General features: G+C 37.6%; 2 protein-coding genes across 2 annotated transcripts; both read right to left on the reverse strand.

Annotated features, from left to right (window-relative positions):
• Positions 1-10295: 10295 nt before the first annotated feature.
• Positions 10296-20002, reverse strand: LOC110702648 (T-complex protein 1 subunit alpha). Its single transcript, XM_021880398.1, has 17 exons — positions 19750-20002; positions 19578-19642; positions 18490-18579; positions 18321-18407; positions 18099-18158; positions 17928-17978; positions 17527-17622; positions 16338-16403; positions 15998-16215; positions 14848-14944; positions 14484-14570; positions 13916-14050; positions 13693-13797; positions 12425-12553; positions 12239-12342; positions 11385-11475; positions 10296-10769 (listed from the first exon to the last, which is right to left on the reverse strand). The coding sequence occupies exons 1-17, from the start codon at positions 19808-19810 to the stop codon at positions 10686-10688; spliced, it is 1626 nt and encodes a 541-aa protein (XP_021736090.1). The 5' UTR covers positions 19811-20002; the 3' UTR covers positions 10296-10685.
• A 41037-nt stretch (positions 20003-61039) lies between these two features.
• LOC110702343 lies at positions 61040-63485 on the reverse strand. Its single transcript, XM_021880048.1, has 4 exons — positions 63067-63485; positions 61952-62400; positions 61449-61910; positions 61040-61380 (listed from the first exon to the last, which is right to left on the reverse strand). The coding sequence occupies exons 1-4, from the start codon at positions 63483-63485 to the stop codon at positions 61040-61042; spliced, it is 1671 nt and encodes a 556-aa protein (XP_021735740.1).
• Between the last annotated feature and the right edge of the window lie 8604 nt (positions 63486-72089).

Consider the following 72089-nt stretch of genomic DNA (forward strand, 5'->3'; position numbering starts at 1 on the left):
GGTTTGCCGGCGTCAAGGGAACATTTGGGCACCAGCAAAGGGAGGGGAGAGGGTGGCTGACGAGGAGGGGGAGGTGGTAGAGATCGGGTTTATTTTTTTAAAAGTTTTTTTTCAAAAAAAATAAATAAAATAATTATTTAATGAAATTTTGGCCCCACTTAACGGATTCTGTTAAGTGGTAGAAATATAGAGTATATATTTTTGGTATTTGCGTGGTAGTAAAATTTAAAAAATAAAAAAAAAATTAAACAGGTAGCAAATGTCAAACATGATGTTTTTAGTGGTAGAAAATGTCAAATTTTCCTAAAGGTAATCATTCTTATCATTCTATTATTTCTTTTGATACTTTGATAATAATTTTAAAACATTATTTTTAAAAAAATTGGGACTATTATTGGCTTTATTGCAACTAACATCGTAGTCGTTACCATTAGTTTTAAAATTTATTGCAACTAACACCGTAGTCGTTACCATTAGTTTTTAAATTTATTAATCTATATACGTAGTATATACTAAAATAGCAACCGTTTACGTGTCACTTTTTTATTTAATTTTTTCCCGCCAAAATGCAAGGATGATGTCATTTGTTTTCCTTTTTAAGCTACCCTAATTAACATAGCTTTGAAAATATATTCCATTTGAATTTTTAAATTTTGGGTTTTCAACGGATATTAGGCTATTTAGTTATTTACGAGTTGTTAACAATAGTTAATAATATAATTTAATTGAAATTTCTTAATAAAATATGAAAACTATGCACTTTCAGGAATTGTATTTTGATATTTAATTAAAAATTAGTTAGGAAAAATGAGGAAGTTATTTTCTTTTAGTACGCGTTAAAAGTCTATAATTCAATTCTTATTTTAAAATTGTGCATCGCACGGGATTAATCTTGTATGATTAGTTAATACTACATCCGTTTCTTTTTAGTTAACACGTATTCATTTTTAGGAGGTTTTTTTCTTAGTTGACACGTTTCCTTTTGAGGTAATTTTTTTACCTTGCATTTACAAGTTACCCCACTTGTTTTTCATTCTCTCTCACTCTCTCTCCTCTCCTTAATATATGTGTCTAAATCAAACGCGTCAACTAAATGAAAACGGAGGAAGTAGTTATTAGTTTATTACCGCAAAAAAAAAATAGAGAAATGCTAGAGGAATAGTGTACAAAAGAAAATTATACACCACTAATAAAAGTTAAGTTTGCCAAGTAAGCAAGCCCATTAAATAACAGTCATAGAGGGAATCTGAAATTTTAGAGGGGAAAGGTGAGAGGGAAATAATTTGGTTTTTACCACACAATTACACTTTATTTGAATAGGAGGAAATGAAAGGAAAAGAAGAGAAGAGAAATGAAAGGATCAAATTCTCTTATTTAGGTAAAAGATTGGAGGAAAATTGGAGGGAAAATGGAACTCACCTCCCCCTCCCTTTCTTTTCCCTTCCCTTCCTCCATTTTCCCTCCCTTCTTTTTGTTAGGATTAGTGTGGAGATAGATAAATACATGGAGACATAAGGAGATTGCATAGAAGCTGCCTTATTGTTAAGGTTCGACCAAACTTGTGAAAAGTTCGGTCGAACCCGGTTTTAAGTCAGTAGGTGCACCAGTTTACATTTCTAGAGGAGGAGTGACCAAACCCAAGGAGGTTCGACCGAACCACCCCAGGTTCGACCGAACTCTGGGTAGGTTCGGCCGAACCTCCCTGCTCCCTATTTCGTCGCTTCGTTTTCGGCTTGTGCGATTTGCTTTAATCTTAGCCGTTGGATTGTATTTTCTACCTAGACTATATATACCTTTTCTAAGCCTCTTTGTTGATTATTCACAAACATTTAAACACATAGAGAGGTTTTGAGAGGGTTTGTGAGGAGCATTTGAATTCTATACAATTCATGCTTGTAATTCTTGAGTTCATTCATCATCAATATTACTCCATAGTGCAAGGGTGGGTTTTTTCTCCCGGTTCTCGGGTTTTCCCACGGTAACATTGTCTTCCTTTTACTTGCTTTAATTCCTTCAAAGTTGTTCTTGATTGTTATGCTTGTTTGTTCATTGCTATTGTGGGTTGATTGCAAGTTAGTTGAACACTTTAATCCTTACAATTGGTACCAGAGCCAAGGTTGAATCTTTGGTGTTTTGATGATTTAGGGTTTGTGTTAAACTTGAAATTGTGATTGAGTTTCAAAGTTTGGAACTTTAGGTGTTCAAAGTTTGAGTCTTGGGTGTCAAGTTGCATTCTTTGTTGTTGAAAACCTATTGTGAACTTTGTGTGTTTGATTTGCAATGGAAGAAGGCAAGTTGAGAATTGAGAAGTTTGATGGGAAGGATTTTGGGTTTTGGAAGATGCAAATAGAGGACTATTTGTATCAAAAGAACCTATATTTGCCCCTTACTAGTAAACCATCGGGTATGAAGGAAGAGGAGTGGAAAGTATTGGATAGACAAGCCCTTGGAGTGATTAGATTGACATTGGCTAAGAGTGTTGCTTACAATGTCAAAGATGTGACAACGACGGTTGGTGTGATCAAAGCATTGTCCAATATGTATGAGAAGCCATCGGCTATGAACAAGGTGTTCTTGATGTGTCGTTTGTTTGAAATTGAGATGAATGATAGTGGTTCCGCCCCCGAACATATAAATGAATTCAATTCAATAATCTCTCAACTAGCTTCGGTTGATATTAAGTTTGATGATGAAGTGAGGGCCTTGATCTTGTTGTCATCGTTGCCTAGAAGTTGGGATACCGTTGTAGCCGCCATTAGCAACTCTTCCGGAAAGTCGAAGTTGAAGTGTGATGATGTGAGGGACTTAATCTTGAGTGAGAGCTTGAGAAGGAAGAACTCGGGTGAGTCATCGGGTGGTGCTTATTCTAGTGAAGGTAGGGGACGTGGAAGACAACAAAGAGGTGCTCAAAGAGGAAGATCGAAGTCTAGAGGGAGGAGTAAGTCGAAAGGGAAGGTGAACATTGTGTGTTGGGGTTGTGGTGTGAAAGGGCATACTAAGAGGGAATGTCCTAATCCCAAGAAGAAGGGTGGTTCAAACCACAAGAACCACGATGATGCTAGTTCATCGGTTAGCTTGGCATCAAGCGATGAAATCGGTGATGCATTGATCTTGAGTGTTGATAGTCCCATTGAGTCTTGGATCCTTGATTCGGGAGCTTCATTTCATTCTTCTCCATGTAAGGAGATTTTCCAAAACTTCAAGAGTGGCAAGTTTGGAAAGGTGTACCTTGCGGATGATGAACCGTTGGAAATTTTGGGGAAGGGAGATGTCATGATCAAGACCTCAAGTGGGAGCTCATGGAAAATTGAAGATGTTAGGTACATACCTAAGCTAAGGAAAAATTTGATTTCGGTGGGTCAACTAGACTCAAGCGGTTATAGAACCATGTTTGGTGAGGGTACTTGGAAGGTGTCAAAAGGAGCTATGGTGGTGGCTAGGGGCACGAAGACCGGTACTTTGTACACTACCTTAGGGTGTACAAGCATGATTGCTACAACCGCAAATGATGAGACTAAGCTATGGCATACTCGGCTTGGTCACATGAGTGAGAAAGGGATGAAATTGCTAGCTTCAAAGGGTAAGTTGTCGGGGTTGAAATCAATCGACATGAAATTTTGTGAGACATGTGTTTTTGGGAAACAAAAGAAGGTGTCTTTCACATAAACCAAACGGTCCTTGAAGAAGGAGAAGCTAGAACTTGTGTACACGGATGTTTGGGGCCCATACCCCATCAAGTCCCTTGGTGGTTCTCACTATTTTGTCACTTTCATTGATGATTCAACCCGGAAAGTATGGGTATATTTCATGAAGCACAAGTCGGAAGTGAATGAGAAGTTCAAGACTTGGAAGGCGGAGGTTGAAAATGTTTCGGGCAAGAAGATTAAGGAAATCAAGTCCGACAATGGAGGAGAGTATGAGTTGGAAGCTTACAAAAACATTTGTAAGGAGCATGGCATTGTTTTGGAGAGGACCATTCCCGGTAAACCTCGCCAAAACGGGGTAGCGGAACGGATGAATAGGACCTTACTTGAAAGGGCGAGGTGTATGAGGTTGTTTGCGGGCCTTCCAAAATGTTTTTGGGCGGATGCCGTTAGTACCGCGGCTTACTTGATAAACCGTGGACCTTCGGTACCTTTGGAATTCAAGATACCGGAGGAGGAGTGGAGTGGTAAGGAGGTGTCCTACACTCACTTGAAAACCTTTGGTTGTGTGGCCTATTTGCAATCCGAAAAGAGAGACAAGCTAGACCCAAAAGCCATCAAATGTTACTTCATCGGGTATGGATGTGAGAAATATGGTTATAGATTGTGGGATCCTAAGAATCGAAAGATTGTTAGGCATTGTGACATCACTTTTGATGAGAGCTCTTTGTACAAAGACAACTTTGGTGGGAAATCCGTTGAGAAAGAATCAATTGAAGATGAGCGGGAATTTGTTGAGCTAGATGGTAAGGTTAGAAGTGATAAGGAAGTTGAACAGGTAGAAGTTGAGGTGCAAATTCAACAAGCATCTCCTCAACATGGTGCTCATGTTCCGGTGGATTCGGATTCAAGTGATTCGGATGATGATGATCACTTGGAAACGGATGAGCGAGTAGTTATGGGTGAGCCCGTTGTGGTTCATGGAGAGCCATCTACACCACCAACGGTGAGGAGATCATCAAGAACAATCAAGCCACCACACCGATATTCTCCATCCTTGCATTATTTGTTGTTGACGGATTCCGGTGAGCCGGAATGTTATAAAGAGGCAATGGGCATGGGTGACTCGTTGAAGTGGGAGCAAGCAATGGAAGATGAGATGTCTTCATTGGAGAAAAACAACACTTGGGTGCTGGTTGAGTTGCCTAAGGGCAAGAGAGCACTTTTGTGCAAGTGGATCTTTCGAAAGAAAGAAGAACCGGATGGTACAATTCGGTACAAGGCAAGACTTGTGGTGAAAGGTTTTTCACAAAAGGAGGGCATTGATTATCATGAGATCTTTGCTCCGGTTGTGAAGCTAACCACTATAAGGATCTTGTTGGCTATAGTGGTTTCGGAGGACTTATTTCTTGAGCAAATGGATGTAAAAACCGCGTTTTTACACGGTGATTTGGAGGAGGAAATCTACATGAAGCAACCGGAAGGGTTTCAAGTTCCGGGTCAAGAGAACTTGGTGTGCAAGCTTAAACGGAGTCTATATGGGTTGAAACAAGCTCCTAGACAATGGTACAAGAAGTTTGACAATTTCATGCTAGGCAATGGTTTCGTGAGAGCGGAAGGTGACCATTGTTGCTACTTTCAAAGGTATGACAATGGCTATATCTACTTGCTTTTGTATGTTGATGATATGTTGATTGCGGGAACTAGTATGGAAATTGTCAATGACTTGAAAAAGAAGTTGTCAAGAAGATTTGAGATGAAAGACTTGGGTGAGGCCAAGCAAATACTTGGCATGAGAATTTCTAGGGATAGCTCAACGGGTGTGTTGAAGTTATCTCAAGAGGAGTATGTCAAGAAGGTGCTTAAAAGATTTAACATGATTGATGCAAAGCCTCGAAGCTCACCTCTTTCAAGTGAGCTCAAGTTGACTAAGGAGGATTGCCCAAAGACAAGGGAAGAGAAGGACAAAATGGCCATTGTTCCTTATGCTTCGGCCGTTGGTAGCATGATGTATGCTATGATTTGCACGAGGCCCGACATTGCTCACGCAGTGGGAGTTGTGAGTAGGTTCATGTCAAATCCGGGTGAGAGACATTGGGAAGCCGTGAAGTGGCTATTGAGGTATTTGTTGGGTACTTCAAGTATGGCTCTTTGCTTTAGGAGAAATGGAGTTGTTTTGGAAGGTTTTGTTGATGCCGATTTTGGAGGATGTTATGATTCAAGCAAAAGCACTTCGGGGTATGTGTATACTATTGGTGGTACGGCCATTAGTTGGATGAGAAAGCTCCAAAAGTGTGTCTCTATGTCTACGACGGAAGCCGAGTATGTGGCTATGTCGGAAGCGGGAAAGGAGATGGAATGGTTGAAGGGTTTCCTTGAAGAAATGGGCATGAAACAAGATGTTTGTGCGTTGTATAGTGAAAGCCAAAGTGCGGTTCAATTGGCTAAGAATCCTATGTTTCATTATCGCACTAAACACATCAAGAGGCGTTATCACTATACTAGGAGTTTGGTGAAGGATGGCACGATGTGTTTGAGGAAGATTGCCGGTTCAAAGAATCCGGCGGATATGCTCACTAAAGCTGTTTCTAGTGACAAATTGAGGTTGTGTAGGACCTCAATTGGACTCCATCATTAATTTGAAGGAGTGTTGTGCTATGGTGAAATTGTTTTGATGAATGTATTAAGTGTTCTTGAGGAAGGAGTGTGTATGTGGTAGTCTATGGTGCATGTTTGATCCTATCTCCAAGTGGGAGATTGTTAGGATTAGTGTGGAGATAGATAAATACATGGAGACATAAGGAGATTGCATAGAAGCTGCCTTATTGTTAAGGTTCGACCAAACTTGTGAAAAGTTCGGTCGAACCCGGTTTTAAGTCAGTAGGTGCACCAGTTTACATTTCTAGAGGAGGAGTGACCAAACCCAAGGAGGTTCGACCGAACCACCCCAGGTTCGACCGAACTCTGGGTAGGTTCGGCCGAACCTCCCTGCTCCCTATTTCGTCGCTTCGTTTTCGGCTTGTGCGATTTGCTTTAATCTTAGCCGTTGGATTGTATTTTCTACCTAGAATATATATACCTTTTCTAAGCCTCTTTGTTGATTATTCACAAACATTTAAACACATAGAGAGGTTTTGAGAGGGTTTGTGAGGAGCATTTGAATTCTATACAATTCATGCTTGTAATTCTTGAGTTCATTCATCATCAATATTACTCCATAGTGCAAGGGTGGGTTTTTTCTCCCGGTTCTCGGGTTTTCCCACGGTAACATTGTCTTCCTTTTACTTGCTTTAATTCCTTCAAAGTTGTTCTTGATTGTTATGCTTGTTTGTTCATTGCTATTGTGGGTTGATTGCAAGTTAGTTGAACACTTTAATCCTTACACTTTTCTTTCCTCTTTGCTATCCAAACAAAGCGTTAGGCTTAACAGCAGGAATGCTTTTGGATGGGCGTCAGATGTTTTGAGAAACGTGTAAGAATTAAGTGAGAAGGAAGTTTTCAAGACCTCCATTATCAGATACGGAGTAGCTATTAGAATTGGTTGGAGCTTTAAATACAGAAAAATGGTGAAGTTCGTAACTCAATCTAGCATTCTATGGTTCAACTAATACTGCAAAACTACGGAGTAAGATATGGATGAAACCATAGCATTTGAAGAAGTAATTAGGGGTTTGATATTGTACTGCATTTATTCTTAATGGCCTTTTGGTTTCTACTAGTAATTGTTGGTCATTCAATTTGCTCACAATCTTTTGACGAGCAGTCAATTCAATTAATAGGATTATTGTATTTGCATAAATTAGATTGGAGCAGAAGCATTAGTTCAAGTATTGTACAATGCTGGTTTTGTTGGATCCTATCATGCTCAAGGTGTTTCTTTTATTGATTTAGTTCTTGAAGTCACAAGGAAGCATGTGTTGCGATTGCTTACAAGGTGTTCGACAAAATGCCTCTATAAATTTTATTTTATCGATAATGTTTCTCATATTTTACCATAAATTTTTAGTTGATACCAAAATTATTAACTTGATACCAAATTTTATCAATAATGTTTCTCATACGATACCAAAATTTTTGAGAGCTATGATGGTGGACAGGCAAAATGCTTTTGTTGATGTTCGTTGGAACTTGCTGGAGGTGGATGTAGTTGGGTGTTGTGGTGCGGAAATATTTAGTTAGATTAGGAACTAAATTGTTTTTTTTTTTTTTTAAATTAGGAACTAAATAAATACATTCACAACAGAATAATTAGTCGATGGAATCTTTAGATTTTTTTTTTTTTTGTTGTTGTTGTTGTTGTTTAGGGAGCCACAAGGGCGGGGGTGAGAATCAATCCCAAAATCTCTTGGAATCGAGAGGGAATCTTTAGATTATTAGTTGATTGTTTAAAATCCCTATCAATCCCTTATGAATGAGCCTAATTTGTGATTTCATCCTTTAAGTTCATGTTCTCTTTACCTAATTTTTGCTGATGTGAAATAATTTTTACTAATTTAAAATTTATTTTATTAAACACAGAAATTTTTACTTAAATAATTTTACTGATTTCTAATTATATTTGTTCTTTAAAGTCACTGATTTTAACTGATTAAAAAAATATATATTAAATTGAATTTATTTTTACAAAACTAAAATTATTTTTAGTGGATATTTTTCTAAGGTGAAGAGAACAGTTCCATAACTAATATCATAGACTTCATATGTTATATATAATCATGTTAGATTGTTCTTATATTCTATAATTGCCATTGATTTTAATGGATAGTCAAACACTTTAATTATAGGATCATTTTTATTTGCAATAAAGACGTCGTTGGTGTTAGCCTTAATCTCCTTTTTTAATTAGTATCATTTCGAATCTATTTGAACCCTCCATTGATTTATTGTAACCATTGATGAATTGTTAGTATCGATAACACTTTAAATTTGTATTGATGAATCAATTGTTCAAATGTCATATCATGATCTTACGCTTCAAATTTTGTTTTTTTTTTTTTTTAAAAAAAGGTACTATTATCAATCTCTTGCAGTAACAAAAGTAAATATTTCAATTTCAACCATTATTAACTCTAACCTACAAAGAATGTGAAGTGGATCAACATATTTCAATAACATATAAAGAGTAACTAGTGTATGGCTCAAACGATGCCTCTAATTATTGCGCGCTAATTTGTACTTGTTTCATTCAATATCAACTACGTGCAATATTAAAGAAAATGAGAGTGAGTGATAGTTTAAGTGGTTAGAGCTTTCATCCAGATTCCAGGAAATCTTAGGATCGATTCTCTTTAACACCTTATAAATTCCCTTCTTACTCCAAAGCCACACAGTGGAAAACTAACTTTCGAAAACTCAAATATATAAAAGGTTTAATAAAACAAATCAAACTTTAAAACCAACTTACATTAAATCAATAACTTGAAACTATTAAAGGCCCTTTAAAAACCAAACTAAAATATCAAAACAATAATTATATGTTAGTGTCTACAATTACATAGATAATTCAATACACTAAATAATAAATAGTGAAATATATAACCCTCTTCGCTCAATCCTATCATGCTTGATGTGCTCCTTCTACTTGTACTTCATTAGTTCAACCTCACTACTCGCCATATAAAATGGGTCATAGTAGGGTCAATTCAAAGAAAAGCCAAACACAACAAAGTACGAATCAGCAAAAGCTGAGTACATATGCACCAATAGGAAAAATCACACTAACATGAATATCCTAGCAATAGGAATTAATAATTAAATAAACAAAAATATTATTGCCATACAACACAAGTCAACTTACCTTTGACTCATGACTCTACTTAATTTATTAATATATAGTTTTGGTCTTTTGGATAACGCATCGAACGGGTTTCCATCCTAAAAAAATAGCACATTAATATATTGAGCTTCCAATTAGGGAGCTACCCCAATTGACACCTACTATGTCACACTTGGTGACGAAATTTCAGCATATTAATAATAAAAGAAAGTACAGCGTCCTGTACCCGTGTAAAAGTTATGGTTAAATATAAAACCCCATAAGTCCTCCCTTACACTTTACGTGATTTACCAATTCAACTTGTGATGACTCAAACCAATCAATCAAGAATAAACATAATAACAATCAATACTTACTTCCAATTCATTATTGAATTAATTAGTGAGCAGATACTATTAATTAAAATTCCTTCTCTATTATTGTGCACAAAATTGTACGATTACTACCTTGGTGCATAAAATGCACTAATAACTTCCTTGACTCAATCTCAACTATGTGAGTGAGTAATAAAATAGTTTCTTGGCTCGGCCTCAACTTATGTTGGTGAGTAAATAAATAAACTTTCTTTGACTCAACTCCAGTAATAAATAGGTGAGAATAAAATCATAAATCATACTCAGTATAATATAACTTTAATTCTTTTCAATAAACATAAGCCTTCATAATTAAATACATGTCTTCTTGATAATGAATGATGTGTTCCCGTCAAAAAAAAAATAAAATAGTGAATGATGTATTCGATTTTGTATAACAATTATGCCATTGGAATACATCATCATAACAGTACGGCTCAAGAGTTTAGCTCAATTAGCAAGTTAAGTGTTGACGAACTCAATAGTGGTAATGTACCTTGCGCAATAATAACACAGGTTGAGTTGAAGATAACAAAGTTGACATCAATTAGTGATTTAAAAAAACATCAAACAACAAATTAATGCAAAAATATTACTGTTACAAGCCTTTGCATCTTTCTGATATAAGATACAATATGTTCTGAATTCTAATAATTTAGATCCAGGCATTACCACAGCTACATTCTGCCAAATCATGAACTAAATTTTCATAGAGCCAACAAAGCAACACAAATCCAAGATCAACTTTCTATCTCAACACGCACAAAATTCGAGGCAGGTAAACGTAAACACGCCTGCCAACCATCATTATCACAGTCCATGATGCCAAATCTAGATATTCAGTACAAGCAACGCCCAAAACTGTAGTCGCCCACGGTGTTGATTCTACTCTTCCCATCTAACATTTCCTACTTATTCATCGTTCTGGTTCTCATCCTTGGCAAGCCTGATCATGTCATCTATTCTAAGAATAGTAATAGCTGCTTCCGTTGCAAACTGGAAAACAAAACATACCAATCGAATTCAATGTGCCATCAGACAGTGACTCGCAAACACACAAATAACACAGACCTTAAATATATAAATAAATAAAATTAATTATAATAGCTGGATATTGATATGAGTTATTAATTCAATTTTGTAGTTTTAACTACTACCTTTATAGTTTTCAAAAAAATAAAAAATAAAACTACTACCTTTATACATGTTCCATACTATCCTTCCCTTGTACTAATATCAATGCATATTACTAACAATAATTTGGTACTTTAAACTATCGTATAAAATAACAGATCAGTGTGAAACTGTGAATTGTTAATACCCTTACGGCCACAGAAAAAGTTTGTACTTAGTTTTTAATTGGTGCTTTTAAACATTTCCTTAACTTATTTCTCTCCCATTATCACACCAAAAATGTCCTAGCTTTTTTTTGGGAGTTATCTCAGAAGAGAGAAACAGGGTATTTGATATTTAGCACATCCTAAGATCATGTGCAAATGCTGGAAATGACAGATATTGAGGAACAGAGGGAGTATGATTTTACAATAATCCTAAACAATTACATTTAATAAGATTAGGATACACAAATAAATGTTGGGTTATAATTCTTACCTGGATAATCTTGACTTTGCTCATTGCTGGCTCAATGACTCCAGCTTCAAGGTTGTTACGTACGGTGCCCTGGTATAGGTCCAATCCCATGCTGCAAACAACAGATTAAATGGAGTGAGACAACAGAATTAAGGACAGTAAATTAGAATTTATTAGTCAACATATTGCAATATTGCAAGATAAAATATAGTTTAAATACAACAGGCATCAATCCTAAAGCAACACCACCAAATACACCAAAGAACAAACCCATGGATGATTAAAATAAATAAATGAAGTTTTTTTTATAGAAAAAACAAAAAAAAAAGCTTAGCATCTTCTAAAGTCATAAATGAAAACTGAAGAAATTTCATCATACTACTGACTTCTGATTCATAGTTAAGATATCTTCATTAAAAATTACAGCCAAATAATCATATGTTAGCTTTCACTAAAATATTGGCTAACTTTGACCATCGGACAGTCAAACCACATTGCTAAGATTCTAGTTAGGTAATAAACGAAATGCCACTAGAATGCACCGCCTTTAGCCAATCATTTCAAATGGCCAAACTAAGGATTGCAACTTTCTAAACCAAGACCCGCACAACAAACCTACAGGAATATTTATTAAAAAAAATATAAATAAATAATAAATAAAAATGAAGGATTCAGTTGATGCCCCTACAACCCTACTAAAAGGAAACTGAATTGATTTACAGTAAAGTGCATAGATAGCAACCAAGCAGGTCAACATAAATGTTATGAGCACCACAGAATCTTAGCCAAAATAGTGAAAATACTCAACTACCTTTGGTTAAAATATGGAGAAATACAAAAGTAAAGAAACACCATCAGCGACAAGTAATCATTACCTGGACAAATGTTGTTTGTCAGCTTTGGTCTGTGCAGCATGATGGTAAGCCCGCAGCTTAGCAACCAGCTCAGTTGAATCCTTAGCAGCGTTCACAGCAAGAACCTGCCAAGATCAACCATGCAATTGAAGCTTACAGATCATAAAAGGCTCAAGGTTTTCAAAATTAAAGAAAATAATACAACACCTTAGGAATAATTAGCAAGGCTTCAGCAAATTCAGCAATTGCCAACTGCTCCCTTGATCCTAATGTGGTAGCTAGGTACTCCAAGTACACAGATAACGCAGCCTCAACAGCCCCTCCACCAGCTACTACCTGAATCATAGAATACGAAAGGAGTATCAATATTTGGTCTTTTCCCTTAGGGAAGAGAAATGGGATATTTAAAGTACAGTTTGTCTACATTCAACACTTGAGCAAAATTCCATCTACAACCCACACAACTCGTTGACAATAAAATAAACACATGGTAAATCATGTTTAAAAACGACCATGCCTCAATAACTACTAACTCAAAAAAATAGGATACAATTAACCTGCTAACAACTATTTTGAAGTAATTACTTCAACTACTGCAGTGTGAAAACATTGAACTTTTCTCACAGAAAACATAGCAATTTTGTGAAACTTCCGTAAAAGTAAATGTAGTAGCTGTAGCCTCCGAAATCAGAGGATTTTGTGAGAAAATAATAAATCTACATACGAACTTTTGTAGAAATCCAAGCCTCAAGGTCAGCTAGGATCTTCGTATTTGAGTTTTTAACTTCAATTATTAAGAACTCTCAAAGAGTTACCCCCCCCCCCCTTTATGTTGAGGCAATTTTTACTAAATTAATCTCGCTCCTGAAATATATGACATTCTTGATCCTTCCCTTAACTAGTCTTCTAGGCTGGAATCATAAATGGGTTGTCTCCTCTAGTCCTCTTTTATCTGTTTTAATGGAACGGAGTATTCAAAATTAGGATGATAGTGAGTCAAGAAAACAACAGCTACCTGCCAATGATACTATTCTAGATATCAGCAAAGAGGCAGGTCACTAATGACTCATATGGAAGAATATCCAAATCCAAGAGGCTAATATTCATCTGCTATACTTACAGTAATGCACATTTGACGCACAGGCTGAAATAAATATCAAAGATGACATGAATTCTTTTGACAACAAAAAAAAAAAACATTAGAATAACAAGATGCAGCAGGCAAAGAGCAGGTCCAAAATAATGAACTAATTGTGTTCTAAGTGAAGTCATATATGTTCCATCCTTAACCAAATAATTTTATGCTAGAATTGCAAGAACTCCATATTACAAAACAGACAGCATACTAAGAAACAAAACCCGTAAAGATCAAATCTACTCCAGAGATATGGTCACCAAAAAAGTTCATTAAACTATGGACTCTTATAGCCATTAAATCTGGGTTCTGAAGTCAGAAGTGGCAGATCAAGACTTACCGCATTTGACTCAAGGGTTCTCTTAACAATACATAAAGCATCATGCAAGGCTCTTTCCATCTCATCAAGCATATAATCATTTGCGCCCCTGAGAACCAAAGAAACCTGATACAGAAAAGGAATAAACTAATCTTAAATGACAGGTATCATATGCTGCAATTTCTCATAATTAGAAGTCAAATTATAAGAACACAAAAAAATAAATGTAATTCAGTTTACTCACCGCACTAGTTGTTTTGGGTCCCTTAATCATGATGACATCATCATCTGCAACATGTTCCTCCACTACTTCTTCTGCTTGTCCAAGAAATGATGGTTCAAAAGTTTCCTCACCTTCCATATCAGCAAAAGTGGAAACCTGAAGCCATAGGCAGAAAATTGATAAGATGAATATTCCTAATGACAAACCAAAACCCAAAATTTCAATATTATAGTGCATCAGTGCATCATACGGACAAAAGAATACAACAAACCCCAAAAGAGAAGCAATCCCAAGGTTATGGAACCCATTTCAATTAAAATGCATGTTTTATGTCACATTCAATATCAGCTGACAACTAATCATATTTCATTCATTTAATAAACCAGAAGCCCATAAATAAGTTTATTTAATCAATACCTTTTACAAACAGAATGACGATATTATAGAAGCAAAATAGGAACAAACAGAAAGAGTAAGAAAAAGCCTCAATATATAACACGGAAAGCTATGTTGACACCTAGATAGCTTGCCTTGTAACAGAAACCAATGAAGAGAGCTAAGAGTATGGTCATTCTATACAGTGACGTACCAGTGTTGCTCCGGTGGCCTTGGCTACATGGCGCATATCATCCTTCCGTACACGTCTAACAGCAATTGCACCAGCCTCTACAAAATACTGGGAAAAAAAAGATAAAAAAAAATCAATAACTGACAGCCATTAAAATAAGCAAATGGTTATAATAATAGTTTAACTTCACAGATTACATTAAAAAAAATATGGCTTAAAGAATCAGGAGTTTCAAAACAATCCCATACTAACAACCCACCCATTCAAGATATCAACACACATTTATCAATGCAGGACATGTAGAGTACAAACCAGTGACAATGATAGTCAGGGTAGAGAGAAGCGACAACAGAAAAACTTCAGTAATTGAGGAAAATAATAATACCTTAAGTGCCATATCATCAATGCCTTTGGTGGTTAGAATAACATTAGCACCAGCTTTTAATAGTTTTTCAATTCGCTCTTTGGTCACATCTGCTTCCCTATAGAGAAAAAAAAAAGGGTCATACCACAAGTCCACAATCAAGCTTGAAGACCATCATTAATCACATCATGTAACAATCAACTGTGTAATGACGAAAAAAATATAAATAGTAGAATATTTAACAACAAAAATGAAGTCAATTTCAGAATTGTTAATGATGTCAGTATAAATGTCTTCAATGTTTTGTCTCCACAAAAGGTTAACCTTTTTCAAGAAGCATACTTAGATCATGCAAATTTTTGGATAATAGCACAGTAGCAATATCAAACATTGACATTCCAGAAGTCCTGGCAGCAAAGGATGTAGTTGGTGACACTAAATAGCTACATGAGGCCATTGGTTTGGTTCTTCCATAGAAAATTGCTGCATTACTGGATTGTGGAACAAAGTATGTATATGTGTAGGAAGGTGACAAGCATACAAAAATTCACTTATTAAAAAGAAATTAAAAAAAAAATAAAAAGCTTTTTTTTTTGTGCGAGAGTATTAAGGAGCTTCAGAATGGTAAAATCTGCTGGGTCATCATAATAGTTTGGAAAAATACATTGGCAATTTTTCCAAGTGAACTGAAAAGGTTTGTTAAGACAAGCCTAAATAAAAGCTCTACTCAGTTTTTGCCGTGGTCTTCTACAAGTATAGCTAAAAATCCTCAAGATTTATGTATTTTAGCTTAAACATTCAGTTCTTATTCCTTATACTTACTAATACAAATAAAGTTTGCAATAAAAGCATTCCTGGAAAAATAATTAGATACATTGATTTCAGATTCAATTTAAAAAAATGTGGTTGTTAAATTCAAATGCTAAGTACTTTAGGCATAACAAGAAAGACCTATACTTTAACTTGGCTGCTTGTTTGATTTTCCTATATAGCAAACAAATGGTGATGTTCACAAAGGCCTTTTTAGTTCATAACTTTTGAAACTTCATAACACTTGATCAAAAGAAAACTGATGACTACAATATCCAATAATGCAAGTATTATACAGATAAATTGAATATACACTGTGCTGGCAGCTAAAGTATGTCAAGCACCTATATTAACAAAATACCTTTGTCGGATTTTCTCAAGTTCTCTTGGGTCATTGACTAACACCTGAACACCTAATTGCATTTTTGTTTTCTGGAGATTAAAATCAAGACAGGCAATTTTTGCTGGAGACACACGGGTGGGCATTCCTTGAGCAGCACGACCTGTGTTAAGAGCATATCCTCTCAACAAATAACTTTCCTTTGCACTTTTTCCATGAGCTTTCAAAAGGTTGATGCTCTAGATCATGAGAAGCAAGTAGCATATCAGAACTGAAGAATATTGACACAGCTATATGCAGTAGAAAAAAAAAAAGGCTTTTAGAACAAGAAAGACGTTGAGTTAGCAAAAGATAAACAAACCTTGATAGGATACTTTACTTCACCACGTGCATTCGTCATTTTTACTGACTGTACTGCATCTACTACCTACTCCATGCATTATCAAAAATCAATACATACATCATGCCAGAGACTTCAAAAAACAATACACCTGCAACTAAATTACTTATATAAAGAAATCAATCATTGCTAGAGAAAAGTTGTCAACCATTAAGGAAAAACATATAGCGACTCATCAGGTGACATTTCATCCTCTCCTCTCCCTCACAAGATAATAAAACCATTTATACTAGGAAGGGGACAAACAGCCTCCCATAAAATAAATAATACTAATACTGTATTTTTTTTCTTAATGTTGTTTAATTTCAAAAATTGTGCCATATTGTCTCACCAACTATGAGGGAGTTTTTTTTTTCATTGCAGATTTGAAAATCTATACTGGTTGATAATATCTGCAGGAAAAGATACTTTGCCATTAAATACAAAGCATGGCATAGAAGTAGGAAAAAAGCAGAACTAGTAGTAGTAATTAATTTGATGTTAAAATCTGTATTGATATTATATTTTGGATGCTGTTTTGGTATTTAGTTGATGATAAATTGATAACCTTTTTTTCCCAATCAAAAGATGAATAAATTGGTTTTCAAACTAAATGCATGCAGATGGCCATGAGCTTAGCCAAGAAACTGTCTACAGAGTAGAGATGCCTACGGTAAATCTATACATAGCCATCAGCAAAGCTGAGGTCATAGAACGAAAGATCCAGGGGTATAATCATAGAAACTGAAGATGTAAATCTCACACAAAGAAGGGGAATAAAGATGGACAAGCACCCAAAGCATTATACATTTTAGAGCTATTATCAAGATCAATTTACAATTTAGAGCTATTATCAAAATATCGCCAAATGCAGTTGAAACATCAAGGTACTTCAAGATTTCCATAGCCTAACATATCATTCAGCCAAAATATAACTTCATCTTATAATATAACGGCTGCATAAGATGACATAAACAAGACGAGCAGACAGCACATCTGTAAAGCTCATATCAAACTTCTTATTAGACAAATGGCTAGGTCAAGTTTGAGGGTTTGACTGTTTTGAGTCCAACAACATCAAGGACATGTAAGTTTGGCATGTTAACTCTTTCATAAATATTAAACCAATCCCATGACGGATCATTATCCATAGAAATAACAGGTAGCATACCAGGCCTGCAAAGAAGTCACTATCTGCTGCTATTAGCTTTGATGACATGCTTGTCTTTGCACAATTTACCAGTGAATCTTTGCCGAGCTTTTCAACCTTCATAAAAGATAAATTAAATTAGAATAATCATGAGCAATATTAAACAAGTAGTAACAGGATCCACACATCACAACAACAACAAAATTGCACTGAGGCAAGGTTTAAAGATGTTCAATTTTACTAAACCACGCCCTAATTGTACACACAACTAACCACCTAATTTTAACAATACAGAAATGAGTTATTACAGAGAAAGAGAGCTAGAGACCTCCAAAAACAAAGAAATTAAAAAGGTGATTTCAATCTCAAAATGGCAATGTAAGAAAGCCACATCATCTGAATAGTTATCAGGAGGCAAATACCTTCACTGCAAGTTTCTCATCAACATATTTGCATGCTTCCCTCATTGCAAGCTGAGAAAGAATGAGACAATAAGGGACACATTAAAAATTCATACTTTACGGATAGAGCATTTATGACCAGAAAAATTGCAATCTGAACATCAAACAACAGGAGATTGATAAGATACTGACCCTAAATCCACTTATTATAGATGTTGGATGAATCTTATTCCTCACCAAATCATTCGCCCTCTGCAGTAATAAACAAGCATATAAAACTCGATGAATCTTTCATCATGGAAAAATCAAGAGTGTATCACACTTATGTATTAAAAATAAAAAAATAAAAAAAAAATATATTGAAGTTAGGCATTGCAACAGGTAGAATAAAAGCTGTTACTAGCTCCAACTCACCTTAAGCAACTCTGCAGCGAAAATAACCACGGAAGTTGTTCCATCTCCAACTTCTTTGTCTTGGAGTTCAGCTAACTCCACAAGTACCTAAAAGCAAATGGAGAAAGCTATGACTAATGTCGTACTAACAAAGGAAAAAAAAACTATAGAATTAAGAGCTTTCATGTACCTTAGCAGCAGGATGCTCAACTTCCAACATCTTGAGGATGGTAGCACCATCATTTGTTATTGTAACATCTCCAATATCATCAACCAACATCTACATTAAGATTACTAACATTAGAGATCCAGTGATTTCTGTAATATTAAAGCTTACTTAGGGGGGGAACAGCAATTATGAAAGGAAAGATACTTGTCGGATGTAAAGCAAACATCTTTTTAAAGGTTAAAGTATATCCACTAAAATTCTAATGTTTACAGGTACATTGCTTTCACCCTTCTGGCTACAATATGAAAATCACTGCAAATCGACAAAGTTAGATGTTGCATACTTTTAGTATCTTCAGCTTTTAAAGGGATGGTGCTAACACTATAAGGCGCCATAGTCTGCCTATTTACCACAATGCAAAAACAGCTAAGCATTATCTTTCTTCTTTCCTTAAAATGCCATCAAAGGCTGTTCGTATAATACCTTACTAAAAGAAAATTTCAATAACAAGTAGATGTATACTTCAAACTAAAAACAAATAAGTTCATTAAACTTCCAATTAAACTTAGCACTACTTTCCTTAAACACACGTCACAAATAAGTGCAAACAACAAACTGTATTAATGCCACATTGATCAATGTTTCATCTTGCCGCTCACCGTACATGTTCATTTACTTCACTTTTCTGTTTTACTTCATCCCTAAACACAACCCTACCTCAAAATTTTTCCATTCACTTCATCTCACAATCACCCATGTCATTAAAGCTTCAATTGATACAAACCACGCCTTCTGCTCATTATACAAATCTTCCTAATACAAACCATTTATACAACCTAAACCTAAACCTGAACCTAAAACAATTTCCAACACTACCCAATAAGGTAAACACAAGACATAAGTAGCAGAAAAAACAAAACGAAGATTGAATCACATACTAAGAAAATAACAAAAAGCTGAACATTTGAGCAAAATACAGCACAAAATCAAATCAGGTTACGAAATCTAAATTTAAAAATGAAGTAAAACCCTTAAATCAAAGTAAAATTCAAAAGAAACCCACTTAAATTAAACCCTAAAAAAGAGAAATAGGCGCAAAAAGATCAAACCTTGTCGAGACCAACAGGGCCAAGTGAGGATTTAACGATATTGGCGATTGCTTGACATGCAACCACTGCACACCATAAAAACACAACACACAAACAAGAGAAATACCCAGAATCAGAAACTGAAAGAAATGCAAAGAATTAGGGCTAAAAACAATAAAAATGAGAATTAAACCGTTTTGAGTGCGAACATCTTGGCCAGATTGGCGGTCACCCAATATATCAGGGGCCGGCATTGTTAATGATTGGGATTACGAGAAAAGTGTAGGATTGAAATGGGGGTTTTCAGGAAGAACGCGAAGATCAGTAGTTGAGAGTGATGAACAGAGGTTTGCCGCAGAGAGAGGAGAGAGGGAAGAACTGCGGCTACTCTGATTATTTTGGTTGGGTTAGATTTTGAAAAAAGAGATGTCTTCGTCGAGAATGTTCAAGCAAAAGCCCAATCAAAAATAGGGGTTATGTTTTGAGAGTCGATTAAATGCAATAAGCCAATAACTCAATAATTCAAGTTTTGGGGTAATTTAATTTTGGAAAAATTGACAGGAATATTATGATCTTTAACCGGTCCGTCATAAATAAAATCACTTTTTGATAATCTCCCAATAAAACCACATTTGCACATGATCTTCCAAAAATAGGGTGAAACCGGTTGGTAACTGTTTTGAGTGTTTTTGTCCCTCGGGAGAGTTACAACACGAAGACTGGTCCGGGGTGAGCTGTACCTGCAAAACAAACGGAGACACCAGTTGGGTGGTGCTCCGCCTCCGACGCACAAGTTAGAAACTTGAAGGGAGAAAAAGGTGCGGAAATTTAGGTAGGGATCTGCTCAGATTCCAAGCTCAGGATGTCTCTATCAAAGAGTAAATGTGTAATAAATGATAAAACGTGCCCTCAAAAAGAGGGACATCTCCCTATTTATAGGGTCTTTGGGATTTGTGCCCCTGATTAGGTCACTGTACCCTAATCAGTGGTGGGTTGCGCTGCTTTGCGGCTTTCTCGGGATTTGGGCCTGAAGGTCGCCCTTTTTTCCCTTATTTTCTGGAGTGACACGTGTCAAGCAGAGATTGGTCCACTTTGGGCCATCCTGAGGCTGACATGTGTCATCCTCTGATTGGACCACGTGGCGGGGTAAAATTACCCTAAACATTTGCCCCTCACAGATGTGACGTGGCACACCACGTGGCATCTGTGACATGTGCCACGCTCCGATTGGTGGTAATTTTACCATTAAAGAGTAACTGTTCACCTTCCGGGTAAATTACGGAAATGCCCTCGTATTTACCCTCTATATATAGCCGTTTACCCTCATAATTTTGGTACGTTTACAAAAAATTTTCTAGAGAGAACTTTGAGAGAGCAGAAGTCATCCGTTTGAGTCAGGCGCAAGCAAGAAAGCTCGTCCTCCAGAGACCCAGCCGGACCCGCCTAGTTTCAGATATCTCTTCAAAAGGTACCGTCTCTGCCTCTCTCAGCTCTTTTTCTTTTTTCACCGCTTGTACATATTTCTTGCAATAAATGGATGCATCACCAACACACACGGCACGGCCTAGGTTAGAGTCCAGCCGGTCACCAGGGACGGCTGAGTCTAGGACTGGGAGTGCCGTCTCGGGGTGTTGGGACCACCCTTTGCCTCGGATTTTGACCAGTTACGTGTCTGTGCAGGACACAATGGCTCGGATAATGCAGACGGCGACTGATCCAAATTACTAGAGCGAAGGCTCAAGCGGCCAAACGCCTGAGGGAGAAACGTCCGGTCAGGGTGACCAGACGGCTCTAGAGAGATCCCCTCCGCGCGCCCCTTCAACCCCTGCTGACTCTTTCTTGGAAGAGTGCGACCAAGGCGGCGACGAGGCCGTCTCTGCCCCCTTGGGTCAAAGTGAGGAGGAGACGGAGAGCGACAGCTCCGCCTCTACCTCTGAGAGTAGTGACGATTTACCCCCGCTTCCGGATAGCGAGGAGGAAAAAAGGAAAAAGTGGAACGAGAAGGATGATCCCTTCAACATCCACGTCTCCTCCAAGGACCGGATCCAAATGGAGGAAAACTTGAAGAATTTTACTAAAATGCACCCGCTTGGAGACAGGTACAGGATCCGGGTGCCGCCTGATAATGGCACCGTCGCTTGGGAGAACGATCAGGAGAACGCCAACAGCTATTTCGGCTGTTATGAGGCGGCGTTCAAGGCTGGTCTCCGCTTTCCCCTTCACCAGGCGGTGAAGGCAATTTTGAGAGGCTACGGCCTCGGAGTCTGGCAACTTACCCCCAACTCTTGGACAAACATTCTGGGGTATGTTGCCGCCTGCGAGTTTCAAGGGCTTAACCCCGACTGGGAGGCTTTTGCTAGCATGCATTATCTTAGCAGAAGCCCAGGCGGCTGGAGGGCGTGGTACACTCTAACCACGCAGCCCCAATATATGATGACCTTGGACAAGGTCTCGAAATTCGACGGCTGGAAGCACAGGTTCTTCCTGATGTCAGCTCTAACCAGACGGGAGAATTATGAATTCCGTCTGTACAATAAGAAGCCCGACTTGTTGGGCCGGAAGTGTGCTCTTCCCCGGGTTTCAGAGGAAGACTTTGACAAGATCATTGAGGCAGACTTTTTTGGCCTCAGAGACGTGACCTTGTCAACCGGGGAGACAATAAAGGTCCCCAAGAACTGGATCCCCAAGAGCGCCTGGTTCAGGGACGAGTGCTTCCTAGCCCCCTGCGGGCTAGGGCACATGATTTCCAAACGTATGCGCCTGAGTTTATATCCATCTATAGTAGCTTTTTACTATAATTGATTTATGATATTGACCAATTTCCTTTTTGCAGAAGAAGCATTGAACTTGTTGCAGACGGAGAAAACCCCAAAGCGATCCTCTGCTGTCATCCGCAAGGCGCTTGCGGAGAAGGCTGCGGCTGAGGTCAAAGCCAAGGTAACAAACGCTTGACCCTTTCATAAGTTGATCTTTTAAAATCATTTTTCCCGGATGCTAACCTTTGGTTATTTTTGCAGGGAGGAGAGGTTGGAAAGTCGTTTGAGAAGCAACTCAAACGAGCTAGGGAGGAGAACCCTGCCGTTCTCAACAAAATCAAAAAATCCACCTCTGCATCAACTCCTGGCGCCTCAGCCGGGCATCAGCAGATGTGGATAGCGGGGCAACTCGAGAAGATATGTGGCAGCATGTGCCTTGATCTTGTCAACCCCTTATCAGCAGCCGCGGGGTTTACCACGCCTGCAAGCGGTTCCCGCTTGGCTGGCTTTGAAGGTAAGAACCCTTTTGAATCCCCGCTTGAGCTGGGGTGGCCTTTGCGGGTGAAATCCCACTCTCAACAGACGTCATCTTCAGACGGCCGACAACAAATAGGTGCTGCCTTAGTTTCGCACTCATCACGTATTGATTGTGGTGCAGATCAATCTCCCCGCTGGCTAGACGTCCAGAAGCACGCCAAGGCCATGCTGGAAGCCTTCTGGAAGAGGGATAAAGACAGTATCCCTGGGATAAAGACGTTTAATCTTGAACGCATTCTATCCCTTCTGGCTGAGGTAAGAAACTTGTCAATTCAATTTTATTTTTTCCAAGTGTTTTATCCCGCCTACAATACTCACACCGCTTGCTTTTCTGCAGGCTATGCTGCGGGTGGACGGGCTCAAACGTCCTTATTCCCGCAAACGGGAAGAGGTTAAAAGGGCCAAGAAGTCCGCCATAGACGCTGACAATATTGCTTTGCACTCAACTATCGTAAATGAACTTGAAACTAAAGCAATCATTATGACACAGGCATCTAGAATCCAGCAGCTGGAGTATTATGACACAAGCATCTAGAATCCAGCAGCTGGAGTCAGATCTGGAGGCGGCCAAGCTGCGGGCTACTGATGCTGAGACGGCCCGGAAGGAGGCGGAGGAGGCCTAGAAGAAGGCTGCTGAGAGTGCCAAAAAGGCTGATGAGGCGCTCAAGAAGGCCCAGACGAACCTTGGAAATCTTCAGGGTGTTTCTGAAGAGAACACCAATCTGAAGACCAAGGTTCAAAAACTGGAGAAGGAGGCTGCTCAGGCTCAGATAAACTTTGCAGCAACCCTGGAGGCGGAGCAAAACCGTCTAGTTGCTGAGAGTGACGCTGATAATGACGCCCGAATGAAGATCGCCTGGGCTGCCCTGTACCTGGATGCGGATTATGGCGTCTGGGCACTAGCTCACAGGTACGCCGAGGACGTGGTGTACCTGAGAGAGAAGGGTGACCCAGAGCCTGAATCCTTCAACGCCTGGGTTAATGCCAACAATGAGCCCCTCTTACCTCAGCTACCTGGTCCGGGTGAAGCGCAGGAGATACCCTCAGATGATGAGGAGGAGGACAAGGAGGAGCCGCCTGCAGGCCAGAAGTGACTTTTCAGCGGCAGTATGCCAATCTCTGTTTTTTGTCTTTTTCTTTTATTCAGCGGCAGTATGCCAAAACTTGTTTTTTCCGGCCTGCGTGCCGAGTATATTTGTATTTACTGGCTAAGGAGCCGGGTTAATTAACAATTTCTCTTTCTCTCGGACGAGGTCCGTTTAACATTTGATCCATCACAACCGTTTGGTTGGGTGGTCTTTATGAAATGCACCGACTGAGTCGGTTTTGATCATTTTGCATTTGAATTTTTAATTTTTCATTTTTCATTTTTGCCCAACTTATCAAAAGCATGCGGCGATTTTTCATTTTTGCCTAACTAATCAATAGTCCGGTTGTCCTTGCCCCTGGACGGCTGTGTGGTTGTTTTCAAGTGGAGTTGGTTGATTGACTTGAAAACGTCTGATGCCGTAAAGAGCATGATATGTTTGCAAGTCAATCAATCACAATAGTGATTGCCCCAAACCAAGTGCACAGCCGTACACCATCAGGCGTTCCAGTCACTACCCAGACGGTAGAGATTTCATAGCCATTGCACGACTCCTTTGCCCCAATTGAGGTAGGAATTGCAATTTTGGAATAAATAACTAAGTGAGATCTTCAACCGGTGACCGACTGATGCCCCAGGGCATTCGGTATTCGGCAACTTGATCATTCTTCACCGGTCATTTTGGTCAGACGGCTATGAGTTGACCAATTTGGTCGTTCAATTTTTGCCGTCTGCATGGGTACGTAGAACCGACAAAGTCTGTTCTCTGCGACGATTGCACCCGGAGGGGTGTCGCCGGACGCCTTTGTCCATGTTGGGACAGGCGATTTTATAAAATGAGCAACCATACAGCCATTTTAGCCTCTGGTCTTGTTTGAGACCGGTTGTATAGCCACTAAACGTTTTTGTGCTTAGATTTTTAGTCGAAGTATTGAATTTACACTAAGTATCGAACTTAGTTGTTTAAACAAACGAGTCTTTCTGGGTATTACCCAGACGGACAGGCAATTATTTAATCTTACCAGGTATCAAACTTGGTTAGGTAAATGAAAAATCCGTCTGAGTATTACCCAGGCGGATAATCAAACTTAGTTAAATGAACAAAGTATCAAACTTAAATAAACAAGAGATCCGAATATCCGAGTATTACCCAGGCGGTCAAACAAATGTAACCTTTACCAAGTATCGAACTTAGTTAGATAAATGAAAAATCCGTCTGGGTATTACCCGGATGGGTAATCAAACAATAACTCAATTTTGCAAACAAAGTCTGAATCTTCATTAATTGACTCACTGTTTACAAAAAGTTTACAATCTCAGAAGTAGTACTTTTTTAGATTGTCTACATTCCAAGTTCTAGGCAGACGCCTGCCGTCTGGAGTTTCCAGGCGGTAGGTGCCATCCCTTACTTCTTCATAGATCCGGTAGGGGCCTTCCCAATTTGGGGTTAACTTCCCAAACTCATTGGCCCTACCGGTTGCCTCCATTTTTCGTAACACTAAGTCGTCAACTTTCAAAGGACGCTTGTGTACTTTTTGTTGTAGGCTCTCGTCATTCTCAGACGGTAAATTTCATGACGCAAGGCGGCATTGCCCCTCCGTTCTGGGAGTGAATCCAATGCCAAGCGCATTGCTTCCCAATTTGCCTCTTCATCATATAGCATGACTCTGAGGGTCGGCTCGTAATGTTCGATGGGCAAGACGGCTTCAGCACCATAAACCATGAGAAATGGGGTTTCACCGGTTGCCCCCTTTGCTGTTGTTCAGATGGCCCATAGGACATGGATTAACTCTTCTGCCCATAAGCCACCGGCTCTTTCTATTTTCTTCTTAATGTCGTCTGAGATGAGTTTATTGAAGGCTTCAACTTGGCCGTTTGCTTGGGGCCGGCCAACGGATGAAAAATAGCTTGAGATCCCCTGATCTCCCAACCAAGTTTTTAGCTGAGGCGTCTCAAACTGAGGACCATTATCAAACACCATAGACATAGGTACCCCATACTGGGTGATAATGTTTTTCCAGATGAAGGAAATCACGTCTGAGGTTTTGATGTTTTTAACCGCCTCAGCTTCTACCCACTTGGTGAAATAATCCACAGCCACTAAGATGTAGCGCTTTCCGCCTGGAGCAGGCGTGTAAGGACCTAGAATGTCCATGCCCCATTTTGCAAACGGGATTGGGCTGTGGATGGCCATCAGATGAGTAGCCGGACGGTGAATGAGTTTGCCAAATTTTTGGCACTTGTCACATTTCTTTACCAACTCCTTTGAAATTTGAAGCGTAGTGCATACTCAAATCTGTCCCCTTCAAGAGACTCGTAGATTATGCCTGCACCACATCCGTTCTTTGTAGAGCTCCCGTCTACATACACTTTCCAAACCTGATCAAGATTATCCGGGGCCACCGGACGAGTCATTTCAACAATGAAGTCGGCAAACGCCTGACCTTTCACTGTCTTTCTTGGTTCGTAAGTGATTTCAAGACTTTGCATTTCAATAGCCCATTTTAACATTCTCCCGGATGAGTCCAAGGTAGACATTGGCCGCTTGAGTGGCTGGTCGGTGTAAATCACCACCGGATGTGCCAAAAAGTACGGCTTCAATTTTTTGAAAGCCATATACAGAGTAAGGCCAAATTTTTCAACCATGGGATACCGGAGTTCAGCATTTTTTAAGAACATGGCTAATGAAGTAAACCGGGAGCTGCACGCCGTCTCGCTTAGCAAGGAGAACGACACTGAGGGCATGATCTGAGACGGCTAAATACATGTACAACGTCTCCCTAGGTAAAGGACTGACCAACCTAGGTAGAGAATGTAAATGCTCTTTCAACCTCTGGAATGCCGTCTCGGCATCATCCCCCCATTCAAATCTGGCCTTCTTCCTGATTGCTTGGAAGAAGTAGAGGCACTTGTCGCCTGACCGGCTGAGGAACCTCCCTAGGGCGGCCAGACAGCCGGTGAGTCTCTGCACTTCCTTGACAGAACGGGGTGACTTCATGTCTATCACCGCCTGTATCTTTTCAGGGTTAGCCTCTATCCCCCTTTGATCAATCAGGAATCCGAGAAACTTCCCAGACTCAACACCAAAGACGCATTTCTTAGGATTTAACATAACCTTATGCCGCCTGAGGGTGGTGAATGTTTCTCGGAGATTAGCAAGGTGATCCGTCTGGAGCTTGGATTTGAGTATCATATCATCAATGTACGCCTCCACATTCCTCCCAATCTGATTAATGAAGACCGTATTAATCATCCGTTGGAAAGTGGCAGACGCATTTTTCAAGCCAAACGGCATCACAGTATAACAGCATAACCCCTGATCAGTGACGAAGGGCGTTTTCTCTTGATCTTTATTCCATAGGGGTATCTGATGGAAGCCGGAGTAGGCATCCATGAAGCTCATCAAGGCGTGACCGGCTGTAGAATTGACCAAACTGTCGATCTTTGGAAGCGGGTAACTGTCCTTTGGACACGCCTTGTTGAGGTATGTGTAATCAACACACATGCGCCAGGTCCCATTCAGTTTCTTAACAAGGACCACATTGGCCACCCAGTCGGGAAAATTACAAGGCCGGATGAACCTGGCGTCTAGCAGCTTTTTGACTTCGGCAGCTGCCGCCTGACTTCTTTCCTCACCGTGGTTTCTTTTCTTTTGCCGGATGGGCTTCTTTTTAGGATCCACGACGAGCTTGTGGACAACAAGATCCGGGCTGACGCCTGAAATCTCTTCCACTTCAAAGGCAAAAATGTCTTTGAATTCCTTCAACAGAAGGTGCAAGTCTGCACCCAAAGTAGCATGAGCAACCGTCCCAACCTTTACAGTACGTTCCGGACGGCTGTCATCTAGTACGAGATCAATGCTTTCACCAGCCGGTTGGGGACGGAGCTCATCTGACCGTTCACTGGTCAGTGATTGCTATTTTTTCTCCTTCTTCACCTCCACCAGCAGAGGTGCCTTTCTTTTCTTTCCGGCTGCTGGTGGGGCAGGTGTTGGATCGGCATCCTTGACATTGTCAAGGTCAATTGGTTCCTGACCGCCTGGGGCCACAGTGTCCCTGACGGCTAAGAGATAGCACTCCCGGGCCGTCTTCTGATCCCCATTCAAGGAACCAACAGAGCCGTCATCCCTCTCATATTTGATGAGCATCAGAGACGGGATGATTACTGCCTTGGCTACGTTGAGGGTTGACCTGCCAAGGATAATGTTGTAGGCGGTCAACTCCTCAACAACCAAGAATCGGACGACAATATGTCGTCCCTGGCCTTTCTCTCCCAGCCAGATGAGCAAGTCAATTCTTCCGGCTGGGTAGACCATCCCACCCCCAAAACCAACCAAGGAGGGGGTGACCGGATGCATGCTGCTGACATTGTATTTTAGCTTTTGCAGGCACCGGAGGCTGATGATGTCTGATGAGCTGCCGGTGTCAATAAGGATCCGTCCAACCAGCTGGTTGGAAACCTTACATTCAATGAAAACCGGGTCATCATGCGGACGGCGGACGCTGCCCCTATCCTTCTCAGTAATCAAGACGTCTGGGAAGGAGGTGCTTGCAGATGCCTGCTCATCATCATCCTTGTCCATCTTTCGAAGATGGCTCTTGGTGCCCCGGATGGTAGGGCCACCACAGGAAAACCCGCCTGCTATTGTGTAGACCGGCTCCTTGTCGGTATCCGAGCTACTAGCAGGCTGGGGGGTAGTCTTGGAGGACTGACCCTTGTTTTTCTTTTTTGCCCCGGCTGGGGACTTAGAAATGTAGGACTTTAACAGCCCTTTGTCAGCCAGATGGTCCAACGCCCGCTGAAGACTGAAGCAGTCGTTGGTATCATGGCCGACCTCCTCATGGTACTGACAGAATTTATTTTTGTTCCATGATTGGACAAAACTCTTCATAGGATTCGGCTTCTCAATGGACAACCGGTCCTTTACCTCCATGAGGATGGAGTTGCAGTCTTTGTTAAACTCGTACTTGGGGACGTACGGTTTAAACTCTTTCTTCTTCTTCTGGGACGGCTGGTCAGAATCACAAACCGCCTAGATTTCTTTTCTCTTCTTGTTGTCTTCTTTCTTTTTGGCCGGCTGGGCAGGCCGGCTGTCTTTCTGTTTGTCGGACCTCTTGGAGTCCGACTGGTTACCAGGCGAGCAGAGGTCGGTAGCTTGAATGTAACTTTCCGCTTCTCTCAGGGCCGCCTGTAAGGTGCAAGCCCCTTTTCTGACTAGGTCGAACTTAAAGGTCGACCCGTCTATCAGACCCTTGAAGAAGTCTGTAAAAGCTACCTCGTCAGACAGTCCTTGAATCTGAATTCTGATCAGATTGAACCGCTTGACATAGGAGCGCATCCCTTCTCTCTCTCCCTGCTTAACAGTGCTCAAATCAAGGCTTGTTTTCTTAGCAGGGATGTTCATTGAGAAGTTGGAAGCAAACAGGAAGGCGAGCTTCCTGAAACTATCGATGGACCCAGCCGGCAAGTTGCCAAACCATTGTTGGGCAATGCCCTTCAATGTAGCCGGGAAGCACCGACACCAAGTGGCATCATCCAACCCCTGCAGATACATGAGGTTGGTGTAAGCCATGAGGTGGTCTTCCGGATTGGTGGTACCGTCATAGGTACCGACCAACACATTCTTAACCTTGGACGGCTGAGCCGCCTCGGTTATCTCCCGGGTGAACGCAGAAGGATGTTCACCCAGGCGTAGCAGACGAAGCTGCCAGTCCAATGGCTGGACATTTGGATATGCCACCTGACCTCCAAAGAGGGCCGGCTTCATAAAGTGAGGAGGATACTGTCCGTAAGCCTGATTAGGCACATACGGTACAGCTCCAATCATGTGAGGGCCAGAATGGACGGTATTACCGCCTGTCTGGCTTTCATGCAAGGAGGGTGCACTCCCTGCAGAAATGTTGTTGAAACTATCTGGAAAGTTCGACGTTGAAGCCGACTCAGACAGCGATTGGTTTCTCTTCCGGTTGATGATCTCCTGGGCATCAAGAGATGACTTCTTACTTCTCACCGGCTGTTGAGTCTGGCGGGAGTTATTGTTATTCCCTTTGGGGAGAAGAATTTTGGACCAATCAATGGTCCCAGCTGCCTTCTCCTTTGGATGAGGAGTGGGCTGCCGATCTTTGACTGACTTCCCCTTTTCCAAAGGAGTCTTCTTGGCCGACTGACCTCTACTTGGGCCAGCCCGGATCTGGGTGATCAGCTCTTTAATTTCACCCTTGAAACTCGTCATGAATCTCATGAGCTCGTCTCGGGTGACAGGCGCTGATCCAGCTGCCGCATGGGTTTCCCTTTCCGGCTGCCCAGGGGGTCTACTTGCACCCGCCTGGGAGGCACCCCGCTGCAGAGTCTCTCTGGCCGGATGCGCTTGATTCTGAGAGAGTCGTATTCGGCTGTAAAGGTTTCGACCTGAGGATCTTCATCCTCATAGTCTGTAAAGACTTCTAGGTCTTCACCCAGACGGTTAGGGGGTGGTACAGACTCTTGAACCATCTTCGAGGTACTCTCCCCACAGACGACGCCAAATGTTTTGGGTGTTTTTGTCCCTCGAGAGAGTTACAACACGAAGACTGATCCGGGGTGAGCTGTACATGCAAAACAAACGGAGACATCAGTTGGGTGGTGCTCCGCCTCCGACGCACAAGTTAGAAACTTGAAGGGAGAAAAAGGTGCGGAAATTTAGTTAGGGATCAGCTCGGATTCCAAGCTCAGGATGTCTATATCAAAGAGTAAATGTGTAATAAATGATAAAACGTGCCCTCAAAAAGAGTTACATCTCCCTATTTATAGGGTCTTTGGGATTTGTGCCCCTGATTAGGTCACTTTACCCTAATCAGTGGTGGGCTGCACCGCTTTGCGGCTTTCTCGGGATTTGGGCCTGAAGGCCGCCCTTTTTTCCTTTATTTTATGGAGTGACACGTGTCAAGCAGAGATTGGTCCACTTTGGGCCATCCTGAGGCTGACACGTGTCATCCTCTGATTGGACCATGTGGCGGGGTAAAATTACCCTAAACAGTAACCTTTTTAATAGGTTCGTATGACATGTGTCCTTTTGTAATTAGTTAATTGCTTTTTATTTATTTTTTTTTTACAATTTTCTTTTTTTTTAAAAAATTAATAAAATAATGGAAAAAGATATATGCAGCCCTAAGGGCTGCATATAAGAACCTAAAAGTGGAAAAAATTGACAATAAATATACAATTATTACACCGATTTACTCGTGAATTGTTGATAAATTCCCAATTTAATACTAAAAAAGGAAAGATATTAGATGCTTATATGCAGCCCTAATGGTTGCATATAGCATTACCCTAAAATAATTGATTTTAATTTTAAAAAAATCCCCCACAACCACAGCCCCTACCTCGTGAATTCCCCATGAATCAGCGACGCCAATCAACCACCGCCGGTGGAAAATCCTTCATGGAATCCTCCACGTCGTCAACCACAATCGCTGGCACATTCTCTCTCCTCCCTCCGCCACACTCTCCACTCACCCCTACCGCCCTCAGGCCACCTCACTCACTCCTCACCACCACCACCACCACCTTCGGCTTTTGGAGGGGAATGTGGGCTGTTGTATTTGGGAGGGGAAGGTGTTGAAACTCCAAAACCTTCACGATTCTCACAGCTTGAATCACAAGGATTGGGTACCTTGAGATTGGGTTCAAGTGTTTCAGAGGCCAGAGGGGAAGGGTTGATTGGGCTGGTGGTGGTCTGGCGAGTGGTTGAGCGTTGAGGGAATGAAGGGGAAAGGGCTGAGTTGTGGAGTAGGGCTGTGAGGCGGCAACAGGGTTGCACTGTGGCTACAAAGAGAGGCTAAATAGGGAAGGAAGGGTGTTGAATAGGTTTTTAAGGGAGGGACCAGAGAAGAGGAGGGAGAGATTTTTTTGCTTTTTTTTAATTAAGTTTTTTATAAATTAATGTTAATTTTTTAAGGGAAATATGTAAAAATTAAAATTAAAAAATTCTTGATCAATAACAATTTGACACGTGTCCATCTTTAACCTTTGAAGCAGGTTACCTGTTTTTTATTCTATTTTTGAAAGATTATGTGCAAAGGTCGTTTTATTGGTGGATTATCAAAAGGTTGTTTTATTTATGTCAGATCGGGCGAAGGTCATAATATTCCTTTCAATTTTTCCTATTTTTTTTAAAGATTTTTTTACTTTTACCTTAAAAAAAATTTAAAAAAATTGTTTTTTACCACCGAAACTTCTAAAAGTTTTATTTTATCACCAAATAAAAAAATTAAAAATTGTTTTTTACCACCTGTCGTCAAAAACCTCCCACATAATTTTTAAAATTCTTCGATTTCCATGTCAAACACATGTTCTTTAAAGGTTTTGGGGGCATTTTGGCCCTACAAAACTAATTTGAGGTCAAAATTGATAAAAAAAATGATCGGAAATGCCTCGTTTTGCGTGTTTAAAAATACCTTGATTTGCGTGAACATGCAAAATGAGGCATTTCTGATTATTTTTTGTCAATTCTGACCTCAAATTGGTTCCATAGGACCAAAATGTCCCCCTAAACCTATGAAGAACATGTTTTGCGCACGAAATTCGAAGAAATTTTTTTTAACCGTTAGATTTAACGGTTTTCTTGACGTTAGATGGTAAAAAACCATTTTAGAATTTTTTTGGTGGTAAAATAAAAGTTTTAGAAGTTTTGGTGGTAAAATTTTTTGATTTTTTTTTTTTTGTGGTAAAAGTCAAAATATCCTTCCTTTTTATTAAGCCAGCTTAATTGGTAATCAGTTGACCTTTCATTTGCCTTTTCCTTGACCCTTTGGACGTTGTTTTCCCTCCTAAAATCTCTAACCTTCGTTAACTTCATCCTCCTAACCACTTATATTACCATGAATACTGTCGCCTATCGCCTATCGCCTTGAATGCTCATTGCTTTCAATTCTTACTCTCATCCCCTATGTAAATTCACTTTCTTTGTTTAACTCTCCTTATCTCTCATCTCATAAAAGGAAATAGCGAGTGTGAGAAGATTGATTTAGAAAAGGAAAGTGCCCAACAGTTAAAGAAAGCAATTTGATAGTCCATTGCAGACCAAAATTTGACCAAAAATCATAAACCCTAATTCGTATGATAAATTCTTAATAATGAAGTAATTTTGACTTTTTTTTAAGGTAATTCTGTTAGTTGTTCGTCGTAATTGGGTAATTGACTATTGAATTTCCTTTTTTTAGGTGATGAGTTATTTGTGATATTGATGGATGACTTGTGTGGTGTGTGTATTTCGCGATTTTGTTTGAATAATTGCTATGAATTTGTGGAATTGATGGATGTTTGTGGTAACTGTGTACTTATGTTGTTGTGTGTTAGTTGTTTGTGTGTTTTTAATGCAGTATTTTGTGATGGGTGATGATGATGTGTAGACACCTAAAAATGTCTGCCCAAAACCAAATCCGATGATGAACAACCTTTCACTGCCATTATTGGTCGGGTTAAGTATTTAATCCCGGAGTGCTTAAAATCCATGTTCAACCAAACTTAGTTCACAAAATAGTCAACAGATCAGTCCTAATTAGTCAAAGCATAGTCCAATTTATATTTTGGCCGAACCCTTTTTTATTCATTTCATATTATTTATTATTTTAGCCCAATTAATGAATAATAAACCTAAATAGCCCAAAATTATGAAACGGAACTTAATAATACCGAGCTCAATTAGGTTAAAAATGTATTTGGATGCAATTTTAGGTAAATTGTTAACCGTCACACAGTGGCATTTACCACGCACGGTGAAATCTGCCGCGTCACGACATGTTGTACCGTGTCGCGGTGCACATACCGTGACACGAGAAATTTCAGTGTTTTTTCCCGCATCCGTACCTGCACGCGTTTTATCTTTTAGGGCCGCTAATTCCCCGCGTCACGGTACAATATCCCGTGTCACGGCATATTTTGCCGTGTCGCGACAAATATCTGACGTATCACACCACCCAAATTTAGGGTTTTATCTTTTTAGGGTTCCGTGTGTTCCCTCTACTCATTTTCCCTATAAATATGACCCTCATTTCTGCAGTTTGGGGCATCAATTAATTCTCTCTTCTCTCTTCTATGCTCTAGCCTACCCTATTCTTCCAAAATACCTCCCTTAAGCACTCCTAGGAGTTCGTACTTTACCCAAGGTTTTGTCCTTAAACCATGACGTGAAAGGTAGAACTGTTTGAGGGTTTGGCCCTGTTTTATTAATTTTCTTTGAAGTTACTAACACGTTCATTGTTTTTATAGTTGCAAGCAAGCAAAATCAAAGTAAGGAATCATGTTCCTTTTATTTCTAATATTTTTCTAACAATTTTTATATTGTTGGATTATTGTTGAATTGCTTCCAATATTAAGGTTTATTCTATTATCATTAATGATCACCATGTTGCATGTTAAATGGAATATGTAATTGAAAATCACGCCTTATAAGATAATTTGGACAACTGGTTTAGGTTCCTTTAATCTTGTTGTTAATTGAAGTGATCACTAATAATTAGAATTATCTGTGCATTAATATTCAACCAATTTAGCATAATAATAAATTGGAGCGAATTGAATATTTTGTTTGTATGTCTTTGAGATCACAGGAATGTTTTCACAATAAGAATCGAGTATAGGCCAATACGGGCGAATGTGACTCCAAGACTCACTTCGTACGATCATCCCCGATTGTAGACACCCAAATGTGTCTCCCCAAAACCAAACCCAGTGATGAATACCTTTCACGTCATTTGATTATCGATTAAAGTGAAAGTGTGGAAAGTCTAATGATGAGGGTGTTTTTATTAAAATATTTCTCTTTATATTTTCAAAAATGTTTCTTTTCTTACCCTATTTATAAAAAATAGTCAGTCCAATTTGGTTTGGTCCATGATAAGGGTCCAATAATAGTGTAGTTGGATTGGGCTTGCAAAGAACTTTCCAATGATATATTATAAGCCCAATTCCAATGAATTATGAGGAAGTTATGGATTAAATTAAATTAGGCCCAGTGATTTTTAAATGTGGCCCAATGATCTAAAGGAGGGATTATTAATTATTATTCCTAAAGTGATTAGGATTGATTTTAGTCTTCTAGGAATATGTAGAAGGTTCTTTTTAATTCTAATGGGGTTAGGATTGATAATTATATTTTTAAAGATGTTTTATTTTGGATAAAATATACTCCGTATTAAATCTGATTTTAAAACTGCTTGGACACATAGTTACTTGTAACCGGTTTTAAAGGTAATTACGCTTGTAAAAGCGCGTTGTACTTTTGAACCAGGGCGAGACGACAGAGTCGTCGCCTGGCGACGAGCATATCGTCTGGCGCTGACTCTTGTCGTTTGCGACAAAATGTATTTTATTCCAAATATAATTTTCTTTGATCCCGTGCTATTTTTCCTATAAATAGGGGTCGTATTTCCTTGTTTTCAAATCACCCAGAATTCTCTAATTCTACAATCATCTTTATCTCTCTAAAAGCTTTCTCTCTCTCTATTCTCAAAGTCTTCACTCATTAGTCCTAGACACACCTAGCCAAGTTCGAAGTTGCCTTCGCCTTAGACGTGAAAGGTTTGATATTTCTGAGGGTTTGGTCCCAAATCTCTATTTCAGTTATTTGATTTAATTGTTTATTATTTTCCTTAAAGTTACTAACGTGTGTATTTTGTTATTAGAAAGAGGTACGAGGCATCAAAGTAAGTACTTTAATTGTTTTATTGATCTTTTGATATAGAAATCATGCTTAGATTATTTTGTTGATTCCCAGTATCATGTTAGGGAGTTTTGATCTTCCTAGTATCATGTTTAGGGTAATAATTAATATTTCTGATATCATGTATGATTATTATGATGCTTCCTATTTCTTTCCTAATATCATGTTAGGGTTAAAGCTTTGATCTTTATTGTCTAGTGACATGCTAGGGTTATGCTTTAACATGATTATTATTATTGTTATTATGTTGCTTGATGTATATTATTATTGTTATTGCTTGATCACGCCTTTTATGCATGTTTAAAGGGAATTTGTACTTGTAATCGCGCTTAATAAGATATTTAATAATCTTGTTTAGGTTAATTTGATTATAATTCAAGTGATCGCCAATAATAGTCTTGTTTGTGCATTAAATTCAACCAACATAGATTAAACAGGTTTAGGGTTAACCTATTGATTGCATGTTAGTCAGAAAGCACACATGAATACGAGAAGAATAAAGTAGAGGCCTATTATTAGGGAAGATTTAATCTCTTTTAGGTTGAATTTGTACTTTCATCCCCGAACTTCCAGTCATGGTTCCAGACCTATTAGAGTTAACAATCTCCTGGATCGTTAAGGGGTGTAACCTTCACCCTATGAACGGTTTACAAGTTCCTAAAACTTGTTGGCGACTCTTTTACTCTAGCTTCCTTCCCTTTAGACATCACCATGCTTAAGTGTATGATCACAGTGGGGCTCAAGTGTGGGATGATTTGAAATATTCCCTACACCGATCCTCTTTTTTGTGGTTTCGAACCATATGGAGTTAGTGATCTCATGGATTATGAATGGAATGTAACATTCACGGGTCAATCGTTGTTTCCTTCGTTGTCCCTTTATCATGGTTGCCTTATAATTATCCGTGAACGGTTTACAAGTTCCTTAAAAACTTGTTGGCGGGTCCCTACTTTGCTTTGTCCCTAATCGTGTCCTTAATCATAATGTTAATTCCCACTTCCTATGAGTGCAAGCATATTCACACATGCTTTACGTAGGCGCACTTCACACGATGCCTACATGATGAAGGTAACTTGAAGTACTAGTATGGGTGATGATGAAGGTACTTAGTGCTAGTATGGGGGAGTTTTTAGGAAATGGAGAGTTAATATATATGGGGGGAAAGGCAAGACTTCTAGCATAGACCCTAATAAGTTGTGTTGGTGGTGGTTGGAAGACTTTGCTAAAAATATGTGGGGGTAAGCATTAAGCATAAGATATTTATTACATAGTTCTAGGTTGTACCATGTCAAATGGCTAGAGGATGGAGTACACTAATGCTGAGGCTTTGGAATTGGGTAAGTTAACTAGAAATTACAGATGCATTAAAGACAATTTACTAGAGTTAAACAACCTATTTTTAAACCATTTGCAAACAAATATCTCAACCATTGGATAAATTGGTGCCTCTTCTAAGGGTCAGAAATTGCCAATAAAAAGGGGCCAACAAAAGCCATTATTTTCAACAAACCAAAATCAGTCTTTTTTTTCAAAACATGCTCACACTTCTATCTATATATACTGTATATTAAAGTAATCCCCAGAATTATCCCTAAGTACACGTGTCGTATTCACAACAAAAATTTTCCCGCCAATTTTATTTTTTATTTTCTTTATTTAAAAAATAACATGATGATAAAAAGTTATAATAATTTTAAAATATATATTTTAAATTATTTATCTAACAAAAGAGTTTTAAGGGTAGACATTAAATGAATTCAAATTTCAGAAAAAAAAAAGTTAGATGGCTCATTCCATTTAAACTAACTTTATTTAATTGACTTTAATTTTATAATTTACAAGACTTATTATTATGTAATCGTGCATGGCACGGGGCAAAAACTAGTTTTTTACCCAAAAAAAATACTTTATCTACCACTATATGTGCTAACACAGTTACACCCACCCCTAAATTAGTTCCAAAAACACGTTCAAAATAGCCTCCCTTAACTACAAAGAACTCGGAAGCTCCAATCCAATCTTCTCAGCCACAACCCCCTAGAGGTCTTATTGATCTGAATTTGACCTCAAACCTAGTTACAGATGATTATGACTGGATTGATCTCAGGCCAGCAAGCAGCCTTATTAATCTAAATGATTTGCTTTTTAACTATTTTATTAAAGAATCCTTAGATCTAAAATATAACCCTAATAGTGATAAGGGGGATGATGAGTCAGAGGGTAGCTATGATGATGAAGAATAATACTTTGATGAGGATGAACGACTAGAGTTGAGTGAAGAAGATTTAGGTGAAGGGGATTACATCACAAATGAGGATGAGGAGTGTCTATCAATTAGAAATAGACCGAGAGAGACAAACACTAAGCTCACGGATTTAATTCTGAAGTTGCAAAGGGAAGCTGAATAAAGGAAGCTAGGTGTTGTTGTTAAGGAGGATAATGAAACCTAACTTGGTGAAAATGTTAGTGAGTATGAGAACTGTTTTGGGGTTTTTTTGAGTCCTTTGGGAGATTTACATCACTAAGTCTGGGTTCTGCCCGTCTGTACCTGCAAAATAACGGAAGCTCCGGTTGTTCGAAGTTCCGTTCCGCCTCTGACGATCAAGTTAGTGAAGATTCGAAGTAAAAGAGTGTAGAAAAGTAAATTTCTTCTCGGATTCCGAGATTAGGTGTTTCTTTGTTTTCGAGAATAACAAATGATGTAATGATTGAACGTGCCCCAAAAATGGGGGGAATCTTCCTATTTATAAGGTCCTTAGAAATTGTGCCCCTAACTAGGTTACGGAAACCCAGGACAATGAGCTGTGCCGTTTTTCGGATGTCTCGGGAATTAGGCCTTGAAAGCCGCTAATCCCTTATGGGGTATCTGCCTGCCACGTGTCATGCCCCATTTGGTCCACTTTGGACTATTCATAGGGTGACATGTGTCATTCTCTAAGGGGTCCACATGGAAGGGTCACTTGTGCATAAGTGCACATTTTTACCATTATCTAGGGTAAAATTAGAGTTTTTACTCCCAAAATTTTAACCCCTCTATAAATAATCTTTCCCTCCCAACCCCACGTTCATTACGCACGTTTACGAAAAAAAGTCTTTGGGAGAGAATCTTTGACTTTGAGAGATTTTGTCATTTTCTGAGAAAAGTATCCGCCGCCTGCTCCTTGTCCGCCTGTTTTTACAATAGTCCAAGAATTTTCAAGCGTCCTCCGTACTTCTAAACATAAGGTAACCGCCTGCTTTTCTTTTGTTTTTTTTATTTATTTGGTTTTTCCTTTATTTCTTTTGAAAATGGTTTCCCAAACTCGCACGGCACGACCTAGGTTAGTGATCAGCCGGTCACCGGGGACGGCTGAATCTAGAATAAGGAGTGTCAACTGCTATTTCTTGGACTCCCCTTTTAACTTCCCTGAATCTGACCGTCTTTGTATCTGTGCTGGACACTATAGCCAGAATAAAACAAACAACTAGGAGGCAAAATCTAGACAGCTCCTTTAGGGCAGCTGTCAGCGAACTTTCTGATTTGCCACCTGGCACTCCAAGTACCCCTAGTGATTCGATTTTAGAAGAATCAAGGGAGGAGTTAAAGGATGATGCTTATGGTTCTGTTCATCACGCCCTTCATTCGGATGTTAGGTATGGCAGTTCTGAAGGCAAAACAGAGTCATCTTCTTCCGGCAGAGTCTCTGTGGACTCTGATGAAAAATGTTTTAGGTTGGATACAACGAGAGAACCCCTCTTCGTAGAAACGGGCGAGGGTTGGCAAAAGAGTTGCCAACAAGTTTAAGAAGTTGTAAACCGTTCACATGGTGAAGGTTACACCCCTTCACGATCCTAGAGATCACTAACTCCATAGTGGTCTGGAACCATGACAGGATATTCAAGGATGCAGGTACGAATTAACCTAAAAGAGATTGAACCCGCCCTAAAATAGGCATATACTTTATTCTTCTCATATTCATGTGCGCTGTCTGACTAACATACAATCATTAGGTTAGCCTTGAACCTGTTTAATCTATGGTGGTTGAATTTTAATGCACACATAAAACTATTATTGGCGATCACTTAAATTAAAATCATATTAGCCTAAACCAATCATTAATTATCTTGTTAGGCGTGATTTCAAGTACAAGTTCCCTTTAAACCTGCAGAAACGGCGTGATCAAGCAATAATAATAAATATATATCAAGCAACATAACAATATTGACACAACAATCATCACCACAACCATCATTTCATCAAAGCTTAATAATATTAGCAAGATCCTAGGTATGATACTAACATGATTAATAAAAAATGCTAGCATGTCACTAAATAATTAAAGATTAAAACTTTATCCCTAACATGATACTAACATGATAAAATAAATAGGATGCAACCTAAACATGATACTAGAAAGCAAAAAAAGCATCCTAACATGATACTACTAGGAATTAATTAAATCTAAGCATGCTTTCTAAAAGAATAGGAAGTAAGCTAACTACTTACTTTGATGCCTTGCACCTCTTTCTAATACAAAATAGACTCGTTAGTAAACTTCAACAAAATATTAAATCAAACAATTAAACTAAATAATTGAAAATAAGGATTTGGGACCAAACCCTTAGAAAGTATCAACCTTTCACGTCGAGGGCAAAGGCAACTTCGAACTTGGCTAGGTGTGTATAGAACTTGCAAATGCGGAATTGTGTTTGTAAAAAGGTTAAGCTAGAAAGCATGTGGGAGAAAGGATAAGCTATTTCTTAAGAGAGAGAAGAGATGAGAGTTGGTGATTGTTGGTATTTTCAAAAACGGATAATAAAGACCCTATTTATAGAGAAAAAAGTCTCAAAACGATTAGAAAAGATCAAATTTGATTCGGAGTAAAACTACTTCCATTGTGGCATGGCTTCATCGCGGCGCGATGGAGCTGTCGTTTCGCGATGGTGCTAAAAAGATAAAAACACTGTACGAAGTCCTTTTCTTAATATAATTAAGTAATTAGACTCCGTAATTATCATAATTAAACCAGATTTATCATTATAAACACTTGTTTAATTCTCAATAAAATTCTTTATTTTCTAAAAATATACTTCCTTCGTTTCTTTTTAGTTGACACGTTTCTTTAGTTACGTTTGCCAATGCACAAATCAAAATGTTAATATTTTTAATTATCGATAAGTAAAAATTATAAAAAGTTGATATTTTGAAAATATATACTGTGACGAATCTAACAAGACCCAACATGACTATTTTTTTCATTACGTATAAATCATAAAACTGGGTCAAAGGGGAGTGTGTGAATAAAGCTAAAATCAAAGCGTGTCAACTAATAAAAAACGGAGGTAGTAATAATTAATCCTAATTCCACTAGAACTTAAAAGAACCTTCTAGAATATTCTAGAAGATTAAAGTCAATCCTATTGACTTTAGGAATAATAATTAATGGGTCCTCCACTAGATCATTAGGCCGCATATAAAACTCATTTAGGCCCAATTTAGTATTTTGGCTATAACTTCCTCATTATTCATCATAATCAAACTTATAATATATCGTTGGAAAGCTCTTTTCAAGCCCAATCCAACTATTTAATTAAAATGACTGCATCACGAGACTTTTCACATTTCACCTCGTTCGATAATCAGTGACGTGAAAGATATTCATCACTAGGTTTGGTTTTTGGGGAGACATAATCAGGTGTCCACAAGTGTCCCAAATGCTGATGAGGACATGGTTGTTTGGATAGAAGGGTCAAATTATGGAAGTGAATGCTTCGGTTGCTATGAGGCGGCCATTCAAGCCGGTTTAAGGTTCCCTCTCCATCCGACTGTGGAGAGGATTTTGGACGGATACTAGCTGGGTGTCTGGCAACTTGCCCCCAACTTTTGGGTAAATACTCCGGGATTTGTTGCCGCCTGTGACTGGAGGTCGAGATAAGATTTTAGGCCTTTGCCATAAATGCATTACCTCAGCCGGACCCCCAAAGCAAGCGACCTCGACTGGTACACTCTTTCTAGCCATAAGGGCTATATGATGGCTGCCGGGAAAGAGTCTAAGTGGAAGGATTAGAGGATCAAGTTTTACATCATCTCCCACCCTGACCCCGTAAGGCACAAAAAATACGACCGGTGGAACCGGAACCCTCCTCTGCTCTTTAGAGGGGCTAAGCTACCACTTGTCCCAAGGAGGGTCAAGGAACAGATTTTTGACCAAGATCACTTCAAAGTGACCATTTAGTCGAATAAAGAGTCTAGAAAGAAAGAGATTTTCCCCCTTAGCTACATTCCATGCCATGAGTGGCTAGCTATATATAAGCGTCGTTCGAAGCGCGCCTATATAAGCATGTTGTGAATATGCTTGGCACTCATAGGAAGTGGAAATTGACATATACGATTAGGGACAACGATTAGGGACAAGTAAAGTAGGGAGCCACAAACAAGTTTTTTAGGAACTTGTAAACTGTTCACTTATCATTAAAAGACAACCACGATAAAGGGACAACGATAAGAAATAACGATTGACCTATGACGGTTACATCCCATTCATAATCCATGAGATTACTAGCTCCAAATGGTTCGGAACTACGAAAAGAGGATCGGGGATGATGGTACGAAGTGAGTCATGGAGTCACATTCGCCCGTATTAGCCTCTACTCGATTCTTATTGTGAAAAGTATTTCCTACGATCTCAAAGGCATGGAAACAAAGATTCAATTTGATCCAAACTATAATTATGCTAAATTGGTTGAATGTTAATGCAACATATAATCTTAGAATATTGTGACCACTTCAATTAAACAAAAAGATTAAAAAGGAACCTAAACCGGTCGTCTAAATTATCTTATTAGGAGTTATATTTAATTACATATTCCCCTTTAAACATGCAATATGGTGATCAATAATAACCATAGAATAAACATTAATGTTGGAAGCAATTTAACCATAATAGCATTACTCAAATCAAATAATAATAAACCTAATCATGATACTAGTAATAAAAATAATAAAAAGAGTAATTAAGCGAATTAATTACTCACTTTTCGTGTTTCTTTGAATTGCTACATCATGAATAAATTGTTAGTAACTTCAATAAAAAAATATAAATAGAATTGAAACAATTAAATTAAATTAAAAGTAGAGTAGAATTGGTCCAAACCCTCAATCGGTTCTACCTTTCATGCCTTATTTTAAGTATGGAACTTCGAGTGTTGTTTGGACTCCTTGGAGTGCTTAAGGGATGTATAATGAGAGAATAGGGAAGGCTAGTATTAGGATAAATCATAAGAGAGAAGGAGAGAATGTTTTGGTGTATAAGAGAGAAAGAGAGAATTGTTTGGTGGCCCAAAATTTGAGAAATCAGGTTCGTATTTATAGAAAAAATAAGAGGGGTGAGGCACAGAACCCTAGGATTGAAGCGCCGCGAAGATAATAAACCCAAAAAATGCAGTGTCACGGCGCAAATTACGGTATTTTTACCGTGGCGCAGTAATTTCGAGTTTTTATGCGTTTTTAAAACTAGGAAAAATTGCGAAAAATAATACAACCTTTGGCCCATTATTTTTTAATAATACAACCTTTGTATTATTTTATAATAATACAACCTTTGAGGGTGTCAATTTTAAACAAGACATTACTGGTTGGTAACCTCTAAATATAGGTTACCGTGACACGTGTCACTGTTTTATTGGTTTTGTTAATTTAATTAATTAATTAATTAATTATTATCATTATTAAAGAAATGTAAAAAAAAATTAAAAAAACCAACCACCCAGCCACCTCCTCTCCGATCCCTTCCCCCACACGCAATACCCATGACAGCGACGGTACGACCGACGACTAACTCCTCCACCGTCGAATGACCCAATTTCCCCCTAAACCCGACCTCTCCTTTCCCCCTTTCGAATTCTCCTTCCCCTGTCGACCTCCCCTTTCCCAACCACCACCAAAACCACCCTAATTCACGCTGCCACCACACACCCACTGAAACACCACTAAACTTTCTCCTTCCCTTTCCCAGACCCCGATAATGTCCCTCCGATCCCCTTTCCTTGCCTGAAAATCGCCCCTACTTCATTTCCCTTGCATCGAAAAAGCGTCCCCAGTGATCCCTACTTCGGCGTGTTATTTACGTCGCGGTGAGGCTCGCTTTTCGGGGGAAGGGAAGCTCGGTCGTAAAGGCTGGCCGGCTGCCACAGGGGGGTGGGTAGGGTTTGTTCGTCGGGGAAGGGCGGGCTGCCGTGGTGGACTGGTGGTTGTCGGGGGTTAAGAAGGGGTTGCCTTTTTTTCTTTTTAAATCTAAAATTAATTATTTAAATTAAAAAATTTAATTTAATATTTAGACCAATTACTTGATGACACGTGTCATGGGTAACCGGTTTTAAAGGTTACAAGTTTTTGTCTTATTTAAAATTAACACCCCAAAGGTTATTTTATTACAAAATAATCCAAAGGTTGTATTTTTTTTTTAAAAAAAAAAAGCCGGCCAAAGGTTGTATTATTTTCTGCAATTTTTCCTTAAAACTATGATAACTTTTGATCCGTACCTCGAAATAACGCATATAATATATCATTGAAAATATTATCAAGTATACTTTACAAACCAATTTAAATCAGTTCAAAATATTTTGTATATTTTAAGATATATATATGGCCGTTTAATGCAAGAGTGTCGGTTTTGGGCCGAGTTTAGTATTTTGCTCATATCTTCTTCGTTTTAAATTGGAAATGGGCTTATGATATACCGTTGGAAAGCTTATTTCAAGTCCTATCTAACCAATAATATTAGGATCAAAATTATAGGGTCACAAAATCAGTTTAGCTCGATTTTGTAATGTGGACACGATAAGAGGAAAATAAGTTATGGTTTGGGAAAATAGGCTAAGAATCAGGTTGGTTTATGAAATGAATTGGATGGAATATGGATTTAAGCACTCCAAAGATTAAATACTTAGCCCAAATAATAATGGCGGTGAAAGCTTGTTCATCATCGGGTTTGATTTTGGGGAGACATTTTTAGGTGTCTACAGAAGCCCCCACTTTGACTGAGGTTGTATAAACGTTAAATTCAAAAACGATAGTCAAAGTAATTGATAGGGATGGAGAATTATTCAAGACATTCTGCGATCCTAAATCACTTTGTATACGCCAATACCTATAGAAAAGCATTAGTTCCACAAATAAAAAAGTGAAGGGTATAGAATGCGTATCTGATACCAGTATATGGAAACAAACACATTATTGGTAGTTTTCTATGCTTTGAGAAATCCACTGGATGATAATTTTCCACGCCTCGGGAAGACTGTTATGATAATTTTCCATGCCTCGGGAATGCTGTTAGATGATGTTTTTCCACGCCACGGGAATGTTGTTAGATAAAATTTTCCACGCCTCGGGAATGCTGATATGAGATAGTTTCCATGCCTTGGGAATTCTGTTAGATGATAAAATCGCTGACTTCTACGCCTCGAGAAGTATGCAATGACCGACAATTTTCTATGCCTTGGGAAAAGTTAGTCTGATATGTATGAGATAATTTCCTCGCCCTGGGAACTCTATCGTGAACCACTATGCTTTGAGTGATCCGCTAGAAGGTGATAAAATCGCTGACTTCTACCCCACATGAAGTGTGAAACGATACACAATTTTCCACGCCTTGGGAAAATCTTGTTAAATTGAGATAGTTTCCTTGCATAGGGAACCCTATCGTGAGCCACTCTGCCTTATGTAGCACACAAGTGAAATTTCATACTACAGAATAACACTAAATGTCCATGCCTTGAGACACAATCGCTGACTTCTACGCCTCGAGAAGTGTGCAATGCCCGACAATTTTCCACGCCTCGGGAAAAACTTGTTTGATAATGAGATATTACAAGTCTCTTTGTCTCGTGAATCGTCCTCGCCTCGGGAGATTGTCAATAGATGTTTGATAAATGTTTGATGGTGGTTTTATTATACAACGAACGCGGGCTGCAGATGATGATGGTTCGATTATCCCGAACGTGAGATGTAGATGTAATTTGTTTAGCTTTCCCCGAATAGAGTCTGTAACTGAGGCCTGTAGAATGAAATTTTCCAAGGGACTCGTATAGACTGTGATTAACTTGACAAACTAACTCGACTAAGCATGACTTGACATGACATGACATGTGTATAACTTGTGGTTGTGTGTGTATATGTATAATTTGAGTGTGCGTAGACACAAAAAACTGAAAATGCAAAAATTTATATCATTTTTTGTCATGAGTGGAGGGTACTGATTTTCTCTTAATAAAGAAAGATGTGAAAAATGAAGTAAGAGTTTTCGAACTTCCCTCTTTGAGAAATATTTTGAATTTTTTTTAACTTTCCCAAAAGAAAAAATATGATAAAGGAAAGAAGTTTTAAATTTCCTTGTCGAGCAAATGTTGAAAAGCGAGGTAATTTGCATGGATATTCAGATATTTTGTTTGTCAAAGAGAATTGCTCGTCTTGAAAGTAATGTATGCCTGATGAATGTTCTTAGGCCAGGAGGCTAAGGACAATTACATCATGTGACACGGTCAATGGATGCTCTTAGGTCATGAAGCTAAGCATAATAGTAGTTTTTTTTTTTTTTTTTTTTATCAATGTATGTTTCTTAGGTCAGGAAGCTAAGCATCATATATAGTTTGAAAAAAAATCTTGATGAACATTGCTTGGGTGTGGAAGCTAAGCACGTATATGTAGGGTTTTAGGTACTATAATGTGGAATTTCACGAATCATATTCGTTCGCACCTAAACAAGATCTACAAGAATAACACATAAATAATCACATAATGCATACCTTTGACGCGTGATTTCCATAGACGATTAACTGTTAATTAGGGAGATAATGGAGCCCCAAGCGTTGCTCCTCTACTTAGTCCACGGGATAGGATTGAACCTCCACTACTGATAGGTAGTTAGGCACGAACACTTCGAACCACCTTCTACGGAAGAGGGGAGGAGAAAACCGAGCCACAAACAACCATGACCACCACACGCACCACCTGCTTGTGCAGACGTGAGGGAAGAGGAGAGAGTATGTAAGTGAGGCTTCTGGGTTTGGTTGCTATCAAGTCTATTCTCAATTGAGTGTTAAAGTGTGTTGTATGTCAAACCCTAGGCAAGGCCTCTATTTATACATCATATGTATAATTAGAAGAGTCCAAACCAAGCCCACAATACTCTCCCTTTAATCCCACATGGTCGGTCACTCCATGAAGCCCAATATGGGATTCTTTCTTTTGTTCAATCCAACACCCTTTTGTGTGACCTTATAGGATGCTTTCTTTTGGGCTTTGGACTATTTGACTAGCCCAAAGATCATTGATCACGTCTAGCAACAAATAATGACGACCCAAAAAGAACGAACTTAATTATCTCCAAAATTTGATCCATTATATATCTAGTAATTGCACTTGACGAAGACATAAATCCTTCAGTCTCCCACTTGTCTGAGACAAGGGCGCTATATTCAAATTCCTTTAGTCAATATGTGTCGATTTGATAATATGATTGCATCACTTGTCGAGATCATATAATCTACAAATCATTTCTTGAAATCCGAGTTAGAATTACAAAACAAATGATTACTGAGTAATATATTTGAGCACGGCCACACATTCTTTGAATACTCCCTCCGCAAGGGGCCATGACACATTCATTATTAAATAGGTAGACTCAATCCAATCTTGTGGCAACCAAAGCTCCCACTCAACTTTTAAAGTAACCAGGAAACACCCTTTATAATCTCCAGTTACGGGAAAACATTTGAATGTACCACAGTTAGGGGTGTTAAAAAATATTCGACCCGCTTGACCCGAACCGCTGACCCGCAAAATACCCGACGGGTATTTTTTGAAAATTTCCCATTTTTACGGGTCGGGTACCCGACCTAATTAAAATTTAGAATTGCAGGTCAGGTAATAGGCCTCTTTGTGAGTATAACGGGTACCCGTTAAATACCCGAATAATTTATATACATTTTTTAATTTAAATACATGATATTTTTTCCTTCTTCTCTATCTTTCTAGAAGAGTGTAACGACAATTAGGGCTTTATGCATTTGATAGCAAGCATCCAAGCAGCAAATGTACTCTCTCTCTCCTTCCCCCCCCCCCCCCCCCCTTAGATCTCTCTCTCTCCTCCCCACTTTAGATCTCTGTCTCATTCCTTCACAGTTCACACACACATACCGGCACACCGCGCGAGAGCTAAAAAACCTTCATCTAATTTAACAAGCAAATTAAACCACGCACAAGAGATCTTCGGTCAGATTGTCGGTGCTATGATGCATTGTTGATATATACTTGAATCAAGTAACTTGATAGTGATTCTGATTTCAGATTCCAATTTAAAGCTAATTTGTTTTGAAATTGTCCATGGTGCTTTGTTTTTCCTTTTTCATCTTTTGATATTTTGTACTGTACTTAATTATGGTTGTAACTTGCAAGCTTGCAATTGTCTTTCCTTTCTTAATTTATTCTAATTGTTTGGTTGAATCATAATTATCTTTGTTTTTTTAGGCATAATTATCTTTGATTTGTGTTATAGAAGTATGTTTTTTTTCCAGTGAAACACACACATTAATTTTTTCCACTAACATTTTTTTTAATTTTTTCTTTTCGGATACCCTCTGACCCGACCTGGGAATTTGGGTACCCGTTAACCGGGTACCTGGATTTCACGGGTCGGGTAATGGGAGCAATTGACTACCCGCAAAAGCGGGTACTCGCCTCTTTAGGTACCCGAAAAGCCGGGTACCCGATTGTGAACAGCCCTAACCACAGTTAAATCAATCATTGAATGGAATCAATGTTCCACTCATGTCAAAGGAATCCACTAATATATTCGGAAACTCTATACGTGAACTTCAAAGTAGGTCCATAGTTTGATCATGCATCATTCATACATACCCATGTGATTGACCTAGCATCACTGTGCCCCTATAGCCCGTGAAACTGCGCTATCCAATCAATCTCACATGCTAGTCCATTTATTGAAATCATTTATATCCACTTTAATGATTCCGAACTAGGAACTTAAATAATATATAAATTTTGTTCACATGTGGGGTTTCATTCACTAGGTCATCAACCTGATGAGCCCATAAGTCCATAATTTTTTTGGACATTTTATTTAACATTAAAAACCATAATTAAATAAGATTAAAACTTTGTTTCAATTGATAAACATAATTCTGCAAGTTAATGTATTACTTATGTGATATATTTTCTCAAAACAGAAAACATACACAATTTAAATTACATGACTTGCTTCAATCAAGAACCTTAGTATGACTCTTATACCTTGGTTATGGAAGGGGTATAGTAAGTACAATTCATGAGACATTCTCATAAATATGAACTTTGCAACTTCTAAATTTTACAATAATCTTCATCTCCACACACTAAGAATTCTCCTTCATCCTTTTGCAAGGAACTTATGAATTTCTAATTTGTATTCCAACGTTACATTGGATTTCGATTGAAATCTATCATCACTTGGTTTTTAAACATGTAAATCAAATAGACGAGTAAAGTCCATGACATGCATGATGCATCCTTTGCAAAGTGCATAAGGAGCATCACTTAAGACCTTAATTTCATCAATCTTGTTAAGTTATGTGCCATGTTATATGGGATTAAAACTCCTTTCTATATAATGTTGAACCTCATAAGAATCTTATTGTTATGAGCTTCTTAACTAAGCTCAAACTGTAACACCCTAATAATTCTCTCTTTAAACCTGTAAGTACCCTGAACAAAATCCAAAAGAATTACTGACGTGCTACTGCCACGTGTTCAAATGTTAAGGCTATATCTTAATTTAGCAGCAGAAAAACTATTTTTGTTATAACTAAATTTCAAAACCAACGAGCAAAACCAAATTAAGTCTTACAACTTGGAACCATTAAGGCCCTTATCCAAAACCTAGTAAAAGCGGTAAATAAGTCAAACAGAGTTTAAATAAATTCAAAAGTAAGAAATAAAATAAACTGCGAATGGTAACCAACACTCCACTCAAAATCCCTCCACCTTGATGCAAGTTCTGAATATATAAAACATGTGGTTAATTTGCTCTCCAATATTACAAGTGTAAAAATTGGATCGTCACAGGGTCATTGAAAGACGAAGGCCATGACCAAAGAAAGACACACAAAAGCAAGCAATCAGCAGAACTCTGAGTACATACAAGTTACGAAATAAAATAAGAAATCCCTGGCATGCTACTAATATTCAACCATCACATACAATTAAATTATAGACTCAAACACTTGACTCTACTGTCAACTTTACTACGACTTCACTAGTTAATAATTAATAAATCATTTCATTTTATTCATTGGATTAAGCAATAAACAAAGTTTCCATGCTCCATTTGGAACATCAATAAAAGAAAAACCCTATGCCTCCTCTCGGAAACATCAATAAACATCCAATGGCCACGAGCGCAACTCCGTGACCATAGCTAGTATGTAGAGCTGTCAATTCGGGTAAACGGGTCGGGTAAGAATGAGGAGGATCAACTCGGGTCGGGTCAATTGGGGTTAATGCCGTAACCTATGGGGGTCGGGTTCGGTTGGGTCATGCTTGATTTGGGTCTTACATCTTATTAGGTTTGGGTCTGGTTTAGGTCGGGTTAATAACAGGTCGGGTTACATTCGGGTCGGGTGAGTAATAGGTCGGGTTTAATTTGGGTTTTCACGGGTTAAAACGGGTTAGGGTCATTCTTGGGCTCGAGTCGGGTTTGGTTCAAGTCAATAATTTGCGAGTTAGAATCACGTCGGGTCATTCTCGGGTTTGATTCGGGTTCGGTTCAAGTCAATAATTTGCGGGTCATAACCAGGTCAGGTCATTTCCAAGTCAGGTCTTTCTCGGATTCAAGTCGAGTTCAGTTCAAGTCAATTATTTGCGGGTTATAATCAGGTCGGGTCATTTCCAAGTCGGATCATTCTCGAGTTCAAGTCGGCAAGTCAATAATTTGCGGGTTATAATCAAGCCGGGTTATTTCCAAGTCGGGTCATTATCGGGTTCGGTTCAAGTCAATAATTTTCGGGTGATAATCAGGTCGGTCCTTTCCAAGTCTTGTCATTCTCGGAATAATTGCGGGTTATAATAATCAAGTCAGGTCATGTTCAGATTCGGATATCAAAATATTGGGTTAATATGGGTTTAAGGTTGATATTAATTAGGTTGGGTCATATCGGGTTCAGTTACATTTTTTAGTCGGTTTGTTAATAGTTCATGTAATGACGTTCACGTTTAATCATTATCAATTTCTTCATTTATTGTAAAAGAAATAATCTCAGAGAAGTTTAAATTCAAGATAATAAGTTCAAATAAGTTTAGATAAGATATATATACATTATAAGTTCATATTATTTCCAGTAAAATTCGGGTCGGGTCGATAACAAGTCGGGTTGAATTTGGGTTGGGTTAATAACAATTCGGGTTTGTAACAGGTCGGGTTGAATTTCGAGTCGGGTTACTAACAGGTTGGATTGAATTCAGGTTAGGTTAGTAATAGGTCGGGTTAAATTTGGGTTTTGACTGGTTAAAACGAGTTTGGGTCAATTTCGGTTTAGGTCGGGTTTGGTTCAGATCAATAATTTACGGGTTACATTCGGGTCGGGTCATCTCTAGGTCGGTTCATGTTTGGGTTCGGGTCTCAAATACTCGGGTCTAGGGTTGGTTTCAGGTTAGGTCGGGTTTGGGTCACCATTTTTTCGGGTTTAGACGGGTCGGTTAATGATCGGGTTCGTGTCAGTATTTCGGGTCGAGTCAGCTTTTCACAGCTCTACTAGTATGAGATCTCATCTAACTCATAGTTTTTAAAAAGTATTTGAAACAAGAGACTCGTAGATCAAACGACCTCTAGAAAAATGCACGACTAATACCCCGTGTACCCCAACCCCTGATTGTCATTACTTTAGATAAGCACCAATCTAGATTTTATTGCTCATCAATCTTGATCTTTACGTGATTTACAAGGTTAGACTTGGTGATGACTCGTATGCAAACAATACAATCAATCCAATATCAATTTAATCAAGTAAACCAAGTTTCCAATTCAATTCTTGATTTATTAGTGACAAGCAATATTTATTATTGATTCCTTTAACTACCTCGGTGTATAAACACCTTGAGTGCATAAAGCACCCCGAAACCTTAACCTCGTATTATAAGATTTAAAATTTTCCTTTACTCATTCTATCTCAATAATCATGAACGAGTAATTAAATAATTCATTCCACAATCCACATATACCTTTGTCTTTAAGCTCCTCTTGCAAATTAATGCATGAATAATACTTACAAGATAAATTAATACAATCCTCGTACTAGAATCAAAAGCATCCATCAAAGCAAGCATTAATCACAATTCATACCATACAATTTCAACCAATCCACAAGTTCCTAACATGATTCCAAGTTTTCTAAGTCCTTAAACATGCTCCTAAATTCAAGGTTTTCGTATCCTTGTATGTACCTTGAATAAACAAGTTGGTTGGCCACTTTAGGAACTAGAATTCGCCTTCTACGAAGTCCTCTCCTAAACCAAACAATAATAATTCAATCAATACCCAAGAGATACAATTTACAGCAATACCAAACTACTTTAAAACTCCCTAAACTATTGAAATAGTGCCTTTAAATTATTCCCAATAGTCAAAATTAATAATTCAATAGTTCAACTATAAGTTTATAGGTTAAAATCATGAAAATATAGCTTATAACATAAAATTCCAGCAAGTTTAACTTACTAACATATGCTGAAATTTTTTTTAAAATAGTTTTTGTAATTCAAATAATCTATACTTGTCATATTGCATAAATAGTTGTTTACAATATGTGGAAGCATTCTAAACCTTTATTTTTGGCTTAATAATAATAAAAATCAGGTTATGTAAAAGGAAAAATTGTAAATAATAATCCCAACTTTATTCCATTTACTATTAATAATCCTAACTTTGGATTATTCTAGAATAATCCCAACTTTGGGGGTTGTTTTCTTTCTTCAATCCCAAACCAGTCAACAGAAGTCAACTACCTCCAATAGCAGGTTACATTACATGTGTCAGCTTGTCATTGGTGCAAATAATAATTTTTTTTTTAAAAAAATAGAAATCAGCAACCCTTTCACCAGAACCCCCAATCTCATCCACCACCCTGCACTCTGCCACCAGCATACCCACGCCCACATTCCGAAAACACCGTGTCGACAACCTTCATCGCAGCATCAACTTTTCTGACTCAGCCGATCCAACATCAAACCTTCGCTGTTCGATCAAAACCCACTTTGAGTTCTTTTTCCAATTTCTTTCGTCGTCAGCCAGCCACCTGTTCTCCCATCCTGTCGCCCCTCCCCCTTTCTCCTTGAATGAACCACCCTCGTGAGCGCATTCTCCATTCCCCATTAAAGCACCACCCTTGTGAGCGTACTCCATGAGCATAATTCAAAGTTGTTGATGCTATTGTAGGCTGAATTGATGAAATTAGGTGTCAAATTGCTGATTATAGGTAGCGAATTGGTGATGAGGTGGAGATGGGTGCTTCGGCTAACGGTTTAGGCTGGTGGTGATGGTGGTTGTTTGGTGTTTAATTTACGGGTTGTGCGGTTTTTTGGGCTGAGCTGCAGGTGTGTTGTTTTTATTAGTTATTTGTGGTTGTAGTGTGTGTGAAATAGGGCGGCTTGCCGACGGGAGGAAGGGTGTGCGTTTTCCGGTTGGCGGTAGGATGGGGTTTCGGTGGACGGTGTGGCTGGTGGGGTAGCCAGGGAGGAAGGGTGTTTTTTGATTTTTTTTTATTTGTTTATTTTTAATTTTTTTGGCTAATTAATTCTTGACACGTGACATTACTTAAACAAAAAAAAAATTAATCAGTTAAACAAGTAACCGGTAATCGGGATTGAAGAAAGAAAACAACCCCCAAAGTTGGGATTATTCTAGAATAATCCAAAGTTGGGATTATTAAAAGAAATTGGAGTAAAGTTAAGAATATTATTTACAAATTTTCCTTATATAAAATCTGGAAAATAATTTAAATTGTAAATTTCAAGCTTTTAATGATCTACATTCATAATACAATAGTTATAATAGTATATTACACATAAAAACCTTAAAATCCTTCTGATAAGCAAATTAAAACCCTAATTTCACAAGATATAAAATCTGGAAAATAATTTTGAATATGGAATTATGGGTTTTGTCATTATGAAACCATAAAATAGATAAATAACTTGTTTAACACGTTTTTAAGCGCTAAAACATGATAATTCAAAGTTTAAACCCTTAATTCTTGAATAAACCAAATCTGAAAATTTGTCATTAAATTATACATAGCAAAATTCACAAAGATATAATCTTTTGCAATTTATATGCATAATCAAATCATAGTAATAACAATTTAAGAACAAGATTTCAATAAAGATTAAAACTTTAATTAAATTAACAAAAGATAGGAAAGGAAAGAAAAGAGAGGGAGAAGGGCGAACTAGTGGGCTGCGGTGGAGCAATGGCAGTCTGGTGGCTGCGCGGCGGCGGCCTGGGGCTCTGGCAGCAGTGGTGTACGGTAAGGCAACAACTTTTTTTTTCCTTCTGTTTCGTGAAAGAGGAGGAATAAGTGATGGAGGGGAATTACGTGAGGAGGGGGAGTTTAAGGGTTTTTGGGGATTTTTATATGGGCTTAGCTTCCTAATTTAAGTAAGAGTAGGATTTATGGTTGGGCTTGAATGCAAGTTTAAGGTGTCTTTGTTTTAAAGTGGGCTACTAATATTATAACAAAGTGGGTTGGTGCATAGAAAGAGGAAAATAAATTAGTAAACTAATATGGTTCAAATAAATTTTGCATAAAATAATTTATTTAATTAAAATGGGATTTAATAATGATTTATATAATAGAAATATATACAATTTACTCTAAAATTACGGGGGATTACACAAACATCCATTGAGACCTATCTCTATAGATCTTGAATCCCAAATGTACTCATCATCCTCTTCAAGGTTTTTCGTATAAAGTGCATTAGCCATTACTTAACTCTTCAAGCAATGAATAATTGCTCTTAGTATTAGACCAAGAAGACTTTATAGTCCCCACTAAACATCTTGTACACATAATAACTTATGAGAATATCAACTGATTTGATTAACTCATTAAATTGAAGATTCTAACTCCATGATGCTTACTTCAATCAGTTAATGGATCTTTTATGCATCCATAGGATTATTGGATTTTCAAAATCATTCTGATTTTATCACATACAAATCTTCTTTCATGAACCATTTCAAGAAAGCATTTTGAAATCCATTTACCAAATCTTATAAAGTAGTAATCACTAGAATATCTTTAATAGATCTTTGCAACATGACTTGTAATACCCTAGAAATTCCTTCTTTTTTAAAATACCTGTTTTGCCTTGTTTAAAACTTAAAATAGGAATATCTAAGACATTACCGCCACCGTGATAACGGCTAAGGCAACTATCAAAGACACACAGCGGAAGACTACTTTCAAAACATTTCAAACCAAGTCAACATTGAAAATCAAACAGCAAAAGTAAAGTCAAACTAAAGTCAAACGAAGCAAAATAAAGTCAACCTACAACTTGGAACATTGTAGGCCCTTATTTAAACAAAACCAAAATTCAAAACCCTTATCGTTAGTCACATGAAATAAATAAAGTCATAAATAATTAAAGCAATAACACATTCATATACTTATAGAAACTAGCATGATTCGCTCTTCACTCATGCCCATTCATGAAAATGCTTCATCACCTGAAAAGCTTATCTCTACTTGTTTCACTACTCTCCAGTAAAATGGGTCATCATAGGGTCAAGGTAAAGACAAGGCCAACAAACATACAAAACACACAATCAGCAAAGCTGAGTACATAAGCGTAATTAAAACACTAACATATAATTTCCTATCAACACACAACTTACCTTATTGCACCTGTGTTTCAAGCATACAATATTCAATAAAAGTTCTCACTAGACACTACATAATTTATTTAATGTTTACTACGCATCGAACGAATTTTCCCCTCAACCTCCCCCAAATAAATTTGAGGTTACTAGCACAGGAGCTAACCGTGCCAGCATCAATAACCACTCGTAAGTGGCGGAATTCCTGCGCATAATAATAATAAAAGGAATGTATAGCGTCCTGTACTCCAGTAGAATTTATGATCAAATATAAAGTCACATAACTCCCCCCATATGTTCATAGTCAAGGTGTATACGTTCCAAGAGTTTTGGTGCGCAATCTCTTTCACTTTACGTTATTTACAGATTATTATACTCGGTGATGACTCTTAAACCATAATCATTCAATCAACAATTATTATTCCATCAATCAAATATACCAATTTAATTCTTGAATAATTAGTGACCACATAATATTTAATGTTGAATCCTTTTTAATTCTACCTCGGTGCCAATGACACCTTAAACGTATAGAGCGCCTCAAATCCTATCCTTCGATGTTAAGAACACCTTAAGTGCACTAAGGCACCAACATACAATTTATTCCTCGTGTACATAGACACTTATATAGCTCTTTCCTCATTCTTATAGCATCGATAAAAATTATATGAACCATAATAAAATTCCTTTTTAATATTCCAAACTAAATTAAACATTTAGTTTAATTAAATATGCTCTCTAACTTGCCATAAATAAATATGTGGTTCATAAATAATGTTCCAAACTATGATTTTCAATTCAATAATCCATCACAAATAAATCATGCTTCATAATCCAATCACCAATAATATCCAAATCATAATTTCCAATCTAAGCCTAGCATGATACTACTTGTAATCAATCAAACACATTTAGCATGCTATTATATTAACATAATTATGCTAAGTACGCGAACGTACCTTGTATACGATCTTAGAATCGCCACGACTAATAAAAATCACTCAAAGTCTCCTACAATTTAAAATTATAGAAGAGTATTAAAATCCACTTTACATAAATTTCCAGCAATATATACTATTATAAAACCCCCTCATAATTTAATTAAAACATGCTGAAATTATATTTAAAACATCATAATTTAATCCCAATTAATGGGTAATAAAAATTTCTTAAAGAAACTTGATTTTAAGTGCTCTACTAAAAATTCCAGCACTATATTTTGATTAAAACTTGCTGTAATTAAGCCTTAAAACACTTTAATCAAAGGTCTAAATCATTATACATCATAACCCTTCAATAATTTACAAATCAAGAATCTAGGGTTTAAAAAATTGGGGCTTTTTAATTAAAAACATAATCTTAAAATTAATTAACGTGATACTTATAATAAAACATCAAAATCAAATCCCAAAACTCATAATTAACAATTAGATTTAGGAATAAATTAGTTTTAAACAATAAAGATTCATTTTTTTTTATAATTGGACCATGATAGCCGACAACCACCAGGCTGCTGTCGGCGCCGGTGGCTGCCTATTGCCGGCAGTTGGCTCGGTCGACTGCTGGCGGCCACCGCTGCTGGTGGTCGGCCGGTGGTGGTGAAGGGGAGCCGAAAAGAAGAAAAAAGGGGAAGGGGAAGAAGAGAAAGAAAAAGAAAGAAAAATAAGGAGAAAGGAAAGAGAAGTTTACCTTGGGTTTTCTTCACTCTGGGCAAAGTTTGATTTGCCTCATATGTGGGATATTTATACCCCTTCACTACAAACCCTTTTTCCCTAACTTTCCTCTTTTAATTTTCCTAATCCCATCCCTAATAAAACTTTAATAAATAAAAACTTTCTTTAAATTAAACCCCAACTTAATTAAATTAATTAATTAAATAAGCTTTCCTTTTATAAATATTTCCAAACTTCTTTAAAATAAATAATTAGAATACTTTAGTTAAAACAATTCAATTTAATCAAATACTTCTCAAAACACTTATATTAATTAAAAATACGTATAAAAATACGAATAAAAATACGAGGTATTACAGTCTACCCTCCTTAAAAGAAGTTTCGTCCCGAAACTTGAGAAACGAAATTCAAAGTTTTCCTCACTTAGTATAATATTGCTGTACTTTTTGTCATTCCTTTACCTTTTTGTGTGTCATTGAGAACACAATAACTCAAAATACTCATTAAAATTGTGCAAAAAGCACAAAAATTATCGAAAATATAGGGAAAAGCACGAAATTCTACCGCATTCTACCCCCTAAAAGAAAACGAGTTACGTCCCCGTAACTCAACATACCTGAAACAACTCTGGGTATTTCTTTTTCATTTCATCTTCTGCCTCCCAAGTGGATTCCTCATATTCTTGGTTAAACCATAACACTTTCACAATCTTGACATTCTTATTGCGTGTACTACGCACTTTACTATCAAGGATTTTGACAGGTCTCTCTTCATAAGTTAAACTTTGGTCTAGCTTAATGGTTTCAGGTTGTAGCACATGGGATTTATCAGGTATGTACCTTCTTAATTGAGACACATGAAATACATCATGGACTTTGCTTAGCTCCATAGGTAAGGCCAACCTATAGGCTACTTTGCCTATTCTTTGCAGTATTTCATATGGACCAATGTACTTTGGGCTCAATTTTCCTTTATTTCAAAATCTCATTACTCCTTTCATTGGTGATACCTTTAATAATACTTTGTCGCCAACATCAAATTCCTCCTCTCTACGCTTCAAATCCGCGTAGCTCTTTTGGCAATCTTGAGCTGCCTGAATCTTAGCTTGAATTTCCCTTACTTTTTTCACTGTATCCTTGATCATTTGAGGTCCTAGAATCATTGTTTTACTTATATTGTTCCAAAAGATTGGACTACGACACTTTCTCCCATATAATGCCTCAAATGGAGCCATTCCAATGCTCGCATGATAACTATTATTATAGGAAAATTCAATCAAATCCAAGCTATCCTCCCATCCTCCTTGGAAGTCTATAACACAAGCTCTCAACGTGTCTTCCAAGGTTTGAATGGTTCTCTTAGTTTGCCCATATGTGGCAGGGTGAAACGCTGTACTCATCTTTGGTGTCGTACCAAAGTTTTCCTGCATGCTTTTCCAGAATTTTGAAAGAAACCTGGAATCTCTATCAGACACAATATCTTTTGAAACTCCATGTAACCTCACAACATTCTTGATGTAAGCTTTTGCAAGTTGTTCCATCTTCCAAGTATCTTTCATTGGTATAAAAACTGCAGATTTTGTAAGTCTGTCCACCACTACCCAAATGGTGTCATTTCCACTTCTTGATTTTGGAAGGCAAGTCACCAAAATCCATTGAGATGCAATCCCACTTCCATCAAGGGATTTCCAATTATTGCACAGTTCCCTGTGGCCTCATGTGCTCTATTTTCACCTTCTAGCAAGTCAGACATTTTGCTACAAATTCCGCAACTTCATTCTTCATTCTAGGCCACCAATACACCTTTTTCAAGTCCTTATATAGCTTATCCCCTCCTGGGTGTACTGAATAGGGTGTATTGTGTCCCTCTTCCATTATATTTCTCTTCACTTCCTCACACTTTTGAGGTACACACCATCAACCCTTGTACCTCAAACTTCCATCTTCATGAATTTTGAAATCTATAGTTTTGCCTTGTTTAATTTTCTCGCGAATCCTATCCAATTTCACATCTCCTGCCTGGTTTTCCCTTATCTCATTGAATATGGTTGGTTGGATAGTCATATTTGCAAGAATGTCAGTTGGTACCCCCCATTCTACAACCTCTGAATTCATTTTACTCATTTCCTACATAACTCTTCAGCCACTATCAAAGTATTTAATCCATGACTGGTCTTACGACTTAGAGTATCAACGACTACATTTGCTTTCCTTCATGATACTGAATGGCTAAGTCATAATCCGTCGTATACTCTAACCATCTCCTTTGGCAAGTGTTCAAATCCTTCTGAGTGAAAATGTACTTCAAGCTCTTATGGTCTGTGTAAATTCTTCATTTCACTCCATACAAGTAATGACGCCAGATCTTTAGTGCAAAGATAATTGCAGCAAGTTCTAAATCATGGGTTGGGTAATTTACTTCATGGGTTTTTAATTGCCTTGATGCGTGTGCAATCACCTTTCCATTTTGCATAAGCACATACCCCAAAACATTCTTTGATGCATCACTATATACATCATAAATACCACTGTCGTCTGGTAGAGTTAGCACTGGCGCTGTAACCAGCTTCTGTTACAAGAGTTGGGATGCTTCTTCACATTTATCATCCCACTCAAACTTCTTGTCCTTCTTCATTAGAGTAGTCATAGGTTTAGCAATCTTCGAGAAATCTTTCACAAAACGCCTATAATATCCTGCTAAACCTAGAAAACTCCAAACATTAGACACTGTTTTGGGCGTAGGCCAACCCTTCACAGCCTCAATTTTTGCTGGATCTACTTCCACGCCATCCTTAGACACTAAATGACCTAAGAATGCTACCTTTTCTAACCAAAATTGTTTTCTCTCGGTGTTTGCAGAATTTCCCTCAGGTGTTCTACATGCTCCTCTTTGTTCCTCGAATACACCAATATATCGTCTATGAACACTACTACAAACTTATCCATATACTGATGAAACACCATGTTCATCAAATCCATGAAGATTGCTGGAGAGTTTGTCAATCCAAATGGCATTACTGTAAACTCGTAGTCCATATCTTGTCCTAAAAGCGGTTTTAGGAATGTCTTCATCTGCAATCCTCAATTGATGATATCCAGACCACAAGTTAATCTTAGAAAACACGATTGCGCCTTTCAACTGATCAAATAAATCATCAATCCTGGGAAGTGGATATTTGTTCTTTATTTTCACCTTATTCAATTCTCTGTAATCAATGCACAACCTCATGCTCCCATCTTTTTTTTTTAACAAACAAAACTGGTGCTCCCTAAGGGGATGCACTCGGTCTGATGTACCCTTTGTCCAACATATCCTGCAACTGCTCCTTTAACACACTCACCTCTACAGGTGCCATCCGATATGGTGCCTTGGATATTGGTGCTTTCCCTGGGACTAAGTCTATGGTGAAATCAATTGCTCTCTTGGGTGGCATTCTAAGGATTTCATCTGGAAATACATCTAGAAATTCATTCACTACCTTTATTTCTTCTAGCTTAGTTGCCTCCTCATGATCCATGTTCCTCACACTACAGAAGTACATTGGATGTCCCTTTTTCATGTACTTTGCCAACTTCAACACATAAATCAACCTAGGGCATTTGGCTTTGCCATGCATCCAATAAGTCACTGCCTCATTCTCACTTGTGGTCGTTTTTACTTTCTGCGACCGACAACTTATTTCAGCATTGTACTTGCTCAACCAATCCATTCCTAGGATGACATCAAAATCCTTTAACCTAAACTCGATCAGGTCAGACTGAAACACTTTCCCTTCGATCTTTAAAGGTACATTCTCAAAGGTTTTGGTACAATTCACTACCCCACCCGTTGAATGGTTATTGGTAAATCTACTACTTCTACTGTTTTCAAAGAGTCTTTAAGTTTCGAAACAATTCTTTTTGAAATGAAAGAAAAAGTTGCACCAGAAACAAATAAAACTTTAACAGGAATAGAGTGAATAGAAAAAGTACCAGTGATGACATCTTTCGTGGAATCAATCTCATGCCTACTTAACACATTCAATTGTCCTGCAACTCCACTTTTCTGCTGATTGTTCCCATTGTTGCTGTTATTGTTGTTCTTTTCTCCATTCTGTTGCGCTCCCTTACTTCCATTGAAGTTATTGTTGTTTCCCTGAAAGTTCCTTTGGGTCCCTCCTGAATTGTTATTTTGTTTATTCCCATTAGAATCTTTAGAGAAACATTCATACTCTCTATGCCTTAACTTGTTACAAGCACGACAAACACCAAATTTCCATCACAGTCCCTTCCAGGATGGTTATTCTTGCACCTTTTGCAAAAATAACGCCTCTCATTTCTGTTATTCCCTTGGTCATTGTTTCTAGCCCCTCCATTGAAGTTACGTCCTCTTTGACAATTGTTACCTTGAGAATTGTTGTTGTTGTTGTTGTGGAAGTTGTTGTTGTTATGGTGGTATTTCTGCTTCTTGAAATTGTTCTGGTTACCCTGTTGGTTCCCCGAGTTCATCCCCACCTCTTTCCTCTTTTCTTTTACTTCCACATCAGTTAATTCCTTCTTTTTCTTCAGCTCGAGAGCATACAAGTGTGCAACTCTACCATACACTTCATCCAAGGTTTCAAACACTTGTCCACACAACTTCAGCTGTAAATCATTAGTCAAACCACTCTCAAACTTCCTAGATTTTGCCTTCTCTGTAGAGATGGACTCTTTAGCAAAACGAGATAGCTTAATAAACTTGGTATAGTACTTGTCACTGACATTTCCTCCATTCTGAGGTTTGAGAACTCCTCAGCCTTTTGCTTATGTAAGAAGCTAGGGTAAAACTTGTCTCTCACATTTTCTTGGAACCTAGTCCAATTGAATCCCGGTAGAGCTCTAATAGTTCTCTCATTTTGCTGCCACCAAAGATCAGCTTCACCTCTCAGGTAATAAGTAGCACAACCTACCTTAGAATTTTCAAGGCACCCAACTGCCTCAAACAGTTTCTCAAACTCCCTTAACCAATTTTCTAATATGGTATGGTAAGGTTCTCCTTGATAGGTTGGTGGCTTACTTTGAGCCACCTTATTAAAAAGTTCACCCTGTGCATCCACATTCCTGGCCAATTGTTGGGCTACAACCGCCAACTGTCTCATTACTTCACTCAAATCATTTCCATCATTGCCAGAAGTATTTCCCCCTGCCATTTTGCTTCTCCTGAATTAAGATCAAAGGTTTATATTAGATAAGGCTTTGGTTAGCTCTCAAGGTATACACTCATCTATTACTTAACACCCTTGAAACAATCACAATAAAATTTGAAGCTAACAAATTGGCATAGCAAAAGGTAGGAATTCCCTGAATTGTAGCTTTGCCAATCAATTATTGATTGCTAATCAACCATGCATTTAAATAAGCATCACATCAAAATAAGAAAAATAATTCCCATAGATCCCCATAGTTTAGAAATAATGTATTGGAATTAATTTGATTGGAATTTTGGCTATTAGGATGGTGATGTGAAATGGAAGATGTTTGGAGAATAAAATAAATTATTTATCAATATAATTAATTTAACAAAGAAATAAATAGAATTTTTATTAATTAAAAATAAACAAGGACTATCAAATTAATATTGAATTCTAGAACTTATGTACTACATAAGCTCACTGACTCATCGTGGTCATGCCACTTATTTATTTAAAACTGAAATTATAGCAATAAATTTTAGTTAAAACTTATTATCCAAAATGAGAAAAACTTTAAAAACTAATCCTTTTGGACATTGTCTCTCTTGTCAGTAGATTGCTTGTAGATTTCAAGATCGAACTCAGAATCATCTATCTCTTCCATAGGTTCAAGTGTTTTAGATTCAGGTTCTACTTGTACAAAGTCCCCCTCTTCCTCCTCATCAGATGAGATTTCGATAACAATCGGAGTTGGAGGTGATTTGGATTTGATATCTCCATAAGTGAACTGTCGTCCTGTTGTTGTTCCCTATTTTCTGCTTGATTTCCCCCTAAAGAAGAAGAAGAAGAACTTTCGGACTGATGACCTTGAAGAGGATTATTCCCTACTGGATTGTTATAATAATAATCAGGGAATGAAATGTGCAAACGTTGATAATAAGCTTTTTCAATCCTGACAAGGTAATTGGTTAAGAAAGCATAATCTAGGTACCATTGACCATAATAATACCTGTATTTGTGGTAGTTTGGAATGTCTCCAGGAAGATAAAAGCCAGAAAATTTTTCTTTGACAGCAAGATAAGGAGGCTCTTCTGGGAGACAATGAACAATCATGGCTGAAATGCGGTCAGGGGTGTCATAAACTCTGTCTTGACATTACTCATATAGGAACAAAAATATCCGATCCTTTCTACATAATCACAGGGGTGTTCATTTTGTTTTTTTAACAAGTGTGCCCAGTTGGGTGAATTTGCTAGGTAAGATTGGCATCCTGTAAAGGAAAAGACTTAGAAAAGAATTTTCTTCCCAAAAATAAAAATAAATAACAATAATACAGTTCTCGCATAAATTAGGTTCAATGTTCAATCAAACAATTTATCATTCTTATTCACATAATAACATGCTCACAAGTAATCCAAAAACATGATTAAACATCACAACCTAAATATTAATGCATACAAGAACATGGTTATTTCTAACTTATATGCCCAAATTTCTTTCCTACCCAATCTCACCAACATGCTTTTCCAAAGCTATTAACACATAATACTTACCTTAATCCTTGCTTTCCTGCAAAATGAACAAGCTAAAAATATTTTTGACTCCTTTATAATTAAAATTTTCGAGTTTAAATAAGAAAGAAGGTAAAATTTTCGGACTTCCCAAACAAATTCGAACCTTCCCTCTAAAAAAAAAAAATTCGGACCACCTAAATAAAAAAAAAATTTCGGCCCCTTTTTTTTAAAAAAATCGGACCAAATAAATAAATAAAAATTTGATTTTAAATTAAACCAATAACTATTTAATCTTCCCAAAATAAAATAATTAGAATAAAATAAAAATTAGTTCTCTGAAAGTTTTACCAATAAATAATTACGTGGCCAAGTTTACAATTAAAACACTTTAAAACACTTTTTAGCTTTAGTGGTAATAAAATCTCAACCTAAGCGCTCTAATACCACTTTGCAACACCCTAGAAATTCCTTATTTTTTTAAATACCTGTTTCGCCCTGTTTAAAACTTTAAATAGGAATATCTAAGACATTACCGCCACCGTGATAACGGCTAAGGCAACAGACACACAGCGGAAGACTAATTTCAAAACATTTCAAACCAAGTCAACATTTTGAAAATCAAACAACGAAAGTAAAGTCAAACCAAAGTCAAACGAAGCAAAATAAAGTCAACCTACAACTTGGAACCATTGTAGGCCCTTATTTAAACAAAACCGAAATTCAAAACCCTTTTTGTTAGTCACATGAAATAAATAAAGTCATAAATAATTAAAGCAATAACACGTTCATATACTTACACAAACTAGCTTGATTCCCTCACTACTAAAATTCGGGAAATTTAACGACAATTTTTTTACGACAGCTATCAAAACTGTCGTAATTTTTAATTCTACGACGGTTTTAGTGGCTTCCGTTATATTACGACGGTTTTTATAAACTGTCGTTGATTTACGACGATTTTTGACAATAAAACTGTCGTAATAGACATTAAAAATATTTATAAAAAATTAAATATTTACGACAGCTGTAAACTGTCGCAAATTATGGCGGTTTTCAAAAACCGTCGTAATTTGCGACAGTTTATTGCAGTCGCAAAGTTGTTTTTTTTTTTAAAAAAAAAGTAAGGGTATTTAACACGGAGTACCCAACAAGCCCACAAACCCTAATCTATTTTCGCCGTTTTTCTCCTCTCTCTTGGTTTCTCAATTTCTTTCTCCTCTTGTCTTCCTCTTTCTCGGTTTCTATCACTTCTCCTCCTCATTCAGAGTTTCTTATTTCTCTCTCCTTTTCTCTTAGTTTCTTTATTCCTCTCTTCTCTTAGTTTCTTTCACCCTACTCTCTGTGTTACTCACTCCTCTTTCTTCATGCTTGAATTTCTTGGTCGAGGTGGTTTGATTTTTGAGGTCTAATTTCGTGATGTTGGAGTTCATTTGGTCAAATTCGACCATAAAAATTCCAGATCTAGAGTTTTTATGGTCGAATTTCACCATGAAAACCCAAAGATAAGGAAATTTCAAAGGTATGTTATTTTTTTTGTATTTTTTGTTTTAATTATTTTGTTTTTTGTTTATTTTCTGATTTTTTGGGTCTAAAGATTTCTGTTTTATTTGATGAATTTTATTGTTTTATCCTGGTTGTTTGTGTTTATTTCCATTAATTTAAATTTAAATTTGATTTTTAGGGGTGAATTTCCTTTAAATGGTTATTATTGTTTATGTGTTTAATTTCTTTTACATTTGTTCGATTTTCCATGAATAATTTGTGGGTTTTTTTTGTTTGATTTTTTTTGCCTTTTTTGGTCAAATTTTGTACTATTTTCATTGTTGTTTCAATATATTTTGTTCAATTTTTTTGCAGGGTTTTGATTAAAAATAATTTTTATTTTGTATTTCTTGTTTGATGTTTTCATTTATCTTTGTTTATTATGTTGGGTTTTTTTTTTTTGTTAGATGTTTGTTTGTTCGGTTTATGTTTAGATCTGAATATTCCTTTTTTTTTAAAGTTGAAGGGGTGTCAGTGGTGGTGGGAAGGGCGAGTTGGTACGTGACGGTGGTGTGAAAGGTTGCAGTGGGTGGGGGTTAGAGGCAGGAAGCACTGGGTAAGGGGGAGCAGGGGAAGGGCGTCTTTTTTTTTTTTTTTTTTTTTTGCGAGTGTTTTTAGCGACGGCCAGCCGTCGCTAAAACCTTTATTTACGACAGTTTTTTTTTTTCTGTCGTAACTTTGCGGCGGTTTATTTCTGTCGTAGATTACTTACAACGACAAAATACAAAATTGTCGCTGATATTAGTAAAATCGTCGTAAAAAATCTTTACGACAGTCAAACTGTCATAAAAATGAAATTTTGCGACAACGCTGACTGCGGCAAACCAATTGCGATAATTGACTGTCGTAACTACTTTTTGCGACGATTTTTGCTATTTTTGCGACAGATTTTGGCTGTCTCAAAATAGCTTATTTTTTGTAGTGGCTCTTCACTCATACCCATTCATGAAAATGCTTCATCACCTGAAAAGCTTATCTCTACTTGTTTCCACTACTCTCCAGTAAAATGGGTCATCATAGGGCCAAGGTAAAGACAAGGACAACAAACATACAAAACACACAATCAGCAAAGCTGAGTACATAAGCATAATTAACACACTAACATATAATTTCCTATCAACACACAACTTACCTTGTTGCACCTATGTTTCAAGCATACAACATTCAATAAAAGTTCTCACTAGACACTACATAATTTATTTAATTTTGACTACGCATCGAACGGGTTTCCCCTCAACCTCCCCCAAATTTATAAGGCAAAATGGTAAAATCCTTAGAATTCTCAAAGTTCTAAAGTGCCAAAATGAAGTCAACCCTCTTCCATATAAATCCCGAATTTAAAAGGGCAAAATGGTAAAATCATCTTTCCCGCCCAAGAATTAGAATAGTTACTTTAAAAAAAGTTTAACCTAGAAGTTGAACAGTTAAAAAACCGATTTCGTTATTTCAGGCGGAGAAGGATACAGACACTTGTGGGGAATAGTTTCAAGCGTTAATTCCCTAGCTTGAACCCCACTGTGATCATACATTAAAGTACGGTGGCGTCCAAAAGGGAAGAAGATAGAGCAAAAGAGTCGCCAACAAGTTTTAGGAATTCTAAGGATTAACATGCAATCAATAGGATTATCTAAACATGTTTATCTATGTTGGTTGAATATTAATGCACAAACAAATCTATTATTGGCGATCACTTGAATTATAATCAAATTAACCCTAAACAAGATTATTAATATCTTATTAAGCGTGATTACAAGTACCAATTCCCTTTAAACATGCATAAAAGGCGTGATCAAGCAATAACAATAAATATGTATATCAAGCAACATAATAACCATAATAATAATTATAATCTTCAAAACAATAATTATCAAAATAACAATCATATTAATCATAATAATAATTATAGCAATAATAAAATTATAATCATAAATCATGTTAAAGCATAATAAAAATAGCAAGATCCTATGCATGATACTAACAAGATTAATAACAAACCCTAGCATGTCACTAAGCAATAAAAATCAAATCTTTAACCCTAACATGATACTAACAATCATAAATATTAGGAAGAATATAGAAGGCATCGTAACAATCATATTTAATATTAAATTTACCCTAGACATGATACTAGGAATATCATAATAACAATTTAAACATGATTTCTACATCATAACATCAATAAAAACCATTAAAGTACTTACTTTGATGCCTCGTACCTCTTTCTAATAACAAAATACACACGTTAGTAACTTCAAGGAAAATAAGAAACAAATAATTAAATTAAATAATCGAAAGAGAGATTTGGGACCAAACTCTTAGAAATTAAACCTTTCACGTCTAGGGCGAAGGCAACTTCGAATATGGCTAGGTGTTTCTAGATCTTGCGAATGCGGAATTTTGTATTTTGAAAAACTAGTTTAGAAAAAGGGAGAGAGAGAAAGAGATGGATTAGAAGAGAATGCGAGAATAGATGATTGCGAATGAAAACTGGTTGTATGTGAATGTAGATGAATGTTGATGAGAATTGGTGAATGAAAACGGAGTTTTTACGACGTTATTTATAGAGAAAATCAGCCAAAAAGTTAAAATTATTAAAACAGAGTCCTGGCGCACAGAAAAACGAACCAGTGCCAACACTAGCGCCAGGCACCAAGGCTGGCGCCAGGCGCTACAGCTGGTGTTTGGCGCTGATTTCAGAATTTCACGCGTTTTCTAAAATCAGATAAATATTGCCGTACAGGAGGATAAAATTGTATTTTCCTAAAAAATGCTCTTTGATTTTAATTAAAACTCTAAAAAGTAAAAAAAATTCAATTTATCAATGCTAATTGAATTAGGAATGATAAATCATATTAGGCCCTCCCCTAGATCATTTGGCCGCATATAAGGATTAAACCGGGCCCAGTTTGGTAAATTGGCCATAACTTCCTCAATATTCATCGGAATTGGGCTTATAATATATCGTTGGAAAGCTCTTGTCAAGCCCCATCCAACTACACTACTATTGGACCCATAACATGGACCAACCAAACTGGATTGGTTGTTTTCTTAAAATAAGTTTTCAAAAACAGAGAGAAGAGAAAAGAAATAAAACTATCCGGAACACTAAACTTTCCACACTTTCACTTCATTCGATTATGATTCGACGTGAAAGGTACTCATCACCGGGTTTGGTTTTGGGGAGACACAAATGGGTGTCTACAACACTCTAACGACGTGTCAAAATAGACGGTTAGGTTAGTGGAATTCGAACCGCAATCCCCAAATTTAGGGTGACAGGTGTCCTATCTCAATACCAGTCTACAAGACCTGTCGGCCTAATTTCATGACTCAAAAGTCCACTAAAGGAATTCAGGGGGACCAAACAAGGCGTTCAACCCAAAGGACGGACGACTTGTCTGCTTACTATAAAAAATGCTTAAACGCCTGTGAACTCGGACATATCCGGACGAGTAGAAGATCAGAGAAGGCGGCTCATAAGGTACGAGTCACCCCCTTTGAGGGGAAATTGTTTAGGGTACGGTAAAAATTACACCCACAGGTGGATAATCCAATAGTGACACGTGGCCCAATCAAAGGGCGATATGTGCCCCTATAGGAAGATGACACGTGTAAAACCCTAAAATGTACCTGAAAAAAGAGAGTAAAGGGCCTCTTTACATCAAGAGGGCCAAATCCCTAGAAAGTCGCAAAATAGCGCCCCTCTTAGGACACATGCTAGCACTTGATTGCGCTACCAATTAGAACACGAAATTCTAGGGCATTAACCCTAAAGAGGCACAATTCCCACCCTTATAAATACCCCAATTATTTATGATGGGAAGGGTGGATTGTGACATAACATAAAAAAAGAGCATTAAGAGCTCCATCTTCTCTCTACTTTCTCTCTCTAGATTTTGCGTTTCTGATCACTATCTTGATTGTCGGAGGCGGATATTATGGTAAACAGAATATTCGTTGTTTTTGCAGGTGTTAAGACCGTTTGGTCGAGCACGTGACCAATATCCCGAGAGAATCCAAAAAACCTCGAAACAAGATGTGTTGTCACATAGCCACCACTATCAGCAGCCATTCTTATTTCAACTGAAAATAAACCTTGCTTTAAAAAATATATATTAGACCACTTATGCAACCTATCAAAATACAATTTGCAATAGTTCATAAAAAAAGTACGAGTAAAAAACTATTTACATTCATAACAAGTGACAGAGCTAAATTTATTGAAATGAGGACAATTGACTCCATAATTTTTTTTTAAAAAAACAACTTATCTTTAACCCTTATATACATGAAAAAGAAATTATTGTTTACCGTGAATAGTTGTTGAGTAATTAGGTTTTGATGTTTGTAAACTAATGATGATTATCTATCTAATGTGTTTGTTAAGCTGTGCATAGAAATAACAAGTTATACTTGGAACAGGATACAATGAACCTGAGCAGTCACATATATATATATATATAAGGAACCTGAGCAATATATGATAAGCAATAGAGAAACAAGAACAATGATGAGTGTTGTGGTTGATAAACATGATGATGGCTAAAGAACCATGAAGGTAACTATGTAAATAGGTGTTTGCATATGTTAGCTTCATAAGGTAAGTACACTATGCATACATGAGTTGTATATGTGTAGGAGTATTTACATAAGCTTTAAGTTTAATTAGTTCTCTCACTTGAAGTTTGTTTATGACAAACAAACTTCAATCTAATGTTTCTCTTAAGTGTTTATGTGAAGACAGGAACTGACTTAGGTGAAGTCAATGGGTTGGAACATAGAAAACTTCAAGAGGAACAAGAGAGAATGAATGAACCTAAAGCAGGTTCTCCCATGAGAACCAAACCACAAAGGAACCTGAAGGTATTCTCTAACAAGATCCAGAAGGAACTTTTGGCAGGCTTTCCCACGAAAGCCGGAGCATGTTCCCTAACAGGTTCATGAAGAGTTCCATGTTCCCTAACAGGTACATGAAGAGTTCCCTAACAGGAACTTAGTTCTCTAACAAGAACTATCTAAGTTCCCTAACAGGAACTTGCCCCGAGATATAGAATACATCAATATTACAAGATTCCAGAACAAGTGTTTCAAAGAAACAACATGAAGACGGAGAAATCGAAGTATGTCGCTCTAGGATTCATGTAAGTATGTTGGACATAAAAGTCAGTCTGGAACAAGTCTAAAGAACCAAGGTGAACTCATGATAGTCAATGAAATTAGAGTTACTGACTTGTCAGGAACTCAGAGACTGTCAGAGTTCCAGAACCTAATCGGAACTTAGGTCTGCACGTCGTTAAAGGTCGCAGGAAGAATTTAATGATATAAATATTTACTTAATACGTGCATATCTTTTAGGTATTTGGTTTTACATTATAAAAATATTTATTTTCTAATAAATCCCTTTTGGAAAAAGATAAGTTATTTTTGGAAAATATTTTCAGTAAAATAAGTTTTAAATAAAATCTAATTTTATGGCAAGTACATCTTTTGTTGAAAGATATGGTAAATATATCTTTTTGTAAAAAGATATGGTAAGTATATGTTTTATAAAAAGATATGGCAAGTATATCTTTTGTAAAAAGATATGGTAAGTATATCTTTTGTTAAAAGATATATTAGTATATTTGGAAAATATAAGATTTAGATAAAATCTGATTTTATGGTAAATATATCTTATTATTATTGATAGAATATATTCTTAACAAAAGATATATTTTTGGAAAACTTATTTTTGGAAAATATCTTTTATTTCTATCTTTTAATAAAACTTATCTTTTACGAAAAGAATAATTTGGGTGTACTATAAATATGATCATATGTATTCATTCAAAGTTGAGGCTGATGAAGCTTAGTGGTCGTGCTTAATGGTTTCATCCTTCACCACGGAGCTAAGTCAAACCTCCAGGCCGAAGTTCCAGTCAAGTTCCAGTTACAGTTCGTCCAGTAAGTTCCAGACAGATCTTGAAGTGTCCAGTATATTAGTTTTATCTCTTTATTCATTGATATGTATTTAGAGTTATTCTTTGAGAGCTTGTAATTGGGAAAAAAGGGTTTTGAGTGTTTTATGTATTGGGGTGTGAGAGTTCGTGAGGATTCTCGTTATAATTGTAAGAGTGCAATGTGTAAGCTTCTAGGTGAAGCTGTGAGTCTTGTACTTAGGTGGTACAAGTATTTAGTGCTTTGGCAGTACGTGTAGTACTTTGGTGGTACGAGTGAATCTAAGCGTGGTACTTAGATTGGGTAGGTTAGGGTCCTATCAAGTAGCAAGTCCAGTGAGGAACTTGTGAAATAAAGGTCCGTGTCTAATAGGTTGTAACTTGGTGCTTGCCCTATTATAGTGAAATTGTTTGTGTTTGAAATCCCAAAGGTAGGGTCGAGGTTTTACTTCCAGTTGGGCCCTGGATGGTTTCCTCGTAAAATCCTCTTTGCATTGTCTAAGTTCCTAACAGCAATCAGTTTTATATTCCGCGAAAAGTAGGCACTAGGAACATACTACAATTCACCCCCCCCCCCTCTTGTAGTATTTCATCCGAATTAACAATTGGTATCAGAGCTACACATGCATGAGTTGGAACTTAACATCTAAAACACCAAAATGTGCATCAAAAACTCGACAAGAAAAATGTTCACAATGGTATAGGAACTTGACTTACTAACCACC

Source organism: Chenopodium quinoa, unplaced genomic scaffold, assembly GCF_001683475.1.
Source record: "Chenopodium quinoa cultivar QQ74 unplaced genomic scaffold, ASM168347v1, whole genome shotgun sequence".
NCBI classification, from domain to species: Eukaryota; Viridiplantae; Streptophyta; class Magnoliopsida; order Caryophyllales; family Amaranthaceae; genus Chenopodium; species Chenopodium quinoa.

Bases quoted from the DNA above. Each gene is read 5' to 3' on its own strand.
- LOC110702648 (XM_021880398.1), bottom strand. From the start codon at position 19,810: ATGCCGGCCCCTGATATATTGGGTGACCGCCAATCTGGCCAAGATGTT. The intron at 13,798-13,915 runs GTGAGTAAACTG...TTTCTGTATCAG, and splicing joins GACCCAAAACAACTAGTGCG to GTTTCTTTGGTTCTCAGGGG. The intron at 11,476-12,238 runs GTAATGATTACT...TGTTGTTTGCAG, and splicing joins GACAAACAACATTTGTCCAG to CATGGGATTGGACCTATACC.
- LOC110702343 (XM_021880048.1), bottom strand. From the start codon at position 63,485: ATGATTGTTCATTGTCTCCCAGAAGAGCCTCCTTATCTTGCTGTCAAA. The intron at 62,401-63,066 runs GTAGAACCTGAA...ATCTTAATTCAG, and splicing joins AAGAGGGGGACTTTGTACAA to GAGAAGCAAAATGGCAGGGG. The intron at 61,911-61,951 runs GTACTATACCAA...GTTTTGCTAAAG, and splicing joins GGAGGAAATGTCAGTGACAA to AGTCCATCTCTACAGAGAAG.